General features: G+C 47.5%; 3 protein-coding genes and 1 long non-coding RNA gene across 8 annotated transcripts in view; all 4 read left to right on the forward strand.

Annotated features, from left to right (window-relative positions):
* The first annotated feature begins 1192 nt into the window (after positions 1-1192).
* ttc16 (tetratricopeptide repeat domain 16) lies at positions 1193-31522 on the forward strand. 3 transcript variants are annotated; one of them, XM_033049359.1, is made up of 13 exons: positions 1193-1615; positions 2105-2239; positions 2892-3070; positions 6711-6801; positions 8054-8197; positions 11295-11395; positions 13621-13750; positions 17684-17898; positions 21054-21301; positions 28632-28773; positions 29231-29396; positions 30298-30440; positions 31371-31522. In XM_033049359.1, the coding sequence occupies exons 2-13, from the start codon at positions 2180-2182 to the stop codon at positions 31435-31437; spliced, it is 1686 nt and encodes a 561-aa protein (XP_032905250.1). In that variant the 5' UTR covers positions 1193-1615; positions 2105-2179; the 3' UTR covers positions 31438-31522. The 3 variants fall into 3 exon arrangements, with proteins under 3 accessions (XP_032905250.1, XP_032905252.1, XP_032905251.1); XM_033049361.1 differs by lacking the exons at positions 1193-1615; positions 30298-30440 and having other exon boundaries at positions 1837-2239; XM_033049360.1 differs by lacking the exons at positions 1193-1615; positions 8054-8197 and having other exon boundaries at positions 1837-2239.
* A 5231-nt stretch (positions 31523-36753) lies between these two features.
* Positions 36754-56788, forward strand: ajm1 (apical junction component 1 homolog). 2 transcript variants are annotated; one of them, XM_033049357.1, is made up of 2 exons: positions 36754-37142; positions 54067-56788. In XM_033049357.1, exon 2 carries the CDS (start codon positions 54125-54127, stop codon positions 56747-56749), a length of 2625 nt encoding a protein of 874 aa, XP_032905248.1. In that variant the 5' UTR covers positions 36754-37142; positions 54067-54124; the 3' UTR covers positions 56750-56788. The 2 variants fall into 2 exon arrangements, with proteins under 2 accessions (XP_032905248.1, XP_032905249.1); XM_033049358.1 differs by lacking the exon at positions 36754-37142 and adding an exon at positions 37666-37753.
* Positions 56789-58932: 2144 nt separating this feature from the next.
* Positions 58933-59828, forward strand: LOC116991043. Its single transcript, XR_004416688.1, has 2 exons — positions 58933-59592; positions 59790-59828. It is a non-coding gene; the product is annotated as an uncharacterized LOC116991043 (long non-coding RNA).
* Positions 59829-68324: 8496 nt separating this feature from the next.
* Positions 68325-71585, forward strand: part of phpt1 (phosphohistidine phosphatase 1) — a 7841-nt gene continuing 4580 nt past the window's right edge. The window contains exons 1-2 of one of the 2 annotated variants that reach the window (XR_004416623.1): positions 68325-68502; positions 68888-69012. Coding sequence is in view for 1 of the 2 variants with exons in the window: in XM_033048668.1 (XP_032904559.1) it covers positions 68364-68502; positions 68888-69012 (264 nt within the window). In the remaining variant the exon portion in view is untranslated. The remainder of the gene's footprint in view (positions 68503-68887; positions 69013-71585) is intronic. The other variant, XM_033048668.1, reaches the window with a different exon arrangement.

Genomic DNA, 71585 nt, shown 5'->3' on the forward strand with positions numbered 1-71585 from the left:
GTTAGACCTCATTTGGACTACGCAGTTGCAGCATGGGACCCAGACACAAATAAAAACATTTCTTCCATCGAACGTGTCCAAAGACAGGCAGCTCGATTTGTTACTAATACCTATGAGAGAGAAGCGAGTGTTACCAAACTTCTGAATTCACTGGGGTGGAACCCTCTCAAAGACAGAAGTACAGCTCACCGTTTGACCTGTTTTTACAAAATGTTAGATGGCCAGCTCGACATAGATTACAAAACCTACACCAAACCCAAACCAATTAGGAGCAGACGAGGGCATTCGATCCAATTTGAGATTCCAGCTACCAAGACAGATGTGTACAGCAATTCGTTCTTCCCCCGCACAATTAATGCATGGAATAGTCTTCACCCTACCATAGTTACCCAACCAGATGCAACTAAATTTAAGGTAGCTCTTTCTTACCGAAAAACCCTTTCTGGCTTAAGTCCTCCCTCCGCCACCTCCAATATAAATTCCATTTGGAATATTTTGGAGGACCAAGAAACCAGGAACCAAGAACCAAGACAAAGGCTAGATGTGAAAAGTAGACAAAGGGGTCAGATAAGGCGAGAAGAGGATTGAAATGTAAAGCTGGAGGGGTATGGGTGGAAGGGGAAGAGGGAAGTATGGGATGGGGATGGGAGATGAGCGTACAGAGGAAGTGAGAGGAGCAGAGTAACTGGGGTGGTGGGAGAAGAGTGCACGCCAGGGTGGGGGTGCAGGGAAAGAGGGAGGTTTCCCTTGCTCAGTAAGATCATCTCCCATCTGTGTCACATTTCTTTCAACTCTCTTTCCCCTCCCCTGGACCATTACACCTGCACACCCCCCCTCTGGCTAATGTTTCATTCCTCTACTTATCCAACACATTATCACCTTTTCATCTCTAGTGTTTGTCACTTAATCCACCCATCTACCACTCACCCCATCACCTGTATCACCTGAATGGGGTTAGGAGGGAGATAGATCAGCCATGATTGAATGGCGGAAAGGACTTGATGGGCCGAATGGCCTAATTCTACTCCTATTACATATGACCTTATGACCATACGACTGAAGGTCACCTATCCATGTTCTCCACAGTTGCTGCCTGACCCGCTGAGTTACTCCAGCACTCTGTGAAACGTCACCTATCCATGTTCTCCACAGTTGCTGCCTGACCCGCTGAGTTACTCCAGCACTCTGTGTCTTTTTTTTTTTGCATTGGCCATCCTGATTCCTGAATGCTGGTTGCCGATAGCAACAGGTCACCAAGAGCAACAGGCCGCCGGTTCCCCATAGCAACATGACGCGTGTTACCCATAGCAACAGGACGCCGGCTCCCCATAGCAACATGACGCGTGTTACCCATAGCCACAGGACGACGATTCCCCATAGCAACATGACGCGTGTTACACATAGCAACATGACGCGTGTTACTCATAGCAACAGGACGCGTGTTACCCATAGCAACAGGACGCGTGTTACCCATAGCAACATGACGCGTGTTACCCATAGCAACATGACGCGTGTTACCCATAGCAACAGGACGGATACAAGTCGACACGGAAGTTGGCGGCGGCGGCAAGTCTATGGTCGCTGTGGTCAGTTCTACACCCGCTCAAAAGTGTAGGTGGGTAAAGGGTGTGATTTATTAAAAACGTTCCGCGCATTACGTTGTCGCCGAGAAATGTCAGCGTTCAGACCCCACCCTTGGGTCAGGGGACGTTCGGGTCGGGACCTTTTTTCGGGTTAATTGTGGTGGTGGGGAGAAAGCTGGGAGAGAGGAGGGGCAGGGAAAACTCTAGTAAGCTGCTGTATCAGCCTGTTGGCCGCCACGCTAGATTCTGCCTCTCCTCTCACCCCCCACCCCCGCCATTTTGAAAATACCTTTGTTTGTGTTGAATTCACAACCTCAGAAGCGTTAGGGTTAATTCTAATGAGAGGGTGTTGCTGAAAAATATATAAACTTGGGTGATTGACGGAATTTCCACTTGTGGGATAATCCAGAACAGGAATGCACGGTCTTTGATTGAAGGCCCAAGCCGTTAGGAGTGACTTCATGAACACATTGACACATCAACAAAGGAAATTTAGAATTCTTTTTTTTTAAATGGTCAAGGTTTAATTACAAGATATGCACACCATCCTTGCAATGAACGGCAAGTTACAAAGAATCTAGAAGACCCATAGAATCATGGAGGAACCCAAGAAGGAGGAAAAGAGGGAAGAGGATCAGTGCCAAAACTTGGTTGAGGTAAGAGGGGATAAACAAAAACCTCTAAATGATTTTTTTAGATTAAATTTATTTTTCAGTTTATCACATTACCTCATTTAGTTTCACCATATCAGAGATAATCCCCCCCCCCCCTCCCTCCCTCCCCCCCCCCCTCCCCTCCCCTCCCCCTCATTCTCTAACTCTGATGTGAAATGTTGACTATTTATTTTCTCAGAAATGCTGACCTGACCTGCATTCCAGCATTTTCCATTCATTTTATTTCAGGCCCTGTAGAGTGGGGGGAGGATGTGTGTATATTAGTTTGGGTAAACCCAGGCAGCAGCAGGTGATGGCAAGTGACTACCTACTAGACAAGGCCCATGCACTACATTCCCATGGGCAGCTACACACAATGCTGCACTTCAACTTTGGGAATCCATTTATATTTTAATGCCAATGGAAGTCTTTACTTTTCCAATGTCATAATTGCCAGGTGATTTATTGAAAAGTAACAATCAATACAAATCCTTCCTCTTTCATAGCACAATCCAACCCTGCATTGCCCTGGTCTGCAACATTGTACACAAAAAAACCTTTCTCAATTGTTTCAATGACTCAAGATTGCCCTCTGGATGGTCCATTACACACGGCTGGCAAAGGCTCTTGATGATTCAATGTTCTCTTTCTATAGGATACAATCATGTTGGAAGCAGGAGTGTTTCCCACAGCTTTATCTGAAGAACAACTGGCTGCGGCCACAGAGAAATCACGACAAAATCTATTTGGATCCAGTAAGATTTTTTCTCTGGACACCATAGAGAAGAGAAATTATGTTATGTCGGACATTATAAATGATCGGGCTAAAGAACAGTGAGTATAACAGCAGACATGGGTGCTGTAAGAGAAGGCTTTAGACTTGTAAAATAAATTTGTTTGGTCATCACTGTAATCAGTGATATGATCGCCGAGCAAATATAAAATATTATTGCTATGGCATTGATTTATATGGGTCACATTTTAGAGTTTCAGTGAAGAAGAGCGATCTCTAGTTCAGAGAGCATGGTACATCAACAGTATGTTATTACATAGATACATAGATACATAGAAAATAGGTGCAGGAGTAGGCCATTTGGCCCTTCGAGCCTGCACCGCCATTCAATATGATCATGGCTGATCATCCAACTCAGTGTCCCGTACCTGCCTTCTCTCCATACCCCCTGATCCCTTTAGCCACAAGGGCCACATCTAACTCCCTCTTAAATATAGCCAATGAACTGGCCTCAACTACCCTCTGTGGCAGAGAGTTCCAGAGATTCACCACTCTCTGTGTGAAAAGGTTTCTTCTCATCTCGGTCCTAAAGGATTTCCCCCTTATCCTTAAGCTGTGACCCCTTGTCCTGGACTTCCCCAACATCGGGAACAATCTTCCTGCATCTAGCCTGTCCAACCCCATAAGAATTGTGTACGTTTCTATAAGATCCCCTCTCAATCTCCTAAATTCTAGCGAGTATAAGCCAAGTCTATCCAGTCTTTCTTCATATAAAAGTCCTGACATCCCAGGAATCAGTCTGGTGAACCTTCTCTGCACTCCCTCTATGGCTATAATGTCCTTCCTCAGATTTGGAGACCAAAACTGTACGCAATACTCCAGGTGTGGTCTCACCAAGACCCTGTACAACTACAGTAGAACCTCCCTGCTCCTATACTCAAATCCTTTTGCTATGAAAGCTAACATACCATTCGCTTTCTTCACTGCCTGCTGCACCTGCATGCCTACTTTCAATGACTGATGTACCATGACACCCAGGTCTCGCTGCATCTCCCCTTTTCCTAATCGGCCACCATTTAGATAATAGTCTGCTTTCCTGTTTTTGCCACCAAAGTGGATAACCTCACATTTATCCACATTATACTGCATCTGCCAAACATTTGCCCACTCACCCAGCCTATCCAAGTCACCTTGCAGTCTCCTAGCATCCTCCTCACAGCTAACACTGCCCCCCAGCTTAGTGTCATCCGCAAACTTGGAGATGTTGCCTTCAATTCCCTCATCCAGATCATTAATATAAATTGTAAATAGCTGGGGTCCCAGCACTGAGCCTTGCGGTACCCCACTAGTCACTGCCTGCCATTGTGCAAAGGACCCATTTACTCCTACTGTTTGCTTCCTGTTTGCCAGCCAGTTCTCTATCCACATCAATACTGAACCCCCAATACTGTGTGCTTTAAGTTTGTATACTAATCTCTTATGTGGGACCTTGTCGAAAGCCTTCTGAAAGTCCAGATACAACACATCCACTGGTTCTCCCCTATCCACTCTACTAGTTACATCCTCGAAAAATTCTATAAGATTCGTCAGACATGATTTACCTTTTGTAAATCCATGCTGACTTTGTCCAATGATTTCACCACTTTCCAAATGTGCTGCTATCCCATCTTTAATAACTGACTCTAGCAGTTTCCCCACTACCGATGTTAGACTAACTGGTCTGTAATTCCCCGTTTTCTCTCTCCCTCACTTCTTAAAAAGTGGGGTTACGTTTGCTACCCTCCAATCCTCAGGAACTACTCCAGAATCTAAAGAGTTTTGAAAAATTATCACTAATGCATCCACTATTTCTGGAGCTACTTCCTTAAGTACTCTGGGATGCAGCCTATCTGGCCCTGGTGATTTATCGGCCTTTAATCCATTCAATTTACCCAACACCACTTCCCGACTAACCTGGATTTCACTCAGTTCCTCTATTTCCTTTGACCCGCGGTCCCCTGCTATTTCCGGCAGATTATTTATGTCTTCCTTAGTGAAGACGGAACCAAAGTAGTTATTCAATTGGTCCGCCATATCCTTGTTCCCCATGATCAACTCACCTGTTTCTGACTGCAAGGGACCTACATTTGTTTTAACTAATCTCTTTCTCTTCACATATCTATAAAAACTTTTGCAGTCAGTTTTTATGTTCCCTGCCAGTTTTCTTTCATAATCTATTTTCCCTTTCCTAATTAAGCCCTTTGTCCTCCTCTGCTGGTCTCTGAATTTCTCCCAGTCCTCTGGTATGCTGCTTTTTCTGGCTAATTTGTACGCATCATCTTTTGCTTTGATACCATCCCTGATTTCCCTTGTTATCCACGGATGCACTACCTTCCCTGATTTATTCTTTTGGCAAACTGGGATGAATCATTTTTGTAGTTCATCCATGCAGTCTTTAAATACCTTCCATTGCGTATCCACCGTCAACCCCTTTAGAACTAATTGCCAGTCAATCTTGGCCAATTCACGTCTCATACCCTCAAAGTTACTTTTCTTTAAGTTCAGAACCGTTGTTTCTGAATTAACAATGTCACTCTCCATCCTAATGAAGAACTCAACCATATTATGGTCACTCTTGCCCAAGGGGGCACGCACAACAAGACTGCTAACTAACCCTTCCTCATTACTCAATACCCAGTCTAGAATAGCCTGCTCTCTCGTTGGTTCCTCTACATGTTGGTTTAGATAACTATCCCGCATACATTCCAAGAAATCCTCTTCCTCAGCACCCCTGCCAATTTGATTCACCCAATCTATATGTAGATTGAAGTCACCCATTATAACTGTTTTGCCTTTGTTGCACGCATTTCTAATTTCCTGTTTGATGCCATCCCCAACTTCACTACTACTGCTAGGTGGCCTGTACACAACACCCAGCAGCGTTTTCTGCCCCTTAGTGTTTCGCAGTTCTACCCATACCGATTCCACATCCTCCAAGCTAATGTCCTTCCTTTCCACTGCGTTAATCTCCTCTCTAACCAGCAACGCTACTCCACCACCTTTTCCTTTCTCTCTATCCCTCCTGAATATTGAATATCCCTGGATGTTCAGCTCCCAGCCTTGGTCACCCTGGAGCCATGTCTCCGTGATCCCGACTATTGTGACTAACAAAAAGTCACTTATTGTGACTAACAAAAAGAATGGAGATGGAGAAACTAACTGAGTCACAAAGCACAGTGGTAGAGTTGCTGCCTTACAGCACCAGATGTATGAAGTTGTGGAAATAACAAGTAGTTTAAGTTTAATGACCACTAGGCATACAGACTATTGTCAAAGCCCCTGATTCCACTCGCTGCTCCCCGTCAGAACCTCCCCTAAGTTGCATGCTATGTAAATTGTCCCTAAATGTGTAGGATAGTGTTAATGTACGGGAGAGCGCTGGTTGGTGCGGACTCAGTGGGCCGAAGGGCCTGTTTCCACCCAGTATCTCTAAATTAAACAAAACTAAAGAGGAAAGGTCCTAATCGACAATGCTCTTTTCTGACCACCAGAGGGAAGCACTTAGGTACACAAAATTGCTGGAGAAACTCAGCGGGTGCACTTACCTGGCTTCCCTTTCTGCACGTTCTTTATGTACAGGTCATCTATCAACACTGTTCTTACAAATACCACCGTACTGTGATATAGTTTACACAAATACACACACTATAGTTAAGGTCCTGTATCTCAGACATTGATTTACTGTTCACATCTTTTCTACAGCTATGAACGAGGCAAGATTCTCCTGAACAGGGATCTTTTGGAGGAAGCAGTAATTTCATTCAATAAAGCCCTTACTCTGGATCCTCAGCAGGTAAGATTAGTTTCTCCTTGGTGCCGTGGCAGCCAAGGTCACAGGCTTCATTGCAATACAAAGAACATGTTCATGGAGTCGGAGTCAAAGAGTCGTGCAGCCCAAACAGGCCCTTCGGCCCAGCTTGCCCCTGCCGGCAAAGGTGCCCCATCTACACTTAACCCACCTGCTTACATTTGGCCCATTTCCCTCTGAACTGAACCTCTCATCCTCCTATGCTCCAGGAAATACAGTCCTAGCTTGCCCAACTTTTCCCTATAGTTCAGGTCCTGGCAACATCCTCGTAAATCTTCTCTGCACACTTTCCAGCATGACAACATCTCTCCTATAACGGGGTGACCAAAACTAGACACAATACTCCAACTGTGCCTTCATGTGTCTATCTAAAAGCCTCCTAAATGCCACGATTTTAGCTGCCTCCTCCACCACCCCTTCCAGGCTCTCACCTTAAAGCTATGCCCTCTAGTATTTGTTATTTCCTTCCTAGGACAAAGGTTCAGACTGTCTACCTTATCAATGCCTCTCATAAATTTATATGCTTCTATCAGATCTCCCCTCAAATTCCAGAATTACAGAGAAAACAATCCAGCTCTTTCCAACCTCTCCCTGTAGCTAATAGTCCCTAGCCTAGTCATCACTCTGGTAAACCTCCTTTCCAAAGCCTTCACATCCTTCCTGTAAAGGGATGACCAGAACTGCACGCAATACTCCAAATGTGTCCTAACCAAAGTCTTGTAAAGCTTCATCATGACTTCCTAATTGTTATACTCAATGCCCCGACCAATGAGTTTTTCATTGGAGTTATGGACTTGTATGAATAACTGCAGTACAGATATATTTGTCTGTATTTTCCTTATTTTGATTTGACATACACGGAGTGACACAGCAGTGGAGTTGCTGCCTTAGTGCCAGAGACGCGGGTTCCATCCTGATTACGGATGCTGTCTGTAGGGAGTTTATATGTTATTAATGTGACTGTGGGTTTTCTCCAGCTGCTCCAGTTTCCTCCCACACGCCGAAGACGCGCAGGTTTGTAGGTTAATTGGCTTCAGTAAAATTGTAAATTGTCCCTAGTGTGTGTAGGATAGTGCTAGTGTGCAGGGATCACTGGTCAACACATACTCAGTGGGCCGAAGAGCCTGTTTCCATGCTGTATCCATAAACTAAACTAAATACATATAATATTCATTGTAAGTCTGGCAAAATACTGATTGGTTGAAGAAAATCGTGTTTTAATTGCCTTGCATTGCAGAAAGAGTTTTACCTGAGAAGGGCCGAGGCATATCTGTTGTTTGGCGATTTCCAGTCTTCTGTCCTCAACCACAGGTTGGCCAGCAACTTGGACCCTTCAGATGATGCTGTTGTGACCCAGATAGGCCACACCTTGTACATCCAAGTATGTTCATCTTTCTTTTATGTATGCTCTGTTTAAATTAGAGTAAAAATTAGATGGAATAGGATGAAAGAAAATTCTATCACGCGAGCATGGATGTGTTCATTTGAATGGACTTTTTGAACACACTGTATAATCTAATCAGTGCTACATGTTAGGATTCAGTCCTGCCCCAGCTTCAACTGAATTATTGTGTTCAACTCCTGCCCTTATGATCAAAAGGATGTGGAGGGTCTTTTTTTTTCTTTTTTTTATAATCTTTTTATTAGAGGCAGGTACATATCATAGTAAAAACATTTCATGTATATAATTCCTACATTACTAATATTATCGATTGATATTAACTCTGCTTCTAGTTTTTTTTTTATATAGATAGAAAATAAGAAAAATTAAAAAAAGGAAAAAGCATGATAAAGAAGAATGGAATAATTTACTAAAAATACAACATTGGAGATAAGTTCGTAAATTATAAATTATAACTTTTCATCTAATCTTTAATTTGAGTTTCAGTCAGGTTCCTGTGCCGAACCAGTCTGCCCCTTCAAGTAGTCAATGAGTGGAGACCATATTCTGATAAATAATTCTTGTTTGTACATTAAGACAAGTCTGATTCTTTCCAAATGTAAGGTCTCCGACATTTCCATAATCACATTATAATTGTGGGAGTTATAGGACCTTTCCAAAATTTTAATATTAATTTTTTCCCAGTTATTATACTATAGTCGATAAAGTTTCTTTGGTTGCTGTAAATGTTAGGCTTTGTTCTGATATTCCTAGTATTATTAGTTTTAAATTGGGATCCAATTGATTGTTGACAACTATAGATATTATATTATTCTAAAAATGTCCGTCCAGAAGATTTTGATTTTTATACAATTTGTGAATGAGGGTCTGAGGACATGATTTGCAAGAATGATTCCTAGGCTCAGAAACCTCAGTTATATGAACAGGTTGGAGAGGTTGGGGCTGTTTTCCTTGGAAAAGTCAAGGCTGGAGGAAGACCTAATGGAATTCTATAACATACCCCCTTAAATGGCTTGCCACTTATATTTAAATTGTGGTCCCTGGTTATGGACTCCCCCAACATCGGGAACATGTTTTCTGCCTCTAATGTGTCCAAACCCTTAATAGTCTTACATATTTCAATAAGATCCCCTCTCATCCTTCTAAACTCCAGAGTGTACAAGCCCAGCCGCTCCATTCTCTCAGCATATGACATTCTCGCCATCCCAGGAATTAACCTCTTGAACCTACGCTGCACTCCCTCAATAGCAAAAATGTCCTTCCTCAAATTTGGAGACTAAAACTGCACACAATACACCAGGTGTGGTCTCACGAGGGCCCTGTACAACTGCAGAAGGACCTCTTTGCTCCTATACTCAACTCTCCTTGTTATGAAGGTCAACATGCCATTTACTTTCTTCACTGATATGAATTCCATATCCAGTCGGCTAGCTCTCCCAGGATCCTTTGCAATCCAGACATGTGAAAACTTATCAAAACACTTGCTGAAATGCAAATAGACTATGTCTACAGCCCTGCCTATATCAGCTTTCTTGGTTTCTTATTCAAAATACATTATAAAATTTGTGAAATACAATCTCCCACATACAAAACCATCTGACTATGCATAATCAACCTCTGTCTATCTAAATGCATGTATATCTTCTCTCTGAGAATCATCTCCAGTAACTTTCCTACCAAAGATATTAGGCTAACTTACAGTTCCCAGGTTTTCCTTTTTAGCCCTTCTTAAAGAGAAGCACAAACAATAGTCACCCTCCAGTCTTCCAGCACCTCCCCCTTGTCTAATGATGATTCATATATCTCAGCTAGGCTCCTGCAATTTCTTATCCAGCTTCCCACGGTGTCCTTGGATACATCTGATCAGGCCCAGGAGATTTATCTTCCTTCATGTCTTACAACGTTAAGTACTTCCTCAATTGCAATATGGAATGTCCTCAAGACATCGCCATTAACTGTCCAAAGTTCCCCAGTTCAGTTTTAGTTTAGTTTAGAGATATAGCGCAGAAACAGGCCCTTCGGCATATTGAACCCTAACCCTAACCCTAACGCATATTGAATCTGCACCGACCAGCAATCCCCACATTAACACAAGCCTACACACACTAGGAACAATTTACACTTATACCAAGTATTCAAACCAAAGCCAATGAACCTACAAACCTGTACATCTTTGGAATGTGAGAGGAAACTGAAGATCTTGGAAAAAAAACCCCACGCGGTCACAGGAAGAATGTACAAGCTCCGTACAGACAGCACCCGGGTCTCCGGCGCTGCAAGTGCTTTAAGGCAGCAACCCTGCTGCAACACCACCGTGCCACCCAGATATCTCTTCATATCTTTCTCGGTGGTAAAACCAGGAGAAATATTCATCAAGGGCCTTGCCCATCTCCTGTGGTTCCACACATAGATGACCACTTAGGTTTCTGAGGGCTATTATTTTCTCTCTAGTTACCTTTGTCTTTTAATATACATAGAATACATTTGGATTTTCGATAATCTTATCTCCAGATCTATCACCTTCCCCCACAACCCTCCAAAGTCCTCCAGGGATACACAATTGCTATGGCCTATACCTGACACATGTCAATAGACAATAGGTGCAGGAGTGGGCCATTCGGCCCTTTGAGCCAATACCGCCATTCAATGTGATCATGGCTGATCATTCCCAATCAGTACCCCGTTCCTGCCTTCTCCACATATCCCCCGACTCTGCTATCTTTAAGAGCCCTATCTAGCTCTCTCTTGAAAGTATCCAGAGAACCGGCCTCCACCGCCTCTGAGTCCTTCTATTTCCTGACCAGACCCTCATTTTCTCTCATCATCCAGGGTTCCTTACCTGCCTTGCCCTTCATTCTAACGGGAGTATGTATGTCTTAAATTCTCACTACCACACGTTTCAAAGCTTCTCACTTTCTGTAAGTCCCTTTACCCGTAAACAATCTGCTGCAATCAACTTTGCAAGTCTTTGTTGTAATGTCATTATTGGCATGGAACGCTGAAGTAAATGCATAATTTTCTGTCCACTTTGTGTACAAAGTTCACTAACCAGCTGTGACGGGATTTTGTTCTTTAGGGTCAGTACCTGTTTGAAGTCAACATGTATGGCGAGGCCTTGGAAATCTTTGCACTAGCTTCAGAACTGAGACCTGCAAATCAACATTACCACATGCGCAGGTGATTAATTATACAGTCATATAGTGGAATGAGTGGAAACAGGCCCTACGGCCTAACATCTCCCTGCTACACTCGTCCCACCTGCCTGTGTTTGGCCCATATCCCTCCAAACCTGTCCAATCCATGTATCTGCCTGTTCTTAAACATTTGTATAGTCCCTGCTTCAACTATCTCATCTGGCAGCACATTCCATACAACCACCACCTTTGTGTGAAAAAGTTACCCCTCAGATTCCTATTAAATCTTTTCCCCTTCACCTTGAATCTATGTCCTCTGGTCCTTGATTCCACAACTCTGAGCAAGAGACTCTGTGCATCTACCCGATCTATTCCTCTCATGATTTTATACACCTCTATAAAATCACCCCTCGTCCTCCTGCGCTCCAAGGAGTAGAGTCCCAGCTGACTCAACCTCTCCCTATAGCTCAGACACTCGAGTCCTGGCACCATCCTCATAAATCTTCTCTGTAACATTTCCAGCTTGACAACATTTTTGCTATAACACGATGCCCAGAACTGAACACAAAATTCTAAATGCGGCCTCACTAACATCTTATACAATTGCAACATAACCTCCCAACCTTGATACTCAATTCTCTGACTGATGAAGGCCAATGTGCCAAAAGTCTTTTTGACCACCCTATCTACATGTGACTCTACCTTCAAGGAACTATGTACCTGCACTTTGAGGTCCCTCTGCTCTACAACATTCCCCAGAGCCCTACCATTCACATCTTCACCGCCTTTCCATGAACATGGTCAGAGTGCCCTGATTCAAGCTAGAACTGGTCAAAATACGAGCCATTATGATGTTACTGTCATTTCCATATGGACATGACATAGACACCAACCTGCTTTATCACCATGAATCTAATAACGTGAATCACTGTCACAGCTTTAAAATGACTGTTAATGCCAAAGTTAGAATATCCGCACACTATTGTAACTAGACAAATATTAATTCATATTGCGATCAGCAGATTATGGAAAAATGTGAAGGTGAGCAGGTATCTAAAGATGAAAGACTAATATTTGAGAATTACATTGTAGTCATTTCTCAACACGTTCCTGTAAGTAGCAACGATAGTCAGAACTATAGTTGAAAGGATGAGGTGGGGCCTCATTGAAGCTTACCGAATAGTGAAAGGCCTGGATAGAGTGGATGTGAAGAGGACGTTTCCACTGGTGGGAGAGTCTAGGACCAGAAGACATAAAGGACTAGAGGACTCAGAATAAAAGAATGTACCTTTAGAAAGGAAATGAGGAGGAATTTCTTTAGTCAGAGCATGGTGAATCTGTGGAATTCATTGACACAGACGGCTGTGGAGGCCATGTCAATGGGTCTTTTTAAGGCGGAGATTGACAGGTTCTTGATTAGTACAGGTGTCAAGGGTTATGGGGAGATGGCAGGAAAATAGACTGAGAGGGACAGATTGATCAGCCATGATTAAATGGTGGCGTAGACTTGATGGGCCGAATGGCCTCATGCATCTCCTGTGACATGAAGTTATGAACATGATTTGCTACTTGCCTTTGGCAGGAGCAGAAAGCTGGTGGTTAGTGCTGGCAGGTCAGAATTTGATGCCAAGACCCTTTTACTCACATACTGTAGCTTGCTAGGTTACTTCAGAGGGCAGCTAAGAGTCAAAGATATTGCTGTAATGTATGTTAATATGTTGTTGTCATGGTCAGGCTAGTTTAGTTTATCATTTTCATGTGTACAGAGGTACAGTGTTGAGCTTTCAGTATAACAAGGTTCAGACTACACCACACACTTCCTGAATGCTTACTGTCCAAACTTACCTGCCTTGAGGAGATTGCAGGTTTTTCCCATTGAACACGTGGCCTCAAACACACAATATTCTCTCTGTAATGTCCTCCTCATCTTATATGTCCCAATCTTCAGACAGAAAATGTTCACAATAAGGTTCTGTAGCATTGATGGTATTCCAAAACTCTCAATAACTTTGGCTGGCCAAAGTACATCGACCTTTCACGTTTCAATATCCACTGATTTGCAGGAGAGAAATCCATAAATCAACAGATGCAGATTGATATTCACATCTGCAATACCATTCAATAATCTACAAGATACACTGTGATTAAATGTCCTCCACAAACCTCGATGAGTACAGTTCCCAAGCTCAATGCTAGCCATGTGTTGAAGTAGACCAAAAAACAAGCACAGCAAATGTTATTAATTGCAAGTTGGAAATTGTTTCCCAGCATTGCCACCTTGCTCGCATTGGGAAGGCTTGAAGATTGCCTCCAATATGTCACCAAGCAACTTGAGGTTGTAACTTCTAATCCAGAGCTCTACATCCTACGAGCAAGACTGCATGACCACTTTTCAAATGTAAGTACAGCTCATTACTTCTTCATGGTTCATATCTTTGTGTTTTATGGTTATAACATTTAATTTTTTGCTCTAAAGAAATAAGTTGTGCGATTGGATGGTTACTGTTACTTCATTGAAACTCATATCAAGCATCTGTAGGATTCCCCAATTCATATAGATTTTGAATGTTAACCGTTGAATTTTTTTTCCTCAATCTCCCAATAATAAAAGTTCAACAACTTTAAAAGGTCTGTAACATTCAAAGGAAATAGAGAGCAATGCAGGAAGATGAAATGGCATGGAATAGGGATTTTGTTCTTCTCTTGTGACATCTGGGTGTTGTTGAAAACCCTCTATTTATTGGCATTGAGAAGTTGCTAGTTGCTGCTGTCATTACCATTTCCAGTCCCATCTAGTGAAAAAGCGTGCAACATGTGTTGGATAGCTCATTCCTAGATGTACACACAACGACTTTGAAAGATGGAGCGTATTTTCCAAGTCAGGATAAAGTACAAGTTGAGGGGAAACTTGAAGATGGTTAATTTTCCGTGTTCATTAAACAGGTCAATCACAGGTTTGTTGAAGTAACGTGGGTGAGTATTGGTATTCCATCACATTCCTGATGCAGCCAGGGGAAGATTCTGGGGATGTGAATAGAAACATAGAAAATAGGTGCAGGAGTAGGCCATTCGGCCCTTCGAGCCTGCACCACCATTCAATATGATCATGGCTGATCATCCAACTCAGTATCCTGTACCTGCCTTCTCTCCATACCCCCTGATCCCTTTAGCCACAAGGGCCACATCTAACTCCCTCTTAAATATAGCCAATGAACTGGCCTCAACTACCTTCTGTGGCAGAGAATTCCAGAGCTTCACCACTCTCTGTGTGAAAAATGTTTTTCTCATCTCGGTCCTAAAAGATTTCCCCCTTATCCTTAAATTGTGACCCCTTGTTCTGAACTTCCACAACATCGGGAACAATCTTCCTGCATCTAGCCTGTCCAATCCCTTTAGGATTTTGTACGTTTCTATAAGACCCCCCCTCAATCTTCTAAATTCTAGCGCGTACAAGCCGAGTCTATCCAGTCTTTCTTCATATGAAAGTCCTGACATCCCAGGAAACAGTCTGGCGAACCTTCTCTGCACTCCCTCTATGGCAAGAATGTCTTTTCTCAGATTAGGAGACCAAAACTGTCTGCAATACTCCAGGTGTGGTCTCACCAAGACCCTGTACAACTGCAGTAGAATCTCCCTGCTCCTATACTCAAATCCTTTTGCTATGAATGCTAACATACCATTTGCTTTCTTCACTGCCTGCTGCACCTGCATGCCTACTTTCAATGACTGGTGTACCATGACACCATTCAGATAATAATCTACTTTCCTGTTTTTGCCACCAAAGTGGATAACCTCACATTTATCCACATTATACTGCATCTGCCATGCATTTGCCCACTCGCCCAGCCTATCCAAGTCACCTTGCAGCCTCCGAGCATCCTCCTCACAGCTAACGCTGCCCCCCAGCTTCGTGTCATCCGCAAACTTGGAGATGTTGCATTCAATTCCCTCGTTCAAATCATTAATATATATTGTAAATAGCTGGGGTCCCAGCACTGAGCCTTGCGGTATCCCACTAGTCACTGCCTGCCATTGTGAAAAGGACCCGTTTACTCCTACTCTTGGCTTCCTGTCTGCCAGCCAGTTCTCTATCCACATCAATACTGAACCCCCAATACCGTGTGCTTTAAGTTTGTGTACTAATCTCTTATGTGGGACCTTGTCGAAACCCTTCTGAAAGTCCAGATATAACACATCCACTGGTTCTCCCTTATCCACTCTACTAGTTACATCCTCGAAAAAAATTCTATAATATTCGTCAGACATGATTTACCTTTCATAAATCCATGCTGACTTTGCCCTATGATTTCACCACTTTCCAAATGTGCTGCTATCCCATCTTTAATAACTGACTCTAGCAGTTTCCCCACTACCGATGTTAGACTAACTGGTCTGTAATTCCCCGTTTTCTCTCTCCCTCCCTTTTTAAAATGTGGGGTTACATTAGCTACCCTCCAATCCTCAGGAACTACTCCAGAATCTAAAGAGTTTTGAAAAATAATCACTAATGCATCCACTATTTCTGCGGCTACTTCCTTGAGTACTCTGGGATGCAGCCTATCTGGCCCTGGGGATTTATCGGCCTTTAATCCATTCAATTTACCTAACACCACTTCCTGGCTAACCTGGATTTCACTCAGTTCCTCCATCTCATTTGACCCCCGGTCCCCTGCTATTTCCGGCAGATTATTTATGTCTTCCTTAGTGAAGACAGAACCAAAGTAGTTATTCAATTGGTCTGCCATGTCCTTGTTCCCCATGATCAATTCGCCTGTTTCTGACTGCAAGGGACCTACATTTGTTTTAACTAATCTTTTCCTCTTCACATATCTATAAAAACTTTTGCAGTCAGTTTTAATGTTCCCTGCCAGTTTTCTTTCATAATCTATTTTCCCTTTCCTAATTAAGCTCTTTGTCCTGCTCTGCTGGACTCTGAATTTCTCCCAGTCCTCCAGTAGGCTGCTTTTTCTGGCTAATTTGTACGCTTCATCTTTTGTTTTGATACTATCCCTGATTTCCCTTGTTATCCACGAATGCACTACCTTCCCTGATTTATTATTTTGCCAAACTGGGATGAACAATTGTTGTAGTTCATCCATGCAGTCTTTAAATGCCTTCCATTGCATATCCACCGTCAACCCTTTAAGAATCAATTGCCAGTTTATCTTGGCCAATTCACGTCTCATACCCTCAAAGTTACCTTTCTTTAAGTTCAGAATCACAAAGACTCAGCCTCTGGCATGTTACTGGTAGAAATGTGGCTTTCTCTCACATAAAGCAATTGATACAATACAATACAATACAATACAATACAATTCAATTTATTGTCATTTGGACCCCTTGAGGTCCAAACGAAATGCCGTTTCTGCAGCCATACATTACAAACAAATAGACCCAAGACACAACATGATTTACATGAACATCCATCACATTGCTGTGATGGAAGGCCAAAAAAACTTCTCTCTCCACTGCACTCCCCCCCCCCCCCGATGTCAGAGTCAAAGTCAAAGCCCCCGGCGGGCGATGGCGATTGTCCCGTGGCCATTAAAGCCACGCCGGGTAATGCAAGGTCGCGCACCGGGTCTTGGTGTTAGAGCACCCGGCGTGCGCTCGCAGAGACCCGCCGCCATTCCAAGCCGCGCGGGGCGGTGATGTAAGGTCCCGCTCCAGGAGCTCTTCAACCCCGCAACTCGGGCGGGAGAAGTCGCCGTTGCGGAAGCCCCGAAAAGCGGTCTCCCTCCAGGGACCCGCGGGCTCCCGGTGCCGCCGTCCGCCAGACCCGCAGTTGCAGCCACCGAATCTCCGGGGGTCGGGCCGCAGCAGCGTCCACCACAGCTCCACCCGCTCTGGACTCGGCCAGCTCCGCGACGGTGAGGTGAGTAATCGGCACCAGAGCCCCCGGTCTTCCTGTTGGAGGCCGCTCCTCGTTGCAGCCCCAATGACAACGGAGACCCGACAAAGAAAAGGTCGGGTCTCCCGTGCAGGGAGAGATTTAAAAGTTACCCCCAACACCCCCACACCACCCCCACCCCCCCACACACATACCCCAACAAAAATAACAAAAACTACATAAAAACATAAGACATAAAATAATAAAAACGCAGACGGACTGCAGAGGCCGCTGCAGACGAGAGTCGCGCCGCCGATATTAGCTCAATTAATTATTAAACATTTAAGATTAATTTATTTTGCTTGCCAAGGATATGAAGCCATGTGGAGGCAGGATAGATGAATGGAGGGGTTTCCCAAAGCAAACCAATTCCTGAGGTGATTCTCAGCATGGGGCATGTGCTATATTTGTTCATTTTATTTCTCACCGTCTAATCAACAGGTAGTTAGTTGTTACCAGGATGTCAGTCGTGCTCTGACCATGGATCCCTCCCATCAAGAGGCTGTTTCGTTAATGCAGACACTGGTGCAGAGAGCTGAAGAGGCTAAGGCTGGTGCAGTAAATAAGGCTCTGCAAGGGAATATGAATGGTGCACTCCATTGCATTAATCAGGCAATAAACAACAATCCCATTGAACTTGGCTATAACATCTTCAGGTAAAGTCAACAAACTACAGATAAGATAAAATCCAAATGCTGCAGATGCTGTAAGTCTGAAACAGGATCAAGAGTTCTAGCAGTGGAGAGGAGACATCAGAGTTAATGTTCAGGTTATGTCAAGCCATTATTTCTAGCATAAATAATTTGTTGCATGCTGAAGTTTAAACTGAAGAAGGGTCCTGACCCAAAACGTCACCTATCTATGTTTTCCAGAGATGCTGTGTGATCCGCTGAGTTACTCCAGTATCTTGTGTCTTTCCTTGGTAAACCATCATCTACAGTTCCTCAGATTTAACGATAGACTATTGCATCCATCATAAGAGGTCAATTAGATAAATACCAAGTAGGTGAAGCATTTAAGTGGCTTGAAGAGAAATATTTATTTCCTAATTTAATTTTCTGTTACAAATAAAAATACTGATGTTTCATAGAAACATAGAAAATAGGTGCAGGAGTAGGCCATTCGGCCCTTCGAGCCTGCACCGCCATTCAATATGATCATGGCTGATCATCCAACTCGGTATCCTGTATCTGCCTTCTCTCCATACCCCCTGATCCCTTTAGCCCCAAGGGCCACATCTAACTCCCTCTTAAATATAGCCAATGAACTGGCCTCAACTACCTTCTGTGGCAGAGAGTTCCAGAGATTCACCACTCTGTGTGGAAAATGTTTTTCTCATCTCGGTCCTAAAGGATTTCCCCTCTATCCTTAAGCTGTGACCCCTTGTCCTGGACTTCCCCAACATCGGGAACAATCTTCCTGCATCTAGCCTGTCCAACCCCTTGAGAATTTTGTAGGTTTCTATAAGATCCCCCCCTCAATCTCCTAAATTCTAGCGAGTACAAGCTGAGTCTATCCAGTCTTTCTTCATATGAAAGTCCTGACATCCCAGGAATCAGTCTGGTGAACCTTATCTGCACTCCCTCTATGGCAATAATGTCCTTCCTCAGATTTGGAGACCAAAACTGTACGCAATACTCCAGGTGTGGTCTCACCAAGACCCTGTACAACTGCAGTAGAACCTCCCTGCTCCTATACTCAAATCCTTTTGCTATGAATGCTAACATACCATTTGCTTTCTTCACTGCCTGCTGCACCTGCATGCCTACTTTCAATGACTGGTGTACCATGACACCCAGGTCTCGTTGCATCTCCCCTTTTCCTAATCGGCCACCATTTCGATAATAGTCTGCTATCCTGTTTTTGCCACCAAAGTGGATAACCTCACATTTATCCACATTATACTGCCTGCCATGCATTTGCCCACTCATCCAGCCTATCCAAGTCACCTTGCAGCCTCCTAGCATCTTCCTCACAGCTAATGCTGCCCCCCAGCTTAGTGTCATCCGCAAACTTGGAGATGTTGCATTCAATTCCCTCGTCCAAATCATTAGTTTCCCTATGATCCACTGCTTACATGTGCATTAACTACATCATTTTAATCTACTGTAAATGTTATGATGAAGGCAAAGCCATTTTCCTTCAATTACTGTAATTTGCTTTCTTGTCCTAATTTGACACTTTCAACTAACTAACAATTTTTAGGTCAAGCACTACTGTGTCCACTTTGGTGAAGCAGCCTCCTGTGGCTTTATCCATGTGATTAGTCTAATGGGTGTTGATGATTTGGGTCATGATGTCCAATGATTGAAGGGTGTTATTTCTCTAACACATTTTTTTGCAGGTATCACTTAGTGATTGTAATATAATGCTACATTACTTGGCAACACGACAGCAGTGACCATGGACAAAGGATGGATGCTTCAAAAACTACCACCGTTTGACTTCTGCACTTGCAACTAAAGGAGGGAAATCAGGGAACAATTTTTCACGTAAAGGAAATCTGTAATTCTCATTAAGGGCAGTAGTGACAGAGCAATCTGCACATCGATTGAGACTGAGCTTTTTGTTCATTCGGCGCACCAGGGCATCCCTGAGCTAGTCGTTGGTGAATGGATCAGCCACAATTCTGATGAGAGGCAGAGTTTGAGAAGCTGAATATCCTCCTGATCATGTATATCCCCTCCATTCTTGATTCACACAGTTTTGCTCCATTTCAATCCCGTTTAGCTGATGGGATTCTAACTGACTCAATCGACCATCTGCTGTAATTCATACACAAGAGCTAGTTAATGTAACTTGTGTTGAGGAATCAAAAGTCAGATTTTGTGCAACATCTGCACAATTGAAGTCTAGCTTCCTTCTATGTTTAATTTACCCCTACTGCCTTCCCCTCTGTAGAGATGAAGACGGACACTTCATTTGACCTTTTGATCCCGTCAGCTGGTATTGAATGATTGTGTGCTCAGATTCCTTTTTCTCAAATCTTTTTTCTCCTCTACAATTCTCTGTTTCTCTGCATGTAAAGAACAACCCACAGTGCTTGCAGCTTAATAATTATTAATAATTAATGATACCTTTCATTCTTCTAACTCATCACAACTTGAAGCAGGGTGAGGGAATGGGAATCAGGGGTGTAAAAGTTCTCCACATTAGGAAGCAACCGGTGATATTGCCCCAGATAGAACAATGACATTCTTACTTGCTGCAGCACTACAGAATATGTAAACACAGTACACTGTAAACAATATGATAAATGAGAGACAGTTCAGTGTTTGTTATTATATATACACATACTCACAGGTACACACACATATGTTTTTTGAGTATATGTATATATACATACACACATGTTTTTTGAGTATATGTATATATACATGCACACACACTCACAGGTACACACACATATATGTTTTTTGAGTATATGTATATATACATACACACATAATCACAGGTGTACACACACACACACACACACACACACACACACACACACACACACACACCCTTCCTGATCCATTCCACAGTGAATCGTTAATTAATGGACATCAAATCAAAGCCTATATCTATGTGGCACAAGCAACATTTTCCAGCAGAGCATATTCAAGACTTCAGTTAGAGCCATACAGCATGGAAACAGGCCCTTTAGCCTATCTTGCCCGTGCTGACCCAATTAATTATTGTAACATAGAATAGTGAACAAGATCCTGCAAATCCCAATCCCACGTTAATCTGAACACTCATTGTTGATTATTTATTCTTTTACATTTTAGTACCTTCACTTAGTCTTAATTTTCCTCCACATTTTCAGGGGGACCGTATTCAGAAGACTCAAGAATTTTAATGCAGCCATTGATGACTACCTCCATGTCTTAAATAAAGTCAGCAACATGAAGCAAAGCGAGACCTACCTGGAGACTCAGAGGCAGCTCCTTCTCACCTACAATGACTTTGCAGTGCACTGCTACCACAAAGGTTTTTATGAGGAGGCAATCCTTCTCTTAAACCAGAGTATTAAGGAAGAGAAGCAGGAAAAAGGGTTGTACATTAACCGAGGGGGTAAGAGTACATTTATTTCTAACATTTGTGTTAAGGGTACGTGTTTGTGCCAGGGGTGTGCCTGCGTTATCGGGTCAAGGAAAGAATGTGGCTTTCATCATGTAGTTACACAGAAGGAAAAAGCTGTATCAATTCACAACTCTACCAGTTACCCACCTGCTGTCAGTTACCAACCCAGAGGCTTTGGGATGTGAGCAGTCACAAGAAGAACGTACAAACTCCACACAGACAGAACACAGACAGAGGTCAGGATTGAACCTGACATTTATGTGTAAAACTTTTCTTATCCACTTGCAAGTAATTTGATTTTCTTTTTAAAAGACAATGCTGGGAATACTCAACAGGTCAAATAGCAAATGGGCAAAGGAAGTCTGGAAAGTGGGATACTTTTAAAGGAATGGTGCATGTTCCTGTTGGAGGGAAGAGTCCATTATTAAGGATGAGATTTTGGGGTATTTGGAAACACATGATAAAATTGGCCAAAGTCAGCATGGTTTTGTGAAAGGGTAACCTTGCAGACAAATTTGTTGCTGTTTTTAAGGATATAAGTAGCAAGATAGACAAATGAGGGTCAGTGGATGTTGTTAGATTTTCAGAAAGCCTTTAATGTTTCTGCATTTGAGGTTGTTAAACAGGATAGGAGACCACGGTATTTGAGGCAAGATACAAGCATGGATTGGCTGAACAGCAGAATTTAATGTTCATACTATTGGGTTGTAAGCTACCAAACTGCAATATGAGGTGGTTCCTCCAGTTGGCATGTGGCCTCACTCTGGCAATGGTGTCTCATCGATATATAGGCAGCCACATTGGGAACACCAATTTCAGCAGATGAGGTTAGAGAAGGTGCACGTGAACCTCTGTCTCACCTGGAACTGGAGGTGATGTAACACCTGCTCCTCTACCTCACCCCCCTCCCCAGGTACTTTCCCCTGCAAATGCAGACGATGTAACACCTACTCCGATACCTCCTCCCTCACCTCCCTCCAGGAAGCCCAGCAGTCCTTCCAAGTGAGACAGTGGTTCACATGTGATTGAGTTGATGATACCATTGTGAGGTGGGGCTCCTTACATTAGATTGCTCAAAATTAGGGGAGATTTACTAGAAGTGTTCAGAGTTGTAAAAAAAGCACAGGCAGATTTACTCAGAGCTGCTGTAGATTTGGAAGCAACAGCAGGAGAAGTTTAGCAAGAGAAAACACTGATTGGCTCTAGCCCGTGGGAGGAGAGAAGTGTCAAAGCGGGGAAAACAGTTGAAAACTGAGGAATTTGGATTGTAAATTGGTAAATTAGGCAATTTATCAGTCAATTTAAGCAAGACTGCTCTTAGGGAATGGTAGTGAGGGAGCGGCCTTGTGAGGGAAGTGCCCTATGAGTAAAGTGTGAGTCTTTGGCTCGAGAGTCTTCGGAGAAGAGGTTACGCAAAACACTGCAGAGGGAGAGACGAAAGAAGGAGATGTCAGGCAAGCTGATTCAGTGTGATGCTTGCAGTATGTGGGAGGTTAAGGACACTGCTGGTGCCTCTGGCTGTTACAAATGTGACAAGTGCATCCAGGTAGAGCTCCTGAAGGACCGTGTTGGGGAACTGGAGAAGCAAGTGGATGACCTCAGGTTCGTCCGAGAAACGGAGTCGTTCCTCGACAAGTCCTACAGTAAGATTGTTACACCTAAGGTACTGGAAGAGAGAAGGTGGGTGATGGTGAGAAAGGGAAGGAAGCATGGAATGCAAACGTCCCCGGGTGTTGTACCTCTTGTGAACAGGTTCACCCACTTAGAAGTCAGGACAGAAGACGTTTTTACACTGAGCGGCGGACTGGCTTGCGATGCGAATAGGGCTGTTGAGCCAAAACCAAAAAGGCCAAAGTCAGGCAATGCCATTGTAGTGGGGGACTCCATTGTGAGAGGTACGGACAGGGGTTTCTGCGGCAACAGACGGGATTCGAGGATGGTGTGCTGCCTTCCTGGTGCCAGGATTCAGGATGTCACGGACAGAGTGCAGAAAATCCTCAAGGGCGAAGGTGAACATCCGGAAGTGGTAGTGCATGTCGGCACAAACGATGTCGGAAAGAAGGGGATGAATATTCTGCAGAGTGACTTTAGAGAGCTCGGGAAAAATGCTGAAAGGCAGGACCTCCAGGGTTGTTATCTCCGGTTTGCTTCCAGTTCCTCGTGCTGGCGAGAGCAGGAACAGGGAGATACGGGACCAGAATGTGTGGCTGAGGAACTGGTGCACGGGGCAGGGATTTAGATTCTTAGATCACTGGGATCTGTTTTGGAGTAAGGGGGAACTGTACAAAAGGGACGGGTTGCATCTTAACAGGTGGGGGACCAGCATTCTGGCAGGCAGGTTTGCCACTGCTACACGGGTGGTTTTAAACTGAATAAGGGGGGTGGGGTGTCAAATGGGATAGTTGAGGATGGAGTTAAAGGGAAAGGGTTTCTTAAATGTGTGAGCGTAGAGACAGAGGGGTGTATAATGAGGGTAGAAGCAATAAGTAGCAAGGTGAAAAGTAAAAGTGGCAGGCAGACAAATCCAGGGCAAAAATCAAAAAGGGCAACTTTTCAACATAATTGTATAAGGGGTAAGAGTGTTGTAAAAACAAGCCTGAAGGCTTTGTGTCTCAATGCAAGGAGCATTCGTAATAAGGTGGATGAGTTGAATGTGCAGATAGCTATTAATGACTATGATATAGTTGGGATCACGGAGACATGGCTCCAGGGTGACCAAGGCTGGGAGCTGAACATTCAGGGATATTCAATATTCAGGAGGGATAGACAGAAAGGGAAAGGAGGTGGGGTAGCGTTGCTGGTTAGAGAGCAGATTAACGCAATAGAAAGGAAGGACATTAGCTTGGAGGATGTGGAATCGATATGGGTAGAGCTGCGAAACACTAAGGGGCAGAAAACGCTAGTGGGAGTTGTGTACAGGCCACCTAACAGTAGTAGTGAAGTTGGGGATGGCATCAAACAGGAAATTAGAAATGCGTGCAACAAAGGTAAAACAGTTATAATGGGTGACTTCAATCCACATATAGATTGGGTGAATCAAATTGGCAAGGGTGCTGAGGAAGAGGATTTCTTGGAATGTATGCGGGATAGTTTTCTAAACCAACATGTAGAGGAACCAACGAGAGAGTAGGCTATTCTAGATTGGGTATTGAGTAATGAGGAAGGGTTAGTTAGCAGTCTTGTTGTGTGTGGCCCCTTGGGCAAGAGTGACCATAATATTGTTGAGTTCTTCATTAGGATGGAGAGTGACATTGTTAATTCAGAAACAAGGGTACTGAACTTAAAGAAAAGTAACTTTGAGGGTATGAGACGTGAATTGGCCAAGATAGACTGGCAATTGATTCTTAATGGGTTGACGATGGATGTGCAATGGAAGGCATTTAAAGACTGCATGGATGAACTACAACAATTGTTCATCCCAGTTTGGCAAAAAAATAAATCAGGGAAGGTAGTGCACCGTGGATAACAAGGGAAATCAGGGATAGTATCAAAACGAAAGATGAACAAATAGCCAGAAAAAGCAGCCTACCAGAGGACTGGGAGAAATTCAGTCCAGCAGAGGAGGACAAAGGGCTTAATTAGGAAAGGGAAAATAGATTATGAAAGAAAACTGGCAGGGAACATAAAAACTGACTGCAAAAGCTTTTATAGATATGTGAAGAGAAAAAGATTAGTTAAAACAAATGTAGGTCCCTTGCAGTCAGAAACAGGTGAATTGATCATGGGGGAACAAGGACATGGCAGACCAATTGAATAACTACTTTGGTTCTGTCTTCACTAAGGAAGACATAAATAATCTGCCGGAAATAGCAGGGGACCGGGGGTCAAATGAGATGGAGGAACTGAGTGAAATCCAGGTTAGCCGGGAAGTGGTGTTGGGTAAATTGAATGGATTAAAGGCCGATAAATCCCCAGGGCCAGATAGGCTGCATCCCAGAGTACTTAAGGAAGTAGCCCCAGAAATAGTGGATGCATTAGTGATAATTTTTCAAAACTCTTTAGATTCTGTTCCTGAGGATTGGAAGGTAGCTAATGTAACCCCACTTTTTAAAAAGGGAGGGAGAGAGAAAACGGGGAATTACAGATGTTAGTCTAACGTCGGTAGTGGGGAAACTGCTAGAATCAGTTATTAAAGATGGGATAGCAGCACATTTGGAAAGTGGTGAAATCATTGGACAAAGTCAGCATGAATTTATGAAAGGTAAATCATGTCTGACGAATCTTATAGAATTTTTCGAGGATATAACTAGTAGAGTTTATAAGGGAGAACCAGTGGATGTGTTATATCTGGACTTTCAGAAGGCTTTCGACAAGGTCCCACATAAGAGATTAGTACACAAACTTAAAGCACACGGTATTGGGGGTTCAGTATTGATGTGGATAGGGACCCCAGCTATTTACGATATATATTAATGATTTGGACGAGGGAATTGAATGCAACATCTCCAAGTTTGCGGATGACACAAAGCTGGGGGGCAGTGTTCGCTGTGAGGAGGATGCTCGGAGGCTGCAAGGTGACTTGGATAGGCTGGGTGAGTGGGCAAATGCATGGCAGATGCAGTATAATGTGGGTAAATGTGAGGTTATCCACTTTGGTGGCAAAAACAGGAAAGTAGACTATTGAATGGTGGCCGATTAGGAAAAGGGGAGATGCAACGAGACGTGGGTGTCATGGTACACCAGTCATTAAAAGTAGGTATGCAGGTGCAGCAGGCAGTGAAGAAGGCGAATGGTATGTTAGCATTCATAGCAAAAGGATTTGAGTATAGAAGCAGGGAGGTTCTACTGCAGTTGTACCGGGTCTTGGTGAGACCACACCTGGAGTCTTGCGTACAGTTTTGGTCTCCTAATCTGAGGAAAGACATTCTTGCCATAGAAGGAGTACAGAGAATGTTCACCAGACTGATTGGGATGTCAGGACTTTCATATGAAGAAAGACTGGATAGACATGGTTTGTACTCGCTAGAATTTAGAAGATTGAGGGGGGATCTTATTAGAATCGTACAAAATTCTTAAGGGGTTGGACAGGCTAGATGCAGTAAGATTGTTCCCGATGTTGGGGAAGTCCAGAACAAGGGGTCACAGTTTAAGGATAAGGGTGAGGACAGAGATGAGGAAAACATTTTTCACACAGAGAGTGGTGAATCTCTGGAATTCTCTGCCACAGAAGTTAGTTGAGGCCAGTTCATTGGCTATATTTAAGAGGGAGTTAGATGTGGCCCTTATGGCTAAAGGGATCAGGGGGTATGGAGAGAAGGCAGGTACGGGATACTGAGTTGGATGATCAGCCATGGCCTACTCCTGCACCTATTTTCTATGTTTCTATGTTTCTAAAGTAAAGGAAACAATATTATTTGGATGTTAGAACAATGGAAAGTCACAAAGTGGGTGGCACAATACCATCTGCATGACATTCTATGTCTACATTAACACATTCATGATCAGCTCTGCGCTGCCTAATGTTATGATATAAATTGGTCATTTCAAACATCAAGAGATATCTCAGGCAATTAGCATAATCCCAAAGACTGCCAATTGCATGTACCTCCTGAATCTTGGTCATATTGATCTGAAGGTGGGAGGTAAGGGGATGGTTTTGGCAATGGGAACCAAAGATACATTTCTCCCCCTATGTTTCATTCAAAAAGTCTGAAGACACAGTAAAGGCCTTGAGCGTCATGCTCAGCGGGTTTTGAAGTATGTGTTATTTTGATAATTCTTTCATGAGAGTAAAATGATGAAAGAGCTGCCCATCACGTCCATGGTAAAGGCTATCCATTAATCTCAGGTGATTGGGTATGCCCATATGGAGTAATATGATGCAACTGATAAACACACATGTAACCATTGATCATAAATCTCTGGCAACACCAAATGGTGCCACACTGATACCATGACACCAGCCATGGGCAGGCTAATGGTGACTTGCTCTAATGACATCACCACTGCCAGCAGATTGAGGGGTTCTCCCCACAGCATGTGTTGCACAGTTGAACAGAGCAAGGCCAATACAAGGAATGCGTGAATGTCGGAGGCTGAGTGGAGACTAAAAAAAGTTCAGTAGAGGTATAGATAGGGTAGACAGTCAGAGCCGTTTTCCAAGGGTGGAAATAGGATAGGATAGGATAGGATTCAATTTATTGTCATTTGGACCCCTTGAGGTCCAAACGAAATGTCGTTTCTGCAGCCATACATTACAAAACAAAAAGACCCGAGACACAACACAGTTTACACAAACATCCATCACATCGTTGTGATGGAAGGCAAAAAATACTTATCTCTCCACTGCACTCTCCCCCCCATGTCAGTCAAAGTCAAAGCCCCCGGCTGGCGATGGCGATTGTCCCGCGGCCATTAAAGCCACGCCGGGTGATGCAAGGTCGCACACCGGGTCTTGGTGTTAGAGCCCCCGGCGTGCGCTCGCAGAGTCCCGCGGCCATTCCAAGCCGCGCGGGGCGGTGATGTAAGGCCCCGCTCAGGTGCTCTTCAACCCCGCAACTCGGGCGGGAGAAGTCGCCGTTGCGGAAGCCCAGAAAAGCGGTCTCCCAGCAGGGACCCGCGGGCTCCCGACGCCGCCGTCCACCAAACCCGCAGTTGCAGCCTCCGAAACTCCGGAGGTCGGGTGGCAGCAGTGCTCAACCACAGCTCCACCCACTCCGGACTCGGTCAGCCCCGTGACGGTGAGTAGTCGGCAGCTCCGCAGCTGGAACCCCAGGTCGTTCCTGTTGGAGGCCGCTCCACGTTGCAGCCCCAACGACAACGGAGACCCGACAAAGAAAAGGTCGGGTCTCCCGTGCAGGGGAAAGATTTAAAATTACCCCCTCCCCCCCCACACCACCCCCACCCCCCCACACACATACCCCAACAAAAAAAATAACAAAAACTACATAAAAACGAGACAAAAAATAATAAAACACAGACGGACTGCAGAGGCCGCTGCTGACAAGAGTCACGCCGCCCACTTTTGTCCAACACTAGAGGTGTAAGGTGAGAGAGGGAAAGTTTAATAGAGATGTGTGGTGGGTGCCTGGAACACATTGCCGGGGTAGTGGACAAGGCAGATACAATAGTGATATTTAAGCTTTTAGATAGGCACATGGATTAGCAGGAAGTAGAGTGATCCACGCAGGTGAGATCAGTTTAACTTAGCATCATGTTCAGCACAAACATTATGGGCCAAAGGGCCTGTTCCTGCACTGTTCTATTCTATGTTCTATATTCAGAACATTCATTAATATTAATACATGCATTTAAATGTAAATGCTATTCGATTATGTAAAATTATGTATTTAAATGAGGTGTCCGGTTCCATTTGATTCAGATTGTTTCCTCAGGCAATGTCATCTGGACTTTGCACTGTTGGACTACGAACAAGCGCAGGACTTAGATCCTGATGACTGGCACATACAGATTCGCATTGCAGCAATCAACAATGAGAAGGGTCTTTTGGACCATCACAACAGGTGGGATATTGGTACCACAAGAGACTCTGGGAATAACTGCTCTGCTTTTCTTTCATAATAAAAGTACAGGATCTTTTACATCCACAGTAGCCTCAATTTTAATTCTCATCCAAATGATGGCATTCCCTCAGTAGCACATGGGCATTGGGTCAGACTTGAACTTGCACTCTGCTCAGTCAGCAGAACTGTAACTAACTGTACTGCAGAAACAAACTGTAATAAGGATCCTGAGAGTTGAGGCCCCACAGGTGACCTGACGTTTAGAACACTCATGGTAGAAAAGCAGAAATCCCAACCTCTGCCACATTTAGATCTGCAAACTACAAATGTATGGAAAATCACATCTTTACACTAAACAAATGTTGAAATTCCTGTCTCTCCATTGTACTTGAAAACAAGAATAATGATCAGCGGGGCAGGCATCTTGATTGGATCTCCTTTTGTTTACGTTTCCCAGGAAATATCAGCAGGCAGAGAAACGATTTACAACGGCCATTGAAGGAAACCCATACATGTCACAGTACTATCTTCACCGGGCAAAAACACGGGAGGTACTGATGCAGGTCACTGGGTCCCAGGAAGATGCAGTCACCTCATTGTTGTTGGACATAAAAAACAAACAGGTCAGATCTAATACATCCATTGTTCTGAATTAGATAATTAAATAGCTTGTTATTCATGCCTTGGATGTCCCTTAATGTTCATGTCAAGGATGTCTTCAAAGTCAGTCCACGGTGTACGTTTTGTTATAAGGAGTGGACAATGTTGGAATGGGAGTGTGGCACAGAAGGACTGCTGACAAATCACAATCTGCTAGCCAGCTAAAGGTGGAACCTGGAAACAGGCCCTTCAGCCCACTGAGTCCATGCTGACCTAGTCCTATCCTACATACTGGGGGCAATTTACAGAAACCAATTAACCTACAAACCCACAAGTCTTTGGCGTGTGGGAGGAAACTGGAGCACCCGGATAAACCCTGTGTGGTCACAGGGAGAATGTGCATACTCTGTACAGACAGTACCCGTAGCCAGGATTTAAGCCAGGTCTCTGGCGTTATGAGGCAGTAACTCTACCGCTGCGCCACTGTGCCCAAATTAGGTTGATTGAGGCATTTAATATTGCCACCTTGTTTTAGGGGACCTTTCTTGTCCTTGAATGTCATCAACTCTGAGTCGGTGGGTTAGGGGCCCCAGCCTTACAACTGAACCAGGGAACAGACACAGTGGACACTCTGGTACAGTATGAAGGCAATGGTCCTGACTGTGATTCCCAAGAATGAACAGCAGACCCATAGTATTGAGACTTATTCAAAGGACATAGAAGCATTGAAGCGATTCAGGGAAGTTCACTGGACTGAATCCTGGGATGGATGAGTTGTCTTATGAGGGAAAGTTAGACAAGCTGGTGTTTACAAGAGAGAGAAGCAACTAGATTTAAACATATCTAGAATTCTGAGGGGTCATGACAGGGTTGATGTGGTGACCTGGAAGGAAACTTATGGTCTACTCTCTATTTCCTATTTAGATTATTCCTCTTCTAACGCACCTATTCCCTGGAAAATCAATGGATGAGATCATGGCCAGCAAGGTTGTTGAATGTGCAAGATCAAAGCTGAACGCCAGCCTGCACACAGCTGTACCACTAATCCCAAGGGTGTTTCAGCAGAGGTGACGTGCTGGCTTTCTGAGTAGGCTGATATTATTTCAAAGTTCCAGATATCAGTTTTGATTTTCCATTCAAATTAATTCAACCCAGTCTTAAACTAGGAACCATCTCACCTCTTTAATTTCCCCATTCGCCCTGCGATCTACCTCAGCTTGTTCTTTGATCATTTGCACAAGACGCACGCAGACGCATTCTTATTTAAAAAATCTGAAAACAAAAAACCTGCATCTGTTTGTGTAAACCTGCATCTGCAGCTCCTTGTTTCTCAATCCAGTTGGCTGGCTCTCCCTGGATCCCATTGGTAGCCAAACATGCAGAACCAGAACCAAGGCCTTGCTGAAGTCTGTGTAGACATCTATGGCCTTGCCATGTCCTTAAATATATTACATGTTATATTATCATGGTTAGATTTTTTAAATGTTAACCTCCTTAAAAGTGGTCTACATTTGCTGCTGAGCCCATGGAACGTGATCTGTGCCTGCACACAATAGCCTGTCCATGCTAGTCTCTCAGTGTAATGTTGCACGCACTGAGTCACTAACTTTGGAGATTAGGTAACCATTTCAATTATTTTTCACTTTTCAGTAAATTCTAAAATAGTGAGATTATAATTGAGCAACATCCAGCATTGTAGGGAAAACCACGTGGGAATTTGAAAATATTTAATTGGAAAATAATGTAATTCGATTTGGGTTAAAGTGCTGATTGGAATCCTTTTATTTGCATGCAATATTTGGCTACGCCAACAAAATACTGACATAAAAATGCATTTTACACTATTTTGATTTAGATTAGCTCAAATAGTCTCAATTTCAACCCTAATATTTAGCATTTGTCTTTGCTTGAACACTACAGCAAGAAAAAATAATGACTCTGAACTAAATCATAAGTAGAGTGAAAATTGACTAAATGAATTGTTCTTTTTTTGTCAGCCTGACAGACAGCTCATTCAAAAGCACCCAAAGGCCAGGAATGTTGGCACAGACTAAGAGACCGTGAGAGTCGCCTGTCTCACTGAAATCAAATAAATATTTCCAATGGATTCAAGAGCATGCCTTGCATTATATTAAAGTTTTTACAACTAGTTATTTCAAAGTTCTTTTTACTTAATGGCAGTTGATGAAACATAGTTATTCTGTGTTCAAATCCACAGATTTGCAGTAAATACGATTTTACTCATACAGTTCATAGAGTAAGATGCACAAAATGTTGGAGTAATTCAGGTCAGGCAGCATCTCTGGAGGAGGAATGGGTGACGTATTGGATCGTGACTCTTCATCTGACTGACAAGGTTCTGTCAATGCTGGGTCAGTTACAGGGGATGCGTGCATTTAGCAGTGCATGAGGTTTGGACCCGCAACCTTACCCATTCCTTCTCTCCACAGATGCCGCCTGTCCTGCTGAGTTACTCCAGCATTTTGTGTGTATCCCGTTCGGGAGGATCTGGGCATTTAACAGACCAACGTCCTATTGGAAGGGATGAATGCATTTAGGGAACCAAACCAACTGGGCCACCCGGCTGTGGTGACTCGAGACCGATGGCCCACCCATGTTTACCCTGGCAACTGCGATAGCACTATCTGCCAGCCATGGTCACCGCGGGCAACAGGAATCGGGTACAATGCCAGAGAAACAGCTCCCCATTCAAGGAAGGCAGATTAATATATCTAAATGGTGTCAAGTTGGGAAAAGGGGAAGTACAAAGGGATCTGGGGGGTCCTTGTTCATCAGTCAATGAAAGTAAGCATGCAGGTGCAGCAGGCAGTGAAGAAAGCAAATGACATGTTGGCCTTTATAACAAGAGTATAGGAGCAAATAGATCCTTTGCAGTTGTATGGGGCCCCAGTGAGACCACACCTGGAGTATTGTATGCAATTTTGGTCCCCAAATTTGAGGAAGGGCATTCTTGCTGTTGAGGGAGTGCAGTGTAGGTTTACAAGGTTAATTCCCGGGATGGCAGGACTGAGAGAATGGAGCGGCTGGGCTTGTACACTCTGCAGTTTAGAAGGATGAGAGGCGATCTTATTGAAACATATAAGATTGTAAAGGGTTTGGACACGCGAGAGGCAGGAAACATGTTCCCGATGTTGGGGGAGTCCAGAACCAGGGGCCACAGTTTAAGAATAAGGAGTAAGCCATTTAGAATGGAGATGAGGAAACACTTTTTCTCACAGAGAGTTGTGAGTCTGTGGAATTCTCTGCCTCAGAGGGCGGTGGAGGCTGGTCCTCTGGATACTTTCAAGAGAGAGCTAGATAGAGCTCTTAAAGATAATGGAGTCAAGGGATATGGGGAGAAGGCAGGAACGGGGTACTGATTGTGGATGATCAGCCATGATCACATTGAACGGTGGTGTTGACTCGAAAGGCCGAATTCTCTGCACCTATTCTCTGTTGTCTATAAGATGCATGTGTTTAAGATGCCGGTGCTATTACACGTATGTTGCATGTGTGTAAGTTAACAGTTCGGGATGGTACACCAACGCCTTGCACGATGGTAACATAATGTCCCAACGTTTTTACTCAATACCCTGACTAATGAACGCCAAAAAATGTATTCCTCAATTGAAAACCACGCATGTCCACTGAGGGGAAGTCCATGTCTGCAGCATTTAACTCAAACTATCCCAAGGAATACAATAAATCTATCTACAACCTTTGCAGAGCCATTAAGAATGCCAAGAGGCAATTCTGGACCAAACAGGAGATGTTAGGTAATGACACGGATACCCATAGATTGTGGCAAAGCTTGCATGTTATAATGGGCTACAAAGTAAAGGCGGGTAGCATTGTAGGGGTCACTGGAGACATGCTAAATTTCCTCAGTCTCCACAGGAGGTAGAGGTGTTGGTGTGCCTTGTTGGAAGCTGGTGTATTCTGGGTTGATGTGGGGAGGTTTAAATGTATGTTTGCATAAACAATATCTTGCAATATTCTGAAATATCAAAGCCTGAAGGGTTTGAATGCATTCTTGTATGTGTGATTGTGTTTTACTCTTTGGATTTTTGAGTGAAAGTTATCTTGCATTTGAGGTCAGTGAATGGTCTGTGAGATTCAGCCTTGTGGCAACTTGTGATTTGTACAAGAAATGAAAGAAACATGAAGTGAGCAAAAAGGATGTTACTTGTTTGTTAGATCGTTTCTGGGAGAATGGAATAGATGGATAAACCAATGGACTGAATAATTCTGACCATGCATGTGAAATAAATTGGCAGTAACACCAGTGATTAAAGAGGCAGTGTTGCTTTAAGAGTTGTGGGAGGTGGAAGGAGCTCTACCCTATTTATCTTTATTGTTCAAAGCTTTCAGTGTAGGAATTAACTTTCATTTCTGAAATTAACTGCCAACATTTGTTTTTTGCAAAGATTTTAATGATGGAGATGTGGAAGCATTCAGTTTATTTTGTCCGATCTGTGTTTTCACTTGGTTTTGTTTTCTCTTTCTATTTCTTTCCTTTTGAATTGATTTCAAAGAGAGAGCCTGATTCCACATGGAATTCATGTTAGGAATGTGAGTCTCTTCCAGACATGAGATGCCAAAACTTCAGAAATATACTGGCATTTGGGGAAATGTGATTACTATGCATTTATACTGGGAATGTAATTTGGTATTTTGGGAGATAGATTGGAACAATTTGGAGTAATCTTAAATATTGATTTTTTTTTTAACAACAATGCAATACCAACAGATTTAAAGATATTGCTCGAGTTATGGATTACTGATTTTCAGTATTTTAGTTCTTTTGGGAAAGCTTGTTTTGATGTAATCAGTGTAACTAGGATTCCTGTCTCCTCAAATGCAAATGTATAGGTGCTTGAAGTTCAGCATGTGTCTGGTACCATGCAATACTGATTAGGTCAGATTATTTCTTACAAAAAAAGTTTTTTTAGAAATAATCACCAAAAGAGGCAAACATTCAAGAAAGTAGACTTGGAAGGGTAAACAAACCTGGGGATATGCAAAAATCCAGCAAGCCCTGACCTCCTCCCCACCTCTGGGACTCCCAGAGTTGACTAAATCCTTCCGTTTGTACTGTGCTAATGAGAGAGGACATTATACAGCAGTTGTATCACAAAACCATGGAGACAGAATGAGGCCAGTTGCATACTATTCAACTAGGCAAAGTCCAGTGGTAGCTGGGCTGCACTGATGTGACGTGGGCAGTGTATGTCTGACAACACAACACAGTAAGGGAGACTATAGTTTTCCACTGTCCCCACAGAACAGTGCGAGCCTTAGAGCAGGGGAGTTAAGGGCAGTATCAGTTAGTTGATAAGCAAAATGGTAGAGTGTGTACTGCTTATTGACAAACATATATGGGTAGATTTCATAGGCCCCTTGCACTAGTCTCAGAATAAAAGTTACCGATCAGTACTGATTGATGTCTACGCTGGGTAGAGGCATTCCCATGCCGAGATTGTTCGGTTGCAACTGTAGCACCCGGGTGGGGGGGACTCTTCAGGTAAACTCTGACCAGGGTTAACTCCCCTGCTCTATGAGGAGAGTGCAAAACTATAATCCCCCTTAGTGTGTTGGGTTCTGAGACTTCCACACAGTCCAAGTACACCAGCACTATCCGACACGTGAGGGACAATTTACAATTCTTACCAAAGCCAATTAATCTACAAACTGCCCACCTTTGGAGTGTGAGAGGAAACTGGAGCACTCTGAGAAATCCCACACAGTCACGGGGAGAACGTACAAGCTCCATACAGACAGCACCTGACAGTAGTCAGGATTGAACCCAGGTCTCTGGCGTTGTAAGGCAGCAACTTGTGGGCCCGCCTGTCTGGGAGGATGAGGGTGGGGTTTAGGGTGGGGAAGGGGGAGGGTTGGGATGGGAATGAAGGGTGGGGGATAGGGTGATCATTGTGTGAGGTTTCAGAAACAAGGAAGTGTAACCATGGTAGGGGGGCCCAGTCACACAGTGAGGGCCCAGTGACACAGTGAGGGCCCAGTGAGGGCCCAGTCACACAGTGAGAGCCCAGTCACACAGTGAGGGCCCAGTGACACAGTGAGGGCCCAGTGACACAGTGAGGGCCCAGTGACACAGTGAGGGCCCAGTGACACAGTGAGGGCCCAGTGAGGGCCCAGTCACACAGTGAGAGCCCAGTCACACAGTGAGGGCCCAGTCACACAGTGAGGGCCCAGTCACACAGTGAGGGCCCAGTGACACAGTGAGGGCCCAGTGAGGGCCCAGTCACACAGTGAGAGCCCAGTCACACAGTGGGGGCCCAGTGACACAGTGAGGGCCCAGTGACACAGTGAGGGCCCAGTCACACAGTGAGGACCCAGTCACACAGTGAGAGCCCAGTCACACAGTGAGGGCCCAGTCACACAGTGAGGGCCCAGTGAAGGCCCAGTCACACAGTGAAGGCCCAGTCACACAGTGAGAGCCCAGTCACACAGTGAGGGCCCAGTCACACAATGAGGGCCCAGTGAAGGCCCAGTGAGGGCCCAGTCACACAGTGAGGGCCCAGTGAAGGCCCAGTCACACAGTGAAGGCCCAGTCACACAGTGAGGGCCCAGTCACACAGTGAGGGCCCAGTGAAGGCCCAGTCACACAGTGAAGGCCCAGTCACACAGTGAGGACCCAGTCACACAGTGAGGGCCCAGTGAGGGCCCAGTCACACAGTGAAGGCCCAGTCACACAGTGAGGGCCCAGTCACACAGTGAGGACCCAGTGAAGGCCCAATGAGGGCCCAGTCACACAGTGAGGGCCCAGTCACACAGTGAGGGCCCAGTCACACAGTGAGGGCCCAGTCACACAGTGAGGACCCGCCCAGCTCTGGTCTCCGTGTGAAAGGAACAATACGCTTTCAGTGAAGGAAGTCTGGGACAGGTTCTCGAGACTCAATCCTGGGATGGTAGGGATGACCTTTCATTAGCGGTTAAAGAATGACGTAAGGGGGAAGAATTGAAGAGAAACAAGAGGCGCTGCTTTTCACAGGGGAGGGTGGTGGGTGTTTGAAACGAGGAGGTAATTTAGGCCAATACATTAAAATTCAAAATATATTTGGACAGGTACATGGAAAGGAAAGGTTTAGAGGGATATGGGCCAAATGTGGGCAGGTGGGACTGGTGTAGATTGGGCGCCTTGGTCAGCATGGGCAGGCTGTGTGACTATATATTTTGGAGTTTAGAAGGAGGGGAGGGGTGCATTGGGGATTAGGAATTGAGGTCTATGCGTCTGAGGAGCCTATTTTCCCGTGTTCTTGGGATTTTTGTATCTGGTCATTAGAATTGTTTTAAAATGTCTCAAGGTCTGTGACTTTTTACAGGTTAATCCACCTACGGGTTATTTTCTGAGGGTGGGATTTTTACAGTGGAATCTTTAACATTTAATCCAGAGATCAGATTTGTTACCGTTTAATGTGGGGGTGGGATTTTACTGGTGTATCTGAGCATCACATGATTTTATGTTAATACATTCACAGTGAGACACGGGGAATGTATTTTTTCCCAATTTAATGTTGGAGCCGAGCCTGAGCACGGGTTTTGGGATATTTTAACAGATTAATCCTGAATGTAATATTCTGAACAGTTTTATTCGGCGAACGGAATCCCTCCCGGTTGAAGGTGGATGACGAGCTGTTTACCACTGTAGCGGGGAGATGATCGTTCATTTTATCAGCGCTTGCAAGATTCTATGTTAATCCAAACTGGAGACTTACTGCAACCTCGAGCGGGGCTGGAGTCATCTGCAGGTAAAGCGGCCTGAATATTGTCACCGCTTATCCGCGTCGCGCGAAATTCTCCAATTCATTCCCTCCCCCCCCCCCCCCCCCCCCCCCCCCCCCCTCTCTCTCTCCCCCCCCCCCCCCTCTCTCTCCCCCATCTCTCTCCCTCTCCCCCATCTCTCCCCCCCATCCCTCCCTCTCCCCCCCCTTCTCTCTCCTCTCCCCCATCTCCCCCCCCATCCCTCCCTCTCCCCCCCCATCTCTCTCCCCCCCCCCATCTCTCTCTCCCCCCCCCATCTCTCTCCCCCTCCCCCCCATCTCTCCCTCTCCCCCCCCATCTCTCCTCCCTCTCTCTCCCCCTCTTCTCCCCTGCTCTCCATCACAATCTCCATCCATTTTACTCAATTTCCCTCTCCCCATTCTCCTTTTCTCATCCATTCCTTTCCCCAACCTCTCCCCCCCTCTGCGCCCCCGCCCCCACCTCCGCTCCGTGGAGCCTGCGGGGGCGGAGTGCTTTGGGCTGGGCTGGCGCCGGTTCGGAGCGGCCGAGCGGAGGGAGCGAGGAGACGGTGCGGGTGTCAGGGCCGGTAGCGAGGGATCGGGCGGGGAACGAGCGGGGAATGACGGGGCGGCGGCAGGTGAGAGGCGAGAGGCGAGAGCGCGGGTTATAGCAACAGCGGGGACCGGTCCGCTCGCCCTCCCCCCCTCCTCACCCCCTTCCCTTCCTCCCACACTGACCCCCTCCACCCCCCCCTCTCCTCCTACTCCTCTCTCCTTCTCACGGTCTCCCTGTATATTCCTAATCCTTTCCACCCTCCCCATCGCATATCTCTCCCTCCATCTCCAACTCTCCCCCATCCCTCTCTCCCTCATTGCCATCCCTCCATTCCTATCCCCGCCCACATTCTCCACCCACCGCCCCCTTCACTCCTCCACTCCCCTCATGTACCTGTCCAAAAGTCTCTTGTTCACGCTCTCTATCCCTCTCCCCTCCACCGTTCCCCTCCTCTCCTCCTCCCTCCCCACCCCCTCTCTCCCTCTCTCTCTCTCACCTCCACGCCCTTGTAGCATCATGTGTACTGTGGGGGTCACAGACGTGTCAGAAACATGGACAATAGGTACAGGAGTAGGCCATTCGGCCCTTGGAGCCAGTACTGCCATTCAATATGATCGTGGCTGATCATCCAAAATCAGTACCCCGTTTCCCATTTCTCCCCATATCCCTTGATTCCGTTAGCCCTAAGTGCTATGTCTAACTCTCTCTTGAAAACATCCTGTGAATTGGCCTCCACTGCCTTCTGAGGCAGAGAATTCCACAGATTCACAACTTTCTGGCTGAAAAAGTTTTTCCTCATCTCAGTCCTAAATGACCAACCCCTTATTCTTAAACTGTGAACCCTGGTTCTGGTCTCCCCCAACAACAGGATCATTTTTCCTGCATCTAGCCTGTCCAATCCCTTAAGAATGTTATGTTTCTATAAGATCCCCTCTCATCCTTTTAAATTCCAATGACCACAAGCCCAGTCGACCCATTCTTTTATCATGTCAGTCCTGTCATCCCGGGAATTAACCTGGTGAACTTGCGCTGCACTCCCTCAATAGCAAGAATGTCCTTCCTCAAATCAGGAGACCAAAATTACACACAATACTCCAGGTGTGGTCTCACCAGGGTCCTGTACAACAGAACCCTTGCTCCTATACTCAACCCCTCTCACTATGCAGCCCAACATACCAATTGCTTTCTTCACTGCCTGCTGTACCTGTATGTTTACTTTCAGTGACTGGTGTACAAAGACACCCAGGTCTCGTTGCACCACCCCTTGTCCTAATCTGACACCATTCAGATACTTATCTGCCTTGTTCTTGCTACCAAAGAGGATAACCTCACATTTATCCACATTGTACTGCATCTGCCCACTCACCCAACCTATCCAAGTCACCCTGCAGCCTCAGAGCATCCTCCTCGCAGCTCACACTGCCACCCAACTTTGTGTCATCCACAAACTTGGAGATGTTACATTTAATTCCTTCATCTAAATCATTAATATAAATGGTAAATAACTGGGATCCCAGCACTGAGCCTTGCGGCACCCCACTAGTCACTTCCTGCCATTCTGAAAAGGACCCGTTAATTCCTATTATTTGCTTCCTGTCTGCCAACCAGTTCTCTACCCATGTCAATACCCTACCCCCAATACCATGCGCTCCAATTTTGCCCACTAATCTCTTATGTGGGACATTGTCAAAGGCTTTTTGAAAGTCCAGATACACCATATCCACTGGCTCTCTCCCCTATCCATTCTACTTGTTACAACCTCAAAAAATTCTAGAAGATTAGTCAAGCATGATTTCCTTCATAAATCCATGCTCGCTTTGACCAATCCCGTCACTGCTTTCCTTATGCGCTGCTATAACATCTTTAATAATCGACTCAAGCATCTTCCCCGCTACCGATGTAAGGCTAACTGGTCTATAATTCCCTGTGTTCTCTCTCCCTCCTTTCTTGAAAAGTGGGTTATAGTGGCTACCCTCCAGTCCACAGGAACTAATCGGAGTCCATAGAAAATTGGAAAACGATCACAAATGCATCCCCGATTTCTAAGGCCACCTCCTTGAGTACTCTGGGATGCAGACCATCAGGCCCTGAGGATTTATCTGCCTTCAGTCCCAACAGTTTACTTAACATAATTTCCTGACTAATGTGAATTCCCTTCAGTTCCTCCCTCCCACTAGATCCTCGGTTCCCTAGTATTTCTGGGAGATTGTTTGTGTCTTCCTTAGTGAAGAAAGAATCAGTTGTTCAACTGGTCTGCCATTTTCTTGTTTCCCATTATAAATTCACCTATTTCTGCCTGTCCCACAGGCCATTTTCTGTGGTTGCAGGGAGTAGCTTGACTTCTCCTGACGTAGGTGCTGTCGTAGGTTGTCCCCAGGATGACGTAGGTTGTCGCTGGTTTTTCGGCAACCTGCTACAACTATGACAGTCGCCGGCAGTTGCCTAAAAAATTGCCAAGTAGGACAGGACCATAAGGGACCAACATTTGTCTTCACTAATCTTTTCCTCTTAACATTTTTATAGAAGCTGTTACAGTCAGTATTATATTCCCCACAAACTTTATTTCATGCTCTATTTCCCCCTCTTAATTAACTCCTTCGTCCTCTGCTGTTGAATTCTAAATTACTCCCAGTCCTCCAGTTTGCTGCTTCCTTTGGCCAATTTATATGCCTCTTCCTTGGATTCAACACTATCCCTAATTTCCCTCATTAGCCACGGTTGAGCCGCCTTCCCCAGTTTTATTTTTACGCCAGACAGGGATGAACAAGTGTTAGAAACATAGAAACATAGAAATTAGGTGCAGGAGTAGGCCATTCGGCCCTTCGAGCCTGCACCGCCATTCAATATGATCATGGCTGATCATCCAACTCAGTATCCCGTACCTGCCTTCTCTCCATACCCTCTGATCCCCTTAGCCACAAGGGCCACATCTAACTCCCTCTTAAATATAGCCAATGAACTGGCCTCGACTACCCTCTGCGGCAGGGAGTTCCAGAGATTCACCACTCTCTGTGTGAAAAAAGTTCTTCTCATCTCGGTTTTAAAGGATTTCCCCCTTATCCTTAAGCTGTGACCCCTTGTCCTGGACTTCCCCAACATCGGGAGCAATCTTCCTGCATCCAGCCTGTCCAACCCCTTAAGAATTTTGTAAGTTTCTATAAGATCCCCTCTCAATCTCCTAAATTCTAGAGAGTATAAACCAAGTCTATCCAGTCTTTCTTCATAAGACAGTCCTGACATCCCAGGAATCAGTCTGGTGAACCTTCTCTGCACTCCCTCTATGGCAATAATGTCCTTCCTCAGATTTGGAGGCCAAAACTGTACGCAATACTCCAGGTGTGGTCTCACCAAGACCCTGTACAACTGCAGTAGAACCTCCCTGCTCCTATACTCAAATCCTTTTGCTATGAAAGCTAACATACCATTCGCTTTCTTCACTGCCTGCTGCACCTGCATGCCCACTTTCAATGACTGGTGTACCATGACACCCAGGTCTCGCTGCATCTCCCCTTTTCCTAGTCGGCCACCATTTAGATAATAGTCTGCTTTCCTGTTTTTGCCACCAAAATGGATAACCTCACATTTATCCACATTATACTGCATCTGCCAAACATTTGCCCACTCACCCAGCCTATCCAAGTCACCTTGCAGTCTCCTAGCATCCTCCTCACAGCTAACACTGCCCCCCAGCTTAGTGTCATCCGCAAACTTGGAGATATTGCCTTCAATTCCCTCATCCAGATCATTAATATATATTGTAAATAGCTGGGGTCCCAGCACTGAGCCTTGCGGTACCCCACTAGTCACTGCCTGCCATTGTGAAAAGGACCCGTTTACTCCTACTCTTTGCTTCCTGTTTGCCAGCCAGTTCTCTATCCACATCAATACTGAACCCCCAATGCCGTGTGCTTTAAGTTTGTAAACTAATCTCTTATGTGGGACCTTGTCGAAAGCCTTCTGGAAGTCCAGATACACCACATCCACTGGTTCTCCCCTATCCACGCTACTAGTTACATCCTCGAAAAATTCTATAAGATTCGTCAGACATGATTTACCTTTTGTAAATCCATGCTGACTTTGTCCAATGATTTCACCACTTTCCAAATGTGCTGCTATCCCATCTTTAATAACTGACTCTAGCAGTTTCCCCACTACCGATGTTAGACTAACTGGTCTGTAATTCCCCGTTTTCTCTCTCCCTCCCTTCTTAAAAAGTGGGGTTACGTTTGCTACCCGCCAATCCTCAGGAACTACTCCAGAATCTAAAGAGTTTTGAAAGATTATTACTAATGCATCCACTATTTCTGGAGCTACTTCCTTAAGTACTCTGGGATGCAGCCTATCTGGCCCTGGGGATTTATCGGCCTTTAATCCATTCAATTTACCCAACACCACTTCCCGGCTAACCTGGATTTCACTCAATTCCTCCAACTCCTTTGACCCGCGGTCCCCTGCTATTTCCGGCAGATTATTTATGTCTTCCTTAGTGAAGACGGAACCAAAGTAGTTATTCAATTGGTCCGCCATACCCTTGTTCCCCATGATCAACTCACCCGTTTCTGACTGCAAGGGACCTACATTTGTTTTAACTAATCTCTTTCTTTTCACATATCTATAAAAACTTTTGCAGTCAGTTTTTATGTTCCCTGCCAGTTTTCTTTCATAATCTATTTTTCCTTTCCTAATTAAGCCCTTTGTCCTCCTCTGCTGGTCTCTGAATTTCTCCCAGTCCTCCGGTATGCTGCTTTTTCTGGCTAATTTGTACGCATCATCCTTCGCTTTGATACTATCCCTGATTTCCCTTGTTATCCACGGATGCACTACCTTCCCTGATGTAGTTGTAGTTGTAGTTCATCTACGCGATCTTTAAATCTTTGCCATTGCAACTCCACCGACAAACCTTTAGGAATCATTGCCAGTCTATCCTAGCCAATTCCAGTCTCATGCCATCAAAGTTACCTTTCTTTAAGTTCAGGACCCTTGTCCCTGAGTTAACCATGCCATTCTGCATCTTAATGCAGAATTCTACCATATTATGGTCACTTAAGTCGGTAGAGAGGAACATGCCTCCTTTTGATACGTATGTGCAGGGGAAGGCGCGTTTTTACATGTACAGTAGTTGGGCCACAACCTGAGCACCAACACCAGGAACAGCAGAGGCCATTCAGTCCCTCTGGATCTGCTAGGTTATTCAGTGAGGTCGAGGATGAACTTGCTGCTAGTCCCCAACACCTGCATACACTGACATGGTCAGTGATGGACTCCACTGGCCTCATTTATTCAGGTCCTCTGCCCATGTCTAGTTGTCTGTCGGCAGTGGGGGGGGTCCCACTCTGCTGCCAGGGGCAACTTCATGGGTTGTGACCGATAGACAGTTATGTTTCCACGTCTATACAGTGTGTGTGTGTAGGCAATACCAGGGTGACATTCCTTCACTCCTCTTGTCCACAGGACTCTTGTTCACACCCTCTATCCCTCTCTCCCCTCCCTCCCGAGGAGTTGTCTGAGGAGTCGTGGGGAGTTCCCCCTCATTCCCAAGGTCAACTAGAGAGGGCCAACTAGAGAGGGCCAACTAGAGAGGGCCAACTAGAGAGGGGCAATTAAACACCAGGTCCCTGTGGCTGGAGCAGTCTGTGCTGGCCTTCAGAGGGTGGATGGTTGTAGACGGGGGTGAGTGTGAGGGGAGGGGGAGTTTAGGGCAGGTGAGGAGCAGAGGTGTGAGTGGAGGGGAGGCGAGTGTGAGAGGAGGGTTATAAGGTCATAAGTGATAGGAGTAGAATTGGGCCATTCGGCCCATCAAGTCTACTCTGCCATTCAATCATGGCTGATCTATTTCTCGCTCCTAACCCCATTCTCCTGCTTTCTACCCATAAACTCTGACACCTGTACTAATCAAGAATTTATCTCTCTCTGCCTCAAAAATCCAGTGACTTGGCCTCCACAGACTTCTGTGGCAAAGAATTTCACAGATTCACCACCCTCTGACTAAAGACATTTCTCCTCATATCTTTCCTAAAATAACTTTCTTTAAATCTGAGGCTATGACCTCTAGTCCTAGACTCTCTCACTAATGGAAACATCCTCCCCATGTCAACTCTCGCCAGACCTTTCACTAATCTGTACATTTCAATGATGTTCCCCTCATTCTTCTAAACTCCAGCAAGTACAGGCCCAGCGCTGATAAATGCTTATTGTAGGTTAACCTACACATTCCTGGGATCATTCTTGTAAACCTCCTCTGGACCCTCTGCAGAGTCAGCACATCTTGCCTGGCCGGTGCCTTATAGATCCTTAGCATTACATCTCTGTAATGAGAGGGAAGTGCGGAGGGAGGGAATGTTGGAGTTGAGGAGTGAGTGTGAGGAGAGGGGGAGGTTGTCGAGCTTCTGCTGTTGGAATAACTTGGGTCACACATAGTGATTAAGATTCAAAGACTTTATTAGCGTTACTTTATTAGGTAACTTCCTCTTAATAGGTAACTCAAGAAAGGTTTCTGTTAAACTAGTGGGCGGAGCTACAAAGCATGACTCATAACATGAGTGACACTGATCTACATCCTCCCTCTTCAAGAATTAAATGTCAGCACAAAATCATTGACTAAATAAGGCAATGCATAGCAGTTGATAATAACCTGCAGGAAAGTCAAACATAGCCCTGGTACTTCACGGTGGACTTGCAAACACGCCCAGCACGTGTGCGATATAAACCATCTCCGTGTTTCCCCACCGGGGACAGAGCCAGTGGCTTCACGGGCGATGGAGATTGAAACAACATTCCCGATTGTAAACAAGTGCCAGAGACAGTGGGTTCACATGCATCATCAATCTACACCGGTGATGAAACAGGAGACTGTGGTGGAGGGGGCGTTGCAACTGGCAATGCAGCCGTTGTAGAAGCGGGTTGTTGTGCTGGTGTAGGTTGGGCACGGGCAGCAGTACACTTGTACGGTCGGGATAATACGAAGGTGGAGTCGGCTCATTCACAGGTGACGGAGATTGAACCAACATTCCTGGCGATGGAAAGGGTCTGTAGAGCAGGCGTCGCCTCTGGCAAAGCAGCCGCTCCCGAAGTGGGTTGTTGCGCTGGTGTAAACACAATAAGATCAATGCCGCTGGGCATGGGTACGGTACACTTGTACGGTCTGGATAATACGGAGGTGGAGCCGGCTCATTCACAGGCATGATATGTTGTCTGTTACACCTGTAGGTGCCACCATCGGCACTGACCAGAGATATGAGTGTGGCTCAGAAGCAGTTCCAGAAATTACACCGATACGGTCATGGCCTTTGTCAGTTTGCAAACAAACCACCTGCCCCTTGGTTAATGGTGGCAGTGGCCTACTTGTTTTATCATACCAGTTTCTGAATGTCACCCTTTTGTTGTAACCGGGATGTTAGAACCACCTGCAGGATCAATGCCTGATCCACCACAGGCACCGTGGCCTCGACAATAAACGTTGAGCAGGTGAACCCAAAATGGGGTCGCGGGAGATGTTGCATCGGTTGAACAGATCCAGGTACACGTTGGAATTATCTCTGTACGATCGTTCCATGAGCTGTTTGGCACTCTTGACGGCCCGCGCAGCCAGTCCATTCGACTGTGGATATTCAGGGCTGCTGGTGATGTGGCGAAAATCCCAGCGTGCAGCAAACTCCTTGAAGTGTTGGCTGGTAAATTTGTTGCCGTTATCAGTTAACAGTATGCATGGAGATCCGTGATCTGCAAACTGGCGAGCATGCTGCGGAACTACCCCACGAGAAGTGGGGTGCTAAGAAAATCGGTCAAACCATCCAGAATACGAATCGACAAGTACCAGGTACTGCCTGCCAAGCCATTCAAATATGTCATTTGCCACTATAGACCACGGGAGGTCAAGAACCGGATGTGAAAGAAGTGGTTGCTTTTGTTGATGAGGTGCCAAGCTGTTGCACACTACACAGGATGCCACATTCTCGGTGATGTATTCAGCCATGCCAGGCCAGTAAAACATGTTTCTTGTCCGTAGGACGGTGGCTTCAGTGCCTGGTGTCCTGCATGGACTGCGTTAAAATACTTGCTGTGCAGCGAAGCAGAGACCACAGCCTTGTGTCCTTTTACAATAATGTCCATCACAGCCTTGTGTCCTTGTACAATAATGTCCATCACAGCCTTGTGTCCTTTTACAATAATGTCCATCACAGCCTTGTGTCCTTTTACAATAATGTCCATCACAGCCTTGTGTCCTTTTACAATAATGCCATCCTGCAGCACTAGCTCATCACGGACGACAAAGAAAGGCCGGACTGGCAGTGGAACATTGTAGTGTTTGTCTGGCCAGCCGCGTTTAATGATGGAGGTGAGCGACTGTAAAGTACTGTCAGCAGCAGTGTGGGCAACCAGGTCCTCCACACAGGACGAGGGGATAAAGGACACAGTCATTACGACAAAGTCATTATCCGGTGAGGACGGACCCGCACAGATATTCCAGGGTGCGCGCGAGAGGTGTCAGACGTGCATATCCTTACCACGTTTGTAGGTCAGAACAATGTCATATTTTTGAAGTTGCAGCAACATCTGCTCTAAGGGTGCTGGAGAGGCATGAATCTGTTTGTTAAAGATGCTGACCAGAGGTTGGTGGTCAGTTTCAATCGTGACCGTATGTCCGAAGATAAAGTCGTTACATTTCTTGCAGGTGAAAATAACCAGCAGTAGGTCTTTCTCAATTTGGGCAAAGTTGTTCTGTGTCAGTCATAGTGCACGAGGCAAAGGCAACTGGCTTATTGCCGCTACCATCATTTTGAAGACATGCTGCGCCAAGTCCGTGTTGTGAAGCCACAAGTCAGTGTGACCGGTCGTTTAGGATCTGGTCTCCAATTGGTGGCGTGGGTTCGTATCCCACTTCTGACACAAGGTCGAGCTTCTGCTGTTGGAATAACTTAGGTCACAGTGATTCAGATTCAAAGACTTTATTAACGTTACTTTATTAGGTAACTTCATCTTAATAGATAACTCGGTGGGCGGCGCGACTCTCGTCAGCAGCGGCCTCTGCAGTCCGTCTGTGTTTTATTATTTTTTGTCTCGTTTTTATGTAGTTTTTGTTATTTTTTTGTTGGGGTATGTGTGTGGGGGGGAGGGGGTAACTTTAAAATCTTTCCCCTGCACGGGAGGCCCTACCTTTTATTTGTCGGGTCTCCGTTGTCGTTGGGGCTGCAACGTGGAGCGGCCTCCAACAGGAACGACCTGGGGCTCCAGTTGTGGAGCTGCGGTCCTACTCACCGTCGCGGAGCTGGCCGAGTCCGGAGCGGTGGTGGACGCTGCTGCCACCCGACCTCCGGAGATTCGGAGGCTGCAACTGCGGGTTTGGCGGATGGCGGCACCGGGAGCCCGCGGGTCCCTGGTGGGGTGACCACTTTTCGGGGCTTCCGCAGCGGCGACTTCTCCCGCCCGAGTTGCGGGGTTGAAGAGCACCTGAGCGGGGCCTTACACCATCGCCCCGCGCGGCTTGGAATGGCCGCGGGACTTGCGAGCGCACGCCGGGGGCTCTAACACCAAGACCCGGTGTGCGACCTTGCATCACCCGGCGTGGCATTAATGGCCGCGGGACAATCGCCATCGCCAGCCGGGGACTTTGACTTTGACTCTGACATCGGGGGGGGGGGGGGGGCGTGCCGGGGAGGGATAAGTATTTTTTTCCTTCCATCACAACGATGTGATGGATGTTTGTGTAAACTGTGTTGTGTCTCGGGTCTTTTTGTTTTGTAATGTATGGCTGCAGAAACGACATTTCGTTTGGACCTCAAGGGGTCCAAATGACAATAAATTGAATTGTATTGTATGTATCAAGACTAAGGGAGAAAGGTTTCTGTTAAACTAGTGGGTGGAGCTACAAAGTATGACATAACATGAGTGACAGTGATCTGCAGAGGTGTGGATGGAGAGGTGAGTGTGAGGGGAGGGGGAGGAGTGGGGCACCAGGTGTGAGATGTGGGGAGTGAGCAGAGGAGTATTGGTGAAGCCACACTCATGATGACGTCACCCCCCCTCACCCGCGTCTTGTAGACGGTGGACAGGTTTTGGGGATGTGGGAGAGGGGCAATAGGTCACTAGGTTCCCAGCCTCGGGGCTGATCTTACAGTCGCATTGTATGTTTGGCTGTCCCAGTTTCTGGGCAATGGTAACACCAGGATATTGAGAGCTTTGGGACATGTCGTCTACTATTGATGTGGTTATTTTCTGGCATGAGGCACAGATGTCTTTAGAATTCCTTTGGCTGATGAGTTGCTGCTTTTGGGTTTCTAACTGGGACCTTAGGTTCAAGACTCTGCGTCTCTCAAACACTCTGCTCAGATTGTCTACCCAAATGCATAAGATAGACACAAAGTGCTGGAATAACACAGTGGGACAGTCAGCAACTCTGGATGGAAGGAATGGTGATGTTTCAGGTCAAGACCCTTCTTCAGATCCAAATGCATATCAAACTAAAGAGTTGTCTGTTTAACCTCCGCCTATAACAAACCCACATCTGATAATCAACTTGGCGAATCTGTGCTGCATTCCTTCACAATTATAGTGTCCCCAGTCTCAGCCAGATCACTGCACAATCTCACACATCTCACCCGCGCCCCATATAAATGACCAAGGTCCTCTCATGATAAGGGTCCTAATCCTAACCCTACTTTCACCATCCTAACGACAGCTGATTCTGCAACCTAACAATCAATGATTGGTTTCCCTCTGAACACCCACACCTTCCAGCCTCTCAGAACATACACAGTTCTGACCATCACGTTACTTGAGAGAGTGCAGAGAAAATTGATCACTTTGTTGCCAGGATTAGAAAATTATATATAGAACATGTTTGTCAATGAGTATGTCTCCTGTTTTTACCGTGGAGAAAGATGTAGACTGGGGAACTTGAGACAGTGAATGTCTTGAGAACAATCGGTCGGTATTACAGTCGAGGAGGTGCTGAATGCTCTAGGACATATGGAGATAGATAAATCTCCTGGATCTGGTCAGATATATCTGAGGACATTGTGGGAAGCTGGTGAAGAAATTGCAGGTGCCCTGGCTGAGATTTAGGTACAAGTGAGGAGGGTGACTAATGTGGTGCCTCTATTTAATAAGGGCTACAAGGAAATGGCTGGGAATTATAGACCAGAGTCTTTAGTAGATGTTACTGGACAGGATTCTGGTGAATAACATGTATATACATTTAGATAGACAATAGAATCATGCAGCGTGGAAACAGGCCCAACTTCCCCAGGCCGACCAAGATGCCTTCATCCACACTAATCCCATCTGCCTGTGTTTGGCCCATATCCCTCTAAACCTCTCCACATGTCTTTTAAATATTGTTATAGTACATGCCTCAGCCAGCTCCTTTGACAACTTGTTCCCTATGGGTGTAAAAGTTGTCCATCACATTCCTGTTATCTTTCACCGTCTATCTCTGTCCTCTGGTTTTTGATTCCCCTACTCTAGGTAAAAGATTCTGTGCATTCACCTTATCTATTCCCGTCATCAACTTTCACACCACCATATGATCACTCTTCACCCTCCTGCATACCAAGGAATAAAGTCCTAGCTTGCCCAACCTCTCCCTAGAGCTCAGGCCCTCGAGTCCTGGCGACATCCTTGTAAAGTGGGAGCATCGTACACAATGGGGCAACGTATGCAGTGGGAGCCGTGTACACGGTGGGGGCCACATACACAGTGCGTGCCGCGTACACGATGGGGGCTGTACACAGTGCGAGCCGCGTACACAAGTACGAGCCGTGTACACGGTGGGGGCTGTACACGATGGGAGCCGTGTACACGGTGGGGGCTGTACACAGTGGGAGCCGTGTACACGGTGGGGGCTGTACACAGTGGGAGCCGTGTACACGGTGGGGGCTGCACAGTGGGAGCCGTGTACATGGTGGGGGCTGTACACAGTGGGAGCCGTGTACGCGGTGGGGGCTGTACACAGTGCGAGTCGCGTACATGGTGGACATGGTTCATAAACAACACAGCTACAGTTGTCGGAGCAGGAATCAGCAGTAACAGGTGCAGCACCACTTCTGTGAGCTGCTGCCGTGGTGTCGCTGGGTGCTGGTTCACAGCCTGGCGGCATCAGGACACACTCCAATGATCACAGCCTGGCAGAATGGGAATGGGAGCGGCAAAGAGAGAGAGTCAATGAGGGGCAGTAAAGTAAGCGAGGGAGGTGGAAGGGGAATGGTGAGAGAGGGAGTGAGATGGAAAGTGAGAGAGGGGAGACTGATGGAGAAAGAATCAGGCACAACGTGAGAGAAAAGCAACGGAGGAGGAGTTGGGCACATGGGTCGTGAAAGTGGCACAGAGCTGGAACGAGGCAACGGAAGACGAGAGATGGGGAGAGTGTGGAGATAGAGATAATGAGGGGGAAGAGAGAGAGAGTGATAGTGAGAGAGCAGAGAGAGGAGAGAACACACAGCACCAGACCACTAAGTGCAATAAAGTGACAGGGTGAGGGCCTGAGAGTGAGAGACAGAAATGTTGTAACTGGAGGAATAAGAGATCGAGAGAGGAAGTGAGATGTAGAGAGAATGGGAAGCAGCTGGGCAGAGATGAAAATGACAATTCCCCCACAATGATTCACATCGCAGTCCCACAAATCTGACGCTGACTGACACACTGACATAAACACACACTGTCTCCCTCACTGTGTGTGACTGTTGTGGGTGATATAACTATAGACAGGAGTAGATGTATTAGTCAGCCCAGCCGTGAGGGAGCATGGCATGTCAGCACCTGCTGGAATCTCAGCTCCACTTCTTGGGGAAACGTTCATGATAGTGATGCAGGTCGATAAACTGAGGCTGTTTCTGTAGAGTGAAGGAGGATGTATATAATCCCAATATTTGCAACAAAGAAAGGAAAAGATAACTGGGAGAGAGAGCAGAAAGGCTAATGTCAGTTCCTGTGAAAACTCTGGGAAAGCAGTAATGCAGTAATGGGACAATTGGAAAAGCCGATGTCGAAACAAGGAACTACACTTTGTGTCTTTAACTGGAAAACGTGATGGAATTGGTCAAAGTCGGCAGCGATTTGTGTGAAAAAAATCATGTTTAATATATAATAGATGTTACTAAGGACATGACAGTTGCGCAGCGGGTAGAGCTGCTGCCTCACAGTGCAAGAGACCTGGAATCAATCATGACCTCAGGTGCTGTCTGTGTGGAGCTTGCACGTTCTCTCTGTGACTGCATGGGTTTCTTCCAGGTGCTCCTGTTTCCTCCCACATCACAAAGACGTGCAGATTTGTAGGTTAATTGGCTTCTGCAAATTGCCCCAAATGTGTGGGGAGAGATAAGAAAGTGGGATAATGTAGAACATAGGATGGTCAGCATGGAATCGGTGGGCCGAAGGGCCTGTTTCCATGCTGTATCTCTAAACAAAACTCAAATAACTAGTAGGATATCATTATTGATGTGCTCCAAATTTAAATATAGTTTGCAGAATGTAAGGACTTGGGAGTTGTAGACAGTTACAATGCCCTCCATAATATTTGGGACAAAGACTCATCATTTATTTATTTGCCTCTGTACTCCACAATGTGAGGTTTGTAATAGAAAAAATCACATGTGGTTAATTTTGGTAAGCCTAAGCTTTGGCTGATGTCTCTAACAGTTTTATTCTTGTTTCTCAGTCTCATAATGGGTTCTTTGACCTTCATTGGTACAACTTTGTTCCCCATGTTGATAAACAGCAATAGAAGTTTCCAAATGTGATAGAAAGACTGGAGGAAGGACTAGGTGCTGAGAGCTCTCTTATACCTGCATTAAGGAGGCATTTAAACACACCTGAGCAATTACAAACACCTGTGAAGCCATGTGTCCCAAACATTATGGTGCCCTGAAATGGGGGGACGATGTATAAACACAGCTGTAATTTCTACATGGTGAAACCAGAATGTATAAAAATGGCCTTTATTAAAATCTGACATTGGGGGTAGGGTGTTGACGTGGATAGAAAATTGGTTGGCAGACAGGAAGCAAAGAGCAGGAGTGAATGTAGGAGAAGAAAGACTGGATAGACTCGGCTTGTACTCGCTAGAATTTAGAAGATTGAGGGGGGATCTTATAGAAACTTACAAAATTCTTAAGGGGTTGGACAGACTAGATGCAGGAAGATTGTTCCCGATGTTGGGGAAGTCCAGAACAAGGGGTCACAGTTTAAGGATAAGGGGGAAATCTTTTAGGACCAAGATGAGAAAAACATTTTTCACAGAGAGTGGTGAAACTCTGGAATTCTCTGCCACAGAAGGTAGTTGAGGCCAGTTCATTGGCTTTATTTAAGAGGGAGTTAGATGTGGCCCTTGTGGCTAAAGGTTTTAGGGGGTATGGAGAGAAGGCAGGTACAGGATACTGAGTTGGATGATCAGCCATGATCATATTGAATGGCGGTGCAGGCTCGAAGGGCCGAATGGCCTACTCCTGCACCTATTTTCTATGTTTCTATGAACGGGTCCTTTTCAGAATGGCAGGCAGTGGCGAGTGGAGTGCCGCAAGTCTCGGTGTTGGGGCCGCAACTGTTTACCATATATATTAATGATTTGGAAGAGGGGATTAGGAGCAACACTAGCAAGTTTGCAGATGGCACAAAGCTGGGTGGCAGTGTGAACTGTGAAGAAGATGTTAGGAGGCTGCAGGGTGACCTGGACCGGTTGAGTGAGTGGGCAGATGCATGGCAGATGCAGTATAATATTGATAAATGTGAGGTTATCCACTTTGGTGGCAAAAACAAGGGGGCAGATTATTATCTCAATGGGGTTAGGTTAGGTAAGGAGGAGGTACAGTGAGACAAGAGGATTTCAGTATAGGAGTAGATAGGTTCTTCTGCAGTTGTATAGGGCTCTGGTGAGACCACATCTGGAGTATTGCGTACAGTTTTGGTCTCCTAATTTGAGGAAGGATATCATTGTGATTGAGGCAGTGCAGCGTAGGTTCACGAGATTGATCCCTGGGATGGCGGGACTGTCATATGAGGAAAGATTGAAAAGACTAGGCTTGTATTCACTGGAGTTTAGAAGGATGAGGGGATATCTTATAGAAACATATAAAATTATAAAAGGGCTGGACAAGCCAGATGCAGGAAAAATGTTCCCAATGTTGGGCGAGTCCAGAACCAGGGGCCACAACCTTAAAATAAAGGAGAAGCCATTTAAGACTGAGGTGAGAAAAAACTTTTTCACCCAGAGATTGTGAATTTGTGGAATTCCCTGCCACAGAGGGCAGTGGAGGCCAAATCACTGGATGGATTTAAGAGAGAGCTAGATAGAGCTCTAGGGGCTAGTGGTGTCAAGGGATATGGGGAGAAGGCAGGCACGGGTTATTGATAGAGGACGATCAGCCATGATCACAATGAATGGCGGTGCTGGCTCGAAGGGCCGAATGGCCTCCTCCTGCACTTATTTTCTATGTCTATGTTTCTATGACAATGTACACTTTACCACATGTATTTTTTTCTATTACAAATCTCAAATTGTGGAGTACAGAGGCAAATAAGTAAATGATGGGTCTTTGTCCCAAACATTATGGAGGGCATTGTATGCAAGTGGTTGACAGATAGTCTACAAATCACAGAGTGCTGGATTAACAGCGGGTCTGGCAGCATCTGTGAAGAACACGGTGTCTGAAGAAGGGTTTCGACCCAGAAAATTGTTGGATAGTTGCTGGTCAGTGCGGACTCGGTGGGCCAAAGGGCCTGTTTCCACGTTGTATCTCTAAACGAAATTAAAAGATGTTGGTGAGGCCACATTTAGAGCAAGCTAGGATTTGATTCCTTGGAGTGCAGGAGGATGAGTAGGATTAGTGTATTTGGCCCATCTATCTACCTGCACCGTGTAGGTTCTGCCCCAAAAATGCAACATATATAATAATAATATATCTTTTATTGTCATTGCACGTCATTGCAACATCTCACATTTGTACTAAATTCCATCAACCATTCCTCAGCCCACCTGGCCAATCGATCAAGACCCTGCTGCATCTTTTGACAACCATCTTCACTATGTACAATACCACCCACATTTGGAGCCTAGGAGGATGAGGAGTGGTCTTATAGTGTAAAATCAAGAGGAATAGATCGGGAAGTCTTTTGTCCAGAGTAGGGGAATTAAGAACCAGAGAACATGGATTTATAGTGAGAGGGAAATTATTAATAGGAATCTGAAGAGTAACTTTTACACGCAAAAGGTGGTGGATGTATGGGAGAGGGGGGGGGGGTTGGGGTTGGGGAAAGGTTCCGCCGGGGGGGGGGGGTCAGCGCGGCATTCCCCCCCCCCCCCCCCCCCCCCCCTCTCCCCGCCCTCTCCCATCCCTTCCCCCCTCTCCCCTCCCTTCCCCCCTCCCCTCCGGACTCGCTACTCTAACCGGCTCTCTCTCGTTTCAGGGCGGCTTCGCTGTGAACGGGTGTGAGGGATTTCAGCAACGGTTACTGCTCCTTTAAGATGACACGGACAGACCCTCCGGATATACTGGTATCTACCGTGTACCGAGAGATCAGAGTCAGCCCGATGCCAGGCGAGCCCAAGACGTACCGAGCGCAGCCGGGCTCCGCACGGCGGGACGCGGGAAAACGCCACTGCCGCAGCTTCGACCGGGTGCAGTCGCCGGAAAACCAGGGACCCGCGGGCGGTCCCGCAGAACGTGGAGTCGCCAGCCCGGAGCTGGCCTGGGACTCGCTGGGGCGCCAGGTCTATGTTCGCTCGTCCGCACCAGACCTGGTGTCCAGCCGGCTCGGCCCCGCCGCCGTCGCCGAGCACCGCGATGCCGCCCGGCCCGAGGGCCGGAAGAGGGGCCGGTCCAAGAGCGCGCCGCGGGTCAAGACCACTTACCGACCGGTGCCAGTGGAGATGGGCTCGCCCGAGCCGGAGCCGGAGCGGAGAGGGCGGGAGGCGGTGAGGTGGGTGGACGGGTCGCCCCGGCGGATACCGAGCCGCGGCCGCATGGACGAGGTTCACCCGATCAAACTGCAGCCACAACGGGCCGACGCCGGTTTCTACCCGCACCCGCCGCCCCTCTCGGTCAGCGACCTTGTCGAGCCGTGCACCGAGGCCCCAGGCCCCCGCTCCGTCACCGCCGGCGTCCACGTTCGCTACCGGATGGACATGCGGCCGCCCGAGGAAGCCGCGCCGCCCGGCCCCCGGGCCTGGCGAGTGGCCCCGGGCCCCACCGAGCCGGGCCGTTGCCTGACGGTGCCCAGCAGCCGGCGGCCACACTGGAGCCGTTCCCCCGGCCTGTCCCAGGCGGGCGAATACTGGACGCTCGCCACGCACGGCTGCTCGCCGCAGATGTGCCGCGGCCGGGCCTTCGCTCAGACGCTACCGGGGCCCGATGCCCGGAGCCACTCGCGGGCCCTGGGTGACAGCAGCCCCTGGCGCCGGGCCCGGGCCTCGCCCATGCACTACCACGACTGGTGGGGTCCACAACCCGCGCCCTGGGCTCCGCTCTCCCCGCATGGGTCCCTGGCCGCCGCCCGCCGCCACCATTCCCGCTCCTGGGATGACATGTTGTCACCGGGCCGCCAGCCCGAGCGCGGACACGATTGTCGCAGCTACGAGACGTTACCGCTGTTGGAGCGGGGCCGCCGCCAGCCGACCGTGGTAAACCTGTCACGGTCACCGCAGCGCTATGCCGCGCTCTCTCTGTCCGAGGGGTCACTGCTGGAGCGGCTGCAGGGAGAGGGAGGTGCGGGGCCCGGCCGCTCCTGGTATCTCACACCCGAGATCACCATCACCGACAATGACCTGCGGGCTGGCGGCGAGGCGGCAGCGACACGGGCCGGGGGCCGGCAGCCGGCAGACGGAGCCAACGGCCTCAGCGCTTCCTTCAACGACCTGCTATCATGTCAGGGCGAGGCGGGCGGCAGCCCCGGCCCCGGCCCCGGTAAACAGCAACTGGACGATGTGTTGGCCGACCTGGTGATCGATACATGCAAGACCCCGGCACCGCGCGGTCCCACCACCGGCCCCGAACCCGCTCACAGCCTCCTGGAGCAGCTCCGTAAACTGATCGGTGGCGACGACTTGACGGGGGAACTGCTGGGCCCCGAGGCTGAGCCCCGCCTGGCGGCCAATCGGCCTCTCAGCCCCGCCTACCCCAGCCCGTGCGGCGCGTCGCCGCCTGAGCGCTGCTCGGATGAGCTGGACACAATGTTGTGCTCAAACCCACGCTGCGGCCTCGCAGAGAGTCTGTTCCACGCCCGCTTGTACTTCAAGTCCTGCCACAGTTGCTTCACATATTACTGCAGCCGCGGCTGTCGGAAGGATGACTGGGAGGCGCATAAAGAGGCCTGTGTTTACGGCCGGGTGGCGAGCGCCTGTAAGCGGCTTCTACGATGCTGTCGAGAGGATCCGGCGTCTCACCGCGCCTTCTCCCGCATCGCCCGCATGGGTTACTTGTCCCGCGGCCGCGGAGTGTTGTTCCTCGGATTCCCAAACCCCGGTGCTGCCGACAGCTTTGTGGAGCGCGGCCTGGGCAGCTTGTCTCTCGCCCCAACCTACCTGTCTCTACGGGAGCTGCAGGGCTACGCGCCTCACCTGGGCCGTTACCTGGCTGAGGTGCGCGACGCTGGCGCCGCCTACAATCCGGACGAGTGTTTCTTGCTCAACGTGTCGGTGGCGTTGGGACAGAAGGCGCCGGAACAGCCGGAGCCGCGGCTCCAAACTCCCACCGTCCGCCGCTTCGCCAAGATCGCGCTGGCCTCGGGCAGCCCTGACGGGAAGGCGCCGGCGCCGCGGGACGATGAGATGGAGACGCTGATCCTGACCCCGCCGCCAGGCACGGCCGACATGGCGCAGGCGGGAGAAGAAGGTCGCAAAGCCCGGGAGGTTTGTTTCATCAACGTGCAGAGAGAGCTACGTCTCCGTGGAGTCTTCCTGCGCCACGAGTACCCGCACGTTTACCACGATCTTTGCCGCTTCGTGGAGAACAACGAGCGCTTCACACCCACAACCATCTACCCTGTAGACAAGCGTTCCGGTCGACAGTTCATGTGCATGATCATGGCCGCATCAGAGCCGCTCACACTCGACTGGGTTCGTGGACCCAACGTGTTGGACGACATGATGTGACCGCGCCGCCCCCTCCCTGCCCCCCCGACCCCCCCCAACACCCACACACACACCCCCACCCCACTCCTCCCCTGCCCCCCCCACACACCCCCCTCCCCGACCCTCCTCCCCGACCCCCCCCCCCCCTGCCTCCACTCCTCCCCGATCCCCCACTCCTCCCCCCAACCCCACTCCTTCCCTGCCCACCCCCCCCCACCCCACTCCTCCCCTGCCCCCCCCCCCCCACACACCCCCTCCCCGACCCCCCTCCACTCCTCCCCGACCCCACTCCTCCCCGACCCCCCCTGCCTCCACTCCTCCCCTTCCTATCCTCCCCCCAACCCCACTCCTCCCCTGCCCACGCCCCCACCCCACTCCTCCCCTGCCCCCCCCCCCCCCACACACCCCCTCCCCGACCCCCCTCCACTCCTCCCCGACCCCACTCATCCCCGACCCCCCCTGCCCCCACACCTCCCCTCCACCCCTCTCTTTTCCCCTCGCCCCCCCCCCCCCCCCCATCTCTTCCCCCTCGTTTTCCGGCGGCAGGTATTTTCAAGTGTTTTTCATATCTTTGTAGACCAGGTATTTTATAACCAGAGCCCATCGAAACTGAGGCTTTAGGAGGGCGGCCTGATTGTGGGGTGGGGGGGTGTTGGGGCGTTGCCCCCTCCCCCTACTGACCCCTGACCACCGTCTGAACATGGTGATCTGTGGGGGGGGGGGGGTGGCCTCTGTGGAGCCCGCTCACGATTGCCTGGAGAATTCCTGGGTGGAGGGAACATGGGGGTTCCATTTCCCTCTCACCCTTCTGCAAACGCCCCTGAATGTTCAACACAGGAGGGTCAGAGGGCAGGGGAGAAGGGTCAGAGGGCAGGGGGGAAGGGTCAGACGGTGGGCAGACAGGAGGGGACGAGTAGTGAAGGGAAATGAGGGGGGGAAGGTGAGGAGAAGTTATGGGATGGGGCCAAGGAGCAGGAGAGAGCGAGTGAGGGGGGTGGGGACAAGGGAGGTGAGAGTACACAGCCAAGGGGGGAGGGGAGGTAATGTATTCTAGGTTAGGGCTTCAATGGGAGGGGTTGGGGTCGCTTGATGTGACTCAAGAATGATCACGTAAAGAGATGTTGACCTTTCACCCTCTGGGGCAGTGGGTCACACATTGACCTATTATTGTGCCGCAAGGATTTATCACCCATTCCTGATTGACCCTGACCCCTCTCCTGACCCAGAGCTGGGGGGGGGGACCTGTGTGGAGTGGTAGTGAGTTCAGCAGAGTGGTGGTCAGTGTCAGCTGGATCTGAATTTGCCAACGTTGATTTTAGCCATTGAAGCCAGTGCTATTGTCCAGTCCCCCACACCCCGCCTATGTATTGATATGGTGATCAAACGTTAGCTCATGTTCATAGGGAAATGCTGATCAAAGAATCAAATTGTAAACTAGAATGTCACCCATACCTGGATAATCCCAAGTGTTGAATATCAGGGACGGGGAAATACTATTACAGAGAGAAAACAGATAATTTATTTTAGCAAAATTTAAAGCACTACAAAAATTAAGAAGGTAAATATATAAAGAGTGACCTCTCGGTGTCTGGCCCATCTTCACCAGACAGGTTCAACCAACCAGATGTGGAACAATCAACGATGAGGCTGTTTGAGATCATGTTAATTATGAGACTGGATAATATTTGTAAACAGTAAATAACCTGTTGTCCAGGAACAGTCATGGTGATAACATTGGATGAGCGTTTATCGGCACCGGGCCTGTACTTGCTGGAGTTTAGAAGAATGAGGGGGAATGCATTGAAACTTACAGATTAGTGAAAGCCTTGGATACAGTGGATGTGGAGAGGAGGTTTCCACTAGTGGGAGAGTCTAGGACTAGAGGTCATAGCCTCCGAATTAAAGGACGTTCCTTTAGGAAGGATATTAGAAGGAATTTCTTTAGTCAGAGGTTGGTGAATCTATGAAATTCTTTGCCACAGAAGGCTGTGGAGGCCAAGTCAATGGATATTTTTAAGGCAGAGATAGATAGATTCTTGATTAGTACAGGGTGTCAGAAGTTATGGGCAGGAGAATGGGGTTCGGAGGGAGAGATAGATCAGCCATAGGTACACAAAAATGCTGGAGAAACTCAGCGGGTGCAGCAGCATCTAGGGAGCGAAGGAAATAGGTGACGTTTCGGGCCGAAACCCTTCTTCAGATCAGCCATGGTTGAATGGCGGAGTAGACTTGATGGGCCGAATGGCCTAATTCTGCTCCTATCACTTATCACCTATAACTTTCAAACCAGGTCTCTGTATTGTCCAGTGTGCTGAAGCTAAACCTAAATAACAAGGCGTCAGGAGGATATCGTGGGCGTCTGTCCTGCTTAGTGTTGGTACAAAAGCAAATTAAAATGTTAGAAAGTCGACAAGCAGTGGCAATCATTTACAGGGATGTCTGGATATCACCAGTTAATTCTGCCAGAAGAAACCTCCCTGTGGCCAGTGTGTGACCCTGGTCAGTGGTCAGTGTGTGACCGTGGGCAGTGGTCAGTGATGGGCTAGCGGACAGTGACTGACCCTGGTCAGTGGTCAGTGAGTGACCCTGGGCAGTGGTCAGCAAGTGGCAGTGGGCAGTGAGTGACCCTGGGCAGTGGTCAGTGATGGACTAGCGGACAGGCACATTAAAACGGTTATAGATGTTTAAAGTGTTGCCAAAGTGAGTCAGGATGAAACATTGTAGAAACAATTGTCACCTCCACCGATAGTGGATCCATAGATAGATTTGTAAGAAGAAATTGATAGTTGATCGATTCTGTTCTTGCGGCATGACTGCTGTAAGGAAGTGAGGGAAAGTCTGGAACTGTGGACTGCTCACCCTAGGTACACAAAATTGCTGGGGAAACTCAGCGGGTGCAGCAGCATCTATGGAGCGAAGGAAATAGGCGACGTTTCGGGCCGAAACCCTTCTTCAGATCTCCATAGATGCTGCTGCACCCGCTGAGTTTCCCCAGCAATTTTGTGTACCTTCGATATTCCAGCATCTGCAGTTCCCTTTTGAACACGACTGCTCACCCTAGCTCTGTTTTAACACACCTGGTGCCGTGTTTTAAGCCATGGAAAGGGAACACAGAGATGTGGGAGGTGGAGAGGCAGGGTGAAGCTGGTCAAATTTAACAACATGTATGGATGTCAATATCCATGTGATAAAAGTGCCTATGAAAGGTTGTTTCAGAATATGAGGCCTTTGTGGTAGTAAATGTGAACCAGAATACGGGGTTGTGAAATGACAGGCAGGTAGAATAACTAGTGCTACTCGTAGGTTAAAGTGGGTCAGCTGGTGCTGTCCCTGCCCTGTGAGTGTGTGACGAGACAGTGTAGAGGGAGCTTCACTTTGTGCCGAACTGGAATTATTTGAATGCATAGTCGAGACTTTAAACTAAATCTCCTGAAGTGCATTATTGCGCTTCACTGACTGCGAAATATTTTAGATAATACATTAAGCCTGGACCAAAGATACTAGATTTGGTCTGGACCATCCATGTTCCCATGAGCCTATTTGGAAGCAGGAATTGTAGCAAAGTATTTTAGCTAAAGGAGAGAGACTGGTGGATGTACTGCTACACTATTCACAAATGGACAGAGAGTGGTTACAGCACCAATTAGGAAAGCTTCACAATGTAGTTGAATATTATGAGGGGAATTGAGTACAAAAGTAGGGAGCTTATAATTATGCTACAATGGGCATTGGGAGTACTGGAAGCGTGGTAATGCTTTGCAAACAGTTCAAAAAAGGTTCATTAGAAGGGTGGAGACAAGAGACTGCAGATGCTGGAGTCTTGAGCAATAAACAAACTGCTGGAGTAACTCAATGGGGCAGGCAGCATCCGTGGAGGGAAATGGACACACCTCGTCTTGGGTCACAAGTCACCTGTCCAGTTCCTCCACAGATGCTGCCTGACCTGCCCAAGCCAACAGCTTTTTTACTAGACTAGTCCCTGGGATGTTAGGTTATATAACACAGAATAGTACAGTCCTGAAACAGGTCGTTCAGCCTACAATGTTTGAGCACAACATCATGTCAGAGTTAACCAACCTATGACTGCACATGATCCACATCTCATCTGTTGAGGAAAGGTTGGACCAGGATGAATCTGTACCCACTGGAGTTTATTAGAGTGAGAAGGGCATTGGCAGGGTGGGTGTGGGTCCTAGGACAAGGGGTCAGTGTTTAAAAAAGGAGATGCCTCTGTAACTGGTTCCCAATGGGCAGTGAGAAGGGAATCCCTGAATATTGACATGGTAGAGGCGGATAGATCCACGGGAGGAAAGATACCTGGAGTAGAACGGAATCAGCAGTGTGTTTACAACTCTGCCACGATGGTATTAACTGGTGGAGCAACATCAAAGGGCTGAAGGCCCTCAATGACACCGATTTCATGATTTCAAAGAGAGCACAGAAATTCCCTGAGGACACAAAGTGCTGTTGTAACTCAGCAGGTCGGGTCAGGGCACGAAACGTCACGTATCCATGTTCTCCAGAGATGCTGCCTGACTCCCTGAGTTACTTCAGCACTCTGTGAAATGTCACCTATCCAAGTTCCCTATTAAACTATAACATGTTTCTATCCCGGAGGGCTTTGGGAGGATGGAAGGGACTTTAGAAACTCCTGTCAACGTGAAAGGGGTCATGGAAATTCTGGGAGATTTGCTCTGTCTACCCCGCACTGTCCTGGGAATGTGTGATGGGACAGTGTAGAGGGAGCTTCACTCTGTCTGGAGTGGGGAATGATGACCCTGACCAGAAGGCTCTGCAATAATCAACAACAGTCAGTGGTCTGATGTAAAGCTCAGCCTGTTGCACCTCTGCACCCCACTCCGTCTCTTTCCACCTCTCTCCCGCTCTGTACATCCTCCCTATCACTCTCCTCCACCTCCTTCCCAGCTTCCTATTTCCAGCTCTCAATATCTCTCACCCTCCATATCTCCCAATTCTTTCCAGTCCTCCCTCCCCCAGCTCTCCTTTCTCCTCCCCCTCCCCCAACCTCCCCCTCCCCCAACCTCCCCCTCCCCCAACCTTCCCCTCCCCCAACCTTCCCCTCCCCCAACCTTCCCCTCCCCCTCCCCCAACGTCCCCCTCCCCCAACCTTCCCCTCCCCCAACCTTCCCCTCCCCCTCCCCCAACCTCCCCCTCCCCCAACCTCCGCTCTCCCAATCTTCATCTGCCATATTTTCCTTCCCCTTCACACCTTCTTCTCTCGCACTTCTTCCCCACCATTTCGTACCTGTTCCCCACTCCCCACCCTCACTCCTCACTCCCCACCCTCACTCCTCACTCCCAACCCTCACTCCTCACCCCTCACTCCCCACCCCTCACTCCCCACCCCTCACTCCCCACCCCTCACTCCCCACCCCTCACTCCCCACCCCTCACTCCCCACCCCTCACTCCCCACTCCCCACCCCTCACTCCCCCCCCTCACTCCCCCCCCCCTCACTCCCTACCCCTCCCCCTCACTCCCCCTCCCCACCCCTCACCTCCCCACCCCTCCCTCCCCACCCCTCACTCCCTCCCCTCCCTTCCCACCCCGTCACTCCCCACCCCTCCTTCCTCACTCCCCCACCCCTTCACTCGTCCCCACCCCTCCCTCCCTCTCCCCTCCCCTCCTCACTCCCACGCCCTGCACGCCTCCCTCCCCGATCCCCACCCCTCACGTCCCCCCCCCTCACTCCCCTCCCCTCACTCCCTCCCCTCCCCTCCCCCCCCTCATCCCCACTTCCATCCCCCCCCTCACTCCCCACCCCCCTTCCCACTCCCCACCCCTCACTCCCCTCCCCTCACTCCCCACCCTCACTCCCTCTCCCCACCCTCCTCACTCGCCCCACCCCTCACTCCCCACACCTCCCCCCCTCACTTTCCCCCCCTCATCCCCCCCTCACTCCCACCCCCTCACCCCGCACCCCTCACTCCCCACCCCTCACTCCCCACCCCTCACCCCTCACTCCCTACCCTCACCCCTCACTCCCCACCCTCACCCCTCACTCCCCACCCCTCACTCCCCACTCACCCCTCACTCCCCACCCCTCACTCCCCACCCTCACTCCCCACCCCTCACGATCCCCCCCGCCCCTCACCCCTACTCCCACCCCTCACCCCTCACTCCCAAGCCCCTCATCCCCACTCCCCCTCACTCCCCACCCCTCACTCCCCAACCCTCACTCCCCACCCCTCACTCCTCCACGGGGGCTAGTCGGAATAGGGTGTGAGGTTGCCTAGTGTCGGGAGAAGGCACTCCCCCCCCCCTGCCCCCTCCTGTCTGCCCCGCCGCCCTCCCGCCCTCACTCCCTACCCTCACCCCTCACTCCCCACCCTCACTCCTCACTCCCCACCCCTCACTCCCCACGACTTCCTCCTCCCATCCCATAGGATCTTCGATCTGTTTTTAACTTCTTAATCTTCCGCTTCAGATGTTTATGGGCTGTTCTCGTGATGTTGTGTCAGACGGCCGGTATAAATGACTGCAAATGCTGCCTCTTGGGATGTACCCAATGTATCGCAGACCTGGCGGAATGTTCCAGAATCTCAGCTGGAGCTGTGTCTCAATGACCTTTGTCTCCCAGATTAGAGACCAGTCTCCAGCAATTAACAGTTCTGGTGAAATCAGTCTGTGATCATGAATGTAATATCAGCACCTCCAGGGATGAAGTGAATACTCTGTGGGTGGCTGGTCTGGGTTTGTCCCGGCCCGGCCCAGCCCTGATTCTGGTCCTCATTCCGTTCCAGGTCTGATCGTGGGCGCTTCTTGTCTTTCAGGATCACTGTAGTTTGTGGTTATTGTGAGAGCAGAGATTTAAATAAACGACACTTCTGATTGTTGGATCTGTCAGCCTGCCTGTGTGGAGTGTGCACGCGCGTGTGTGCACCTGTAAGTGTGCACAGTGGGAAACCCTGCACCGACGGGAGGGGAGGGGTGGGGTGGGGGTGGGGAAGACTGAGGGTGGGGGAGGGGAGGGGTGGGGGTGGGGTGGACTGAGGGTGGGGGAGGGGAGGACTGAGGATGGGGGAGGGGAGGACTGAGGATGTGGAGGGGAGCGCAGGCATTATTTGGTTGGAGAACTCACTATTCGTATGAATAACAGTATGAATGTTGATATTCCTATCTTTGAATAATCCGTGCATTCCTCTCCATCCCTCCCCCACCCTAGTCACACACCAGCTTCTCGTTCACACCTAGCCACAGCTAACATCGGTCTGTTTCCTTTATCATTGTTACTTTGTTGCATATCTTTCATTCATTTGTTCTCTACATCAGTGGTTCTCAAATGGGGGTACGCGTACCCCTGGGGGTACGTGAAGGCACTCCAGGGGGTACGTGAGATTTTAAAATATAGGCCTACATATGTAGGCCTATATTTTTGCGCTGGTTAGGGGGTACTTGGCTGAAAAAATATTTCACAGGGGGTACATCACTGAAAAAAGGTTGAGAACCACTGCTCTACATCATCTCTCGTTTCCCTTTCCCACGACTTTCTGTCTGAAGAAGGGTCTCGACTCGAGATGTCACCCATTCCTTCTCTCCAGATAAGCTGCCCGTCCCGCTGAGTTACTCCAGCTTTTTATGTCTATGATCAATGTAAACCAGCATCTGCAGATCCTTCCTCACACAATAACCTCCCCGCACTCAGCTGCCGGTCCACAAAGGTTGGCACAATCACACTCACACACACACACTCACATTCATTCACTCACACACACACACACTCATTCACACATACACTCACTCACACATACTCTCACACACACACACGTTCTCACACATACTCTCCCACACACACACACAACCACACACGTTCTTACATTCTCACACACTCTTTCTCCCCCACCTCACCTCCTCTCCCTCTCACACTCTCCATCTGTATTTCTCGGTCTCTGGCAATCTCTCTTGGTCTCATCTTGTTTCCATATCTCTGCCTCCATGCTTGTTGGTCTTTTACTCACTGGCTCTTCCTGTCTGTATATTTGCCCACTGTGTTACCAGTTCCAGATTTCACCATCTCCTTTCTCTCCTTCAATCTATTGCTCCCTCTCTCTTGCTGCCTCTCTCTCTCTCTCTCTCTCTCTCACTCTCCTTCAATCTACCTCGCTCTCTGAGTTTGCTCTCCATTTTTGTGTGTATCCATCTATCTCTCTACCCTCTCTGCCCTTCTCTCCTATGTATCTCTTTCTTTCTGACTCTCTCTTCTCCCTCTCTCTTTCTCCATTCTCTCTCCATATATTTCTCTGGTTATTTCTCCCTTGTCTTTCCTGGGGCAGCAATAGACACATCTTCTGACCAACAGCTGATAAAAGCTCAGTGTAGCAATTGTGGTCATTATATGATGGAAACTAAGTGATACTGAAAGGAACCACTTCAGAAACTGGATTTCTGCCCAGACAAATGAGAGGTCATCCTTAGAGTATGGGCTGAATGAAGGAAGAGTGTGACTCCAGGGAGACTTGGTCCATCTCGATAGACCCTTAAAACATCATCAAATAGCTGGCAATGTGCCAACCTATGCAGATTGGCAGCTGAGTGGGGAGAGGTTATTGTGTGAGGAAGGAACTGCAGATGCTAGTTTACATCGATCATAGACACAAAATGCTGGAGTAACTCAGCGGGACAGACAGCATCTCTGGGGAGAAGGAATGGGTGACATTTCGGGTTGAGACCCTTCAGACTGAAGAAGGGTGACATTTTGTGGCTGGTGTGCCCAGGCACTGCTGCGATAAGCCGGGACCTCTGACAGGTGCTGCCCTGTGTACAACAGTTGATGGGTGGATTCGCGTGAGATGAGGGAATGTGGGTGGATGGCGTTGAATTCACTGCCCCAGAGGCAGAACCCTCAGTCACGGGTAAGTGGGAGAGTATAGGGTGATTTCACTAAAGGTCACTGGAGCGTAGTTCCGCACCCACGTGACCGAAACTTTTAACTGGAGTACATGCGTCACTTCCGGTGCATGTTAGTGAATGGGAAAACACGCACTTTCACACCCGTTAAAAACATCGAAAACGGCCAGGTTTTGAGCTGCAATTAACTGAGCCAGTCGGGGTGACCGTGAGGAACAGCTACCTAAATTTACAGTCCAAACAAAAGATAGAAACTAAGGTAAATTCAAGAGGGAGCTGAAGGTGTCAAAACAGCGGAAGTGCTAGCGGACATTTGCCGTGGAGATTTAAAGATCGAAAATATCGGGAATTATCGCGTTTGCTCGCTGCATTTCATCAAAAGTGGCATTATTGACTTTTTATCTTTATTCATTTATTATATGAAAAGTATTAAAAGTTAAAAATCCGTCAGTAAAATTGCAAAATCGCCCGTGGTTCTCAGGTGGGTTTTAACATGCAAAATGAAAACGCTTCTGAAGCTCGATTTACCATTTAAATAATCGTAAACTATCAATGCGTTTTAAAATAAATTGATAAATGGAATAATTGTCAGCTGTTAGTTGGACAAAAGCAAGACATTTTATTATTTGCCAAAATATATTTCTCAATGTTTCTTGTTTAAAGCCTGCACAATCACCCAAACTACTTATTTATTTATTTATCATCTAATAACAGACAAGCCTGCAGCATGAAATGATGTCAACAATCCTGCTTGGGCACCCACTGTGAGCAGGATAGACAATGTGCACAAGAACGCCACCAACTTGCAGAGCTATAGATGCTTGAGCTGCAACCAAATCTGCTTTAATACTCTCTTCTAGTTGCACGTGCATGGCGTTCCCATTCCTTAGCTTGCATCTCAGTAAAATTTATTTCAAAACGCATTGATAGTTTACGATTATTTAAATGGTAAATGGAGCTTCAGAAGCGTTTTCATTTTGCATGTTAAAACCCACCTGAGAACCATGGGCGATTTTGCAATTTTACTGACGGATTTTTAACTTTTAATACTTTTCATATAACAAATGAATAAAGATAAAAAGTCAATAATGCCACTTTTGATGAAATGCAGCGAGCAAACGCGATAATTCCCGATATTTTGGATCTTTAAATCTCCAAGAAAAAAGTCCGCTAGCACTTCCGCCTTGTTTACACCTTCAGCTCCCTCTTGTATTTACCTTAGTTTCTATCTTTTTTTTGGACTGTAAATTTAGGTAGCTGTTCCTCACGGTCACCCCGACCGGCTCCGTAAATTGCAGCTCAAAACCTGGCCGTTTTCGATGTTTTTAACGGGTGCGAAAGTGCGTGTTTTCCCATCCACTAACATGTACCGGAAGTGACGCTTGTCCCCCAGTTAAAATTTTCGGTCACGTGAGTGGGGATTTACGCTCCAGTGACCTTTCGTGAAATCACCCTATTTACACCTTCAGCTCCCTCTTGAATTTACCTTAGTTTCTATCTTTATTTTTTACTGTAAATTTAGGTAGCTGTTCCCCACGGTCACCCCGACTGGCTCAGTAATTTGCAGCTCAAAAACTGGCCGTTTTCGATGTTTTTAACGGGTGTGAAAGTGCGTGTTTTCCCATTCACTAACATGTACCGGAAGTGACGCATGTACTCCAGTTAAAAGTTTCGGTCACGTGGGTGCGGAACTACGCTCCAGTGACCTTTCGTGAAATCACCCTATTGGGCAGGCCCAGTGGGGGGCTACCATTAGTCTGGGGAACTCTTGATGGGCCGAATGGTTGAATGACATGAGAAAAACACAGATACATGGATCAGGCACGATCTCATCCAACAGCAGGCAGGTCTGAGAGTCTAAATATCTCGTTCTCTCTCTCTCTCCTCTCTTCATCTTTCTGTCTCAATTTATCGCTCTTTCTGTGCACACATTCACATCACTCTCTCCATCTCTATGCTGGTTCTTTCTTGCCCTGGAGTAGACCGGTGTATAGTCTGCACACACAGGTTCCAGTGGGGAGATGCAGAGAGACTTGATGGAACATAAGCAATGGAGTTAAATAGATTACCAACACTCCATAGATTTATAACTATTAAAGAACTTAAATACCTTCATCCACCTAAGATGATAATAAACACGTTAAAGAGCTCAGACACCAAATGCTAGAGTAACTCAGCGGGACAGGCAGTATCTCTGAAGAGAAGGAATGGGTGACATTTCGGCGTCGAGACCCTTCTTCAGACTCAGTCCAGTCTCGACCCAAATTTTGTGTCTATCTTCGATTTAAGCCTGAATCTGCAGTTCTTTCGTAAACAAGTTAAAGAGCTTGTTCACCATCCTGTAGATTTGTAACTGATAAACAAGACAAATCCTTGCTCTCCCACAGACTTGTGATTAGTGAACAAAATACACAGCCTTCACCTAATCCATGGATACAATCTAAATACTTCACCCGCCACGCTGTATAAGGAGGTGGCTGTTGGGCCGGGAGGGGGATATTCATGGTCTAGGAGCAGAATAAGGCCATTCGGCCCATCAAGTCTACGCTGCCATTCAATGGGGAGATGGGTGGGGAGAGTTGGCGTGAAATGACCGGGGACGCGCACGTTGGACTGGGGCTGGCGGGGCCGCGCACGCTGACGCAGGACCGGGTGGGAGCGCGCACGCTGACGCATGACCAGGCGGGGACGCGCACGCTGACGCAGGGCCGGGCGGGGACGCGCACGCTGACGCAGGGCCGGGCGGGAGCGCGCACGCCGGGGACAAGATGGCGGCGGCGCTGGCGCGGGTTCCCGCGGTTGTGATCGACCCGAGCGGCGTCTTCAAATACATTCTGATCCGGGTCGGGCAGGACGGTGGCCCCGAGATGGACGTGGTGCGGGGGTGGGCGTCCGCCGATTACCATGGTAACCGGGGAATGGAGGGTGAGGGGAGAAGGGTGGGGTGGGGTGGGTGAGGGGAGGGGGTGAGGGAGAGGGGTGAGTGTGGGATGGGGAGGGCGGAGGGGGTGAGGGAGAGAGGTGAGTGTGGGATGGGGAGGGCGGAGGGGGTGAGGGAGAGAGGTGGGGTGGGGAGGGGGTGAGGGAGAGGGGTGAGTGTGGGGAGAGGTGAGGGTGGTGGGGAGGTGAGGGTGGGGAGAGGGGAGGGGGTGGGGAGGTGAGGGTGGGGAGGGGATAGTGAGGGAGGAGGGATACTGTGACGGGCCTTGTGATTAGTATTAGGCATGTTTTCGGTGCACTGGGTGATCAGATATCCTTATTGCTGAAGTAGTTGTATTTCTTCCTGTCACAGCTGATATCTACGACCAGGTGTCGGCAGAGATTGAGCAGCAAGGTCTGTACTGTGAGTGCCAGGGTGGGGGCCGCATCAGGCACGATAAGCAAGAGAAGAATATACACGTGTACGGATACTCCATGGTGAGTGTGGGCTGTAACTGATGCTGAACCGGTCCAAATATACTGGGATGGCGCTGATTCGATCTCCGTTGGGCTCGGGTGACCCCGGAAAGTGTGTCCAGCCTCGTTCTCCCCATCCCACCGCCATGCAGCTGTTGTGCCCCATCCTCAACATGCATGACTAGCAGGTTTGATCGCGACAGGGCCTTGGTGAAATCAGACAGGCTCCTCTCTTCACAGTGGAGCACTCATGCTAGGAGGTGGTGCTGTTCATGGGAAGAATCTTCTGGAAGTTTCTGAAGTCTCTATGGGCCAGAGGATTACACGGGGCCGAACACACTGCCCTTGCATAAACCATCAGAGCATTTGACCTTTCTCCTCTTTAGCCTTTTGCCCTAATTAACAGCTGAGTAATGGCAGGGACATCTCGTCTGTGTGGAGCTTCCTGTGAAGGTGTGTTGTGGCAGATTGCTCAGTCTGGTAAGAGTAATGCTGTTGATATTTAGCAGAATGAGGAGGGACTTCATTGTGTGAATGTGTCCACAAGTGAGAGAATCTAGAACCATGGGGACCAGCCTCAGAATAAAAGGATATGCATTTAGAAAGATGCAGATAAATGCCATTGCCACACACGGCTGTGGAGGCCAAATCATCAAGTATTTCTAAAGCAAAGATTGACAGGTTTGTGATAAGTGGGAGCGTTATAAGGAACAGGAGTAGAATTAGGCCATTCGGCCCATCAAGTCTACTCTGACATTCATTCATTAGGCTGTGGGCCGAGCATCAAAAATGTGTTTAGAAATAGGATTTCGTGACCCAAGTCACCAAACTACATGAAATTTTCACATATTGTGTAAAAAATTTTATATAAATCACCCCTGAAACTCGATATGAAGAAGACTTGCACATTTTTATTAAATTAGAGAAAAACCGGAAAAATGTCGGGAATTTTTTAGTCCAATCAAAGCACATTTAACACTGATTTGTCTGCCAGTTGGCCAATCACGCGCTTTGTTTCAGGCTAGCACACAAAATGGCTAAGGGGGCTTCACAGATGTGTTCAAGAAGGAACTGCAGATGCTGGAAGATCGAAGGTACACAAAAATGCTGGAGAAACTCAGCTGGTGCAGCAGCATCTATGGAGCGAAAGAAATAGGCGACGTTTCGGGCCGAAACCCTTCTTCAGACTGATAGGGGGTGGGGGGGGGGGGGGGAGAAGGAAGGAAAAAGGGAGGAGGAGGAGCCCGAGCGGAGGTGTTCGGCGAAACGATCGCCCAACCTCCGCTTAGTCTCCCCGATGTAAATCAGCTTCAAGGACCCAAGCAGTCGTTCCAGGTGCAACAAAGGTTCACCTGCATCTCCTCCAACCTTATCTACTGCATCCGCTGCTCTAGATGTCAGCTGATTTACATCGGGGAGACTAAGCGGAGGTTGGGCGATCGTTTCGCCGAACACCTCCGCTCAGTCCGCAATAACCTACCTGAACTCCCGGTGGCTCAGCACTTCAACTCCCCCTCCCATTCCCAATCCGACCTCTCTGTCCTGGGTCTCCTCCATTGCCAGAGTGAGCAACACCGGAAATTGGAGGAACAGCACCTCATATTCCGCCTGGGTTGTTTGCGTCCCGATGGCATGAACGTTGAATTCTCCCAGTTTTGCTAGCCCTTGCTGTCTCCTCCCCTTCCTTAACCCTCGAGCTGTCTCCTCCCATCCCCCCCGCCCTCGGGCTCCTCCTCCTCCCTTTTTCCTTCCTTCTCCCCCCCCCCACCCCCACCCCCTATCAGTCTGAAGAAGGGTTTCGGCCCAAAATGTTGCCTATTTCCTTCGCTCCATAGATGCTGCTGCACCCGCTGAGTTTCTCCAGCATTTTTGTATACCTTGGGGCTTCACAGATGCCTGTTTTACTGGAGATTCCGATGTGTTGTTCTGTGGAATAAATGTCGTGGAAACTTGCAGCAGGTAATTGTATTTAGTGGGAAAAGCATTAAAAAGGCTGAAGAAAGTGCTGCAAAGTGGATTAAAGTGCAAGAAAGCCTTCAAAGTCCCTGCTGATGTGCTGGAACACAAAGAAGGCCCCCATGAATCAACTAACTGAAATGTAAGACTAAAGTCTGAATTTATGAAAATCTATCTGTATGGACTTTAATTAATTTAATATAATGTGAATAAATTCATTCATTCATTCATTCATGAAATTGAGGGCCTAAACTATAACACAGTCAATTAAACATTGTCACTAATGCCAGCCTGTTGTAGAGTAATAAGTCTTTAACAACTAATCTCGGAGCTGCCTGCGAAAACTTACCGGGAAAAAGTGCTCCGACCGCGGGGCCTAGGTACTCGCGGTAAAGTGAAGCCGCGGTCTCAATTAATAAGCGGCTGATTCGCGATCGCGGAGCCGCGGATCATCTCCGCGGGCGGGCAGGGGGCGGGTGGGGGGGGGGAAGGCTGTACATAGTGCCGTCTGTAGCGGTCGTTATCAGACCCCGATAACGGGAGAATAAAGGGAGGGATATCGATCGCTATTTACCGCGAGTACCTAGGCCCTGCGGTCGGAGCACTTTTTCCTGGTAAGTTTTCGCAGGCAGCTCCGA

This window comes from Amblyraja radiata, chromosome 32 (assembly GCF_010909765.2).
Source record: "Amblyraja radiata isolate CabotCenter1 chromosome 32, sAmbRad1.1.pri, whole genome shotgun sequence".
Classification (NCBI taxonomy): domain Eukaryota; kingdom Metazoa; phylum Chordata; class Chondrichthyes; order Rajiformes; family Rajidae; genus Amblyraja; species Amblyraja radiata.

Coding starts and splice junctions, on each gene's coding strand:
- ajm1 (XM_033049357.1), top strand. CDS start 54,125: ATGACACGGACAGACCCTCCGGATATACTGGTATCTACCGTGTACCGA.
- ttc16 (XM_033049359.1), top strand. CDS start 2,180: ATGGAGGAACCCAAGAAGGAGGAAAAGAGGGAAGAGGATCAGTGCCAA. Junction 17,899..21,053: donor CTTGGCTATAACATCTTCAG/GTAAAGTCAACA, acceptor CCACATTTTCAG/GGGGACCGTATTCAGAAGAC. Junction 30,441..31,370: donor CCAAGGGTGTTTCAGCAGAG/GTGACGTGCTGG, acceptor TTTTTTTGTCAG/CCTGACAGACAGCTCATTCA.